Source organism: Opisthocomus hoazin, chromosome 8 (assembly GCF_030867145.1).
Source record: "Opisthocomus hoazin isolate bOpiHoa1 chromosome 8, bOpiHoa1.hap1, whole genome shotgun sequence".
Lineage (NCBI taxonomy): Eukaryota > Metazoa > Chordata > Aves > Opisthocomiformes > Opisthocomidae > Opisthocomus > Opisthocomus hoazin.
Genome location: NC_134421.1, coordinates 39,153,982 through 39,217,174, shown reverse-complemented (window position 1 = coordinate 39,217,174; position 63,193 = coordinate 39,153,982). Strand labels below are relative to the sequence as shown.

General features: G+C 42.3%; 1 protein-coding gene across 5 annotated transcripts; it reads right to left on the bottom strand.

The window, feature by feature from the left end:
• Nucleotides 1-10,606: 10,606 nt before the first annotated feature.
• Nucleotides 10,607-60,687, bottom strand: SCAF11 (SR-related CTD associated factor 11). Of its 5 annotated transcripts, none has more exons than XM_075427993.1 (16): nt 60,554-60,687; nt 56,194-56,240; nt 43,576-43,654; nt 42,590-42,744; nt 33,722-33,799; nt 31,941-32,038; nt 30,816-30,883; nt 30,115-30,170; nt 26,722-26,828; nt 25,695-25,784; nt 24,325-24,431; nt 17,374-19,890; nt 15,022-15,365; nt 12,260-12,478; nt 11,714-11,833; nt 10,607-11,353 (listed from the first exon to the last, which is right to left on the bottom strand). In XM_075427993.1, the coding sequence occupies exons 3-16, from the start codon at nt 43,634-43,636 to the stop codon at nt 11,225-11,227; spliced, it is 4,149 nt and encodes a 1,382-aa protein (XP_075284108.1). In that variant the 5' UTR covers nt 43,637-43,654; nt 56,194-56,240; nt 60,554-60,687; the 3' UTR covers nt 10,607-11,224. The 5 variants fall into 5 exon arrangements, with proteins under 5 accessions (XP_075284108.1, XP_075284107.1, XP_075284110.1 ...); XM_075427992.1 differs by having other exon boundaries at nt 56,203-56,240; XM_075427995.1 differs by lacking the exon at nt 60,554-60,687 and adding an exon at nt 59,689-59,844.
• Nucleotides 60,688-63,193: the final 2,506 nt, after the last annotated feature.

The window sequence follows — 63,193 nt, the reverse complement described above, 5'->3', positions numbered from 1 at the left end:
GTGCATGGTAATTACAGCCGGTGAAAGGCGCACAGATGATGTCATGTTTGCGTCACAGCCTTCGCTGCTGCTGCCTTTAGTAGAAACACCTCTCTGCCTCGTCTCCGGGTAAACGACTGTTCTAATGCCTCTTAAAGTCACAGCCCGACTGCTGACCTGCGTGAGAAACAGACCTGGCCTTACTGGCCTCAAGTTGCGTCAGGGGAGGTTTAGGTTGGATATTGGGAAAAATTTCTTTACTGAAAGAGTGGTCAGGCACTGGAACAGGCTGCTTAGGGAGGTGGTGGTGGAGTAACCATGCTTGGAGGTATCTGAAAAACGTGTAGATGTGGCACTTCGGGATGTGGTTGAGCAGGCGTGGTGGTGTTGGGTGGATGGTTGGGCTCGATGATCTTAGAGGTCTTTTCCAACTGTAATGATTCTATGATTCTATTCTGTGATTCTATGGTTAATGAGTCTGCCTGAATCTGAAACTAATTAATTTTTCTCTGGAAGACTTGCAGTCATTTATAGCGCTGTTGCATTTGCTGTTACCGAATGGATTTGAGGACTGAGTAATAATTTTACGTGATCATGGATCTGAGAGGGAGAAATATTTACTAGATTGCAAAGTGTGAACCTACACATACAGAAAGGAATTGATTCTGGTAGCTCTAGGAAATAGAACGTGGAATAATGGAATGAAGATAAGGTGGGGAGAAGTGGGGTGCAGAGCAGTCTTGGGAAAGAAGCTGTAGAAACCCTGTCTGCTGGGGTTTGTTGCCCTCTGAGGAGCGAAGGTGCCTGTTCGAGCAGCCTGGCCGAGCGAGGGTTTCGGATGCGGGGAGCTAGGTGGGCCTCTCCCTCTGCTCCTGTTTCTGCCACGGCCTCTGCAGTGCTCGGAACACTGGGCATCACAACCAAGGGTGTCAGATGTGCCCCGGTGTCCAGACAGCCCAGAGGTGGCCTTCGGCCGAGCGCTTTGTGAGGGAGGAGTGGAGGGCGAAGCTTCGGTCACGCAGCGACCGTCTGTGAGGTGCAGCAGTGGCACGTGTGGCCGATTCCTGTGCAGATCCACTGTTACACTGCGAAGTGCTGCCCAGCTGGTCGCTCCCGGAGAACATCCCATTTCAGAACGTGGTTGCCAGAAAGCCCAGTAGGCAGGAGCTGTGTGGGTGCCTTGGTGAGGTGACCGCTGGTGTCGCGGTGGGATTGCCAGGGCTGGCAGCGGCGTGTTGGCGCCGGGTGGGGAAATAGCTGCGTGTGGGAGTTCGATGCAGATTTGCCATCACTTGACTCTTCACAGCTCTGAGTTGTTTGTGACAAATCCGAGCTCCGAACATTTGCTGTGGGGGAGAATGACGAGCAGCGTGAGTTTCCCCTTGGACGCGATGCGCTGCGTACGGCCGCTCGGGGCGTTTCCGGAGCAGGGCAGTGCATCGCTTCTGTTGCGCACATCATCTTCCTTCTAAGTTACTTCAGTGACACCACTGCTGGCTGCAACCGGTGGGACACATCCTGCGGCCGCCAGTGAGCGTCAGCCGAGGAGCACAGTCAGAAAGGATTTCTGTTTTGGCTTGGCTCCACAGCGTCTTTTTGAAGAAGAGGACAAACTTCTCAGAGGGGGCGGAGGGGGCAAAACCCATAAGGAAACGATATTATACTAATTCCAGGTTAGGTATGTTTTTAAAATGAGGAAATCTCTTGCATCTACAGTTAAGGTGCTGCTTTTGTGGTGTTTCTCAGTATAGTAAGGACGCTGAAAGCACCTCTTGCCAAAGTAAATGTTGTTCCTCAATCATCGGTCTGGCGTTTCGAGAGGTGGAGAAGTTCCTGGCACGGTAACGGAGCGCTTTGTTGGGCTGCGGCCTGACCTCCTCTGGAAACTCTCGCGGCGGCCTTGCCTGGAAGGAGCAGCAGCACTGCAGTCGTTCGCCTTGGAACTGGCGCTTTTTTCCCCAGTGACGGACGCTGGGCTTGGCGTGGCCACACGGTGCCCGGTGTTTCCGCCGTGGTGCGTGGTGGCGGGGCAGGAGCGTGCAGCCGTCGGTGTCAGTGAACGCCTGCCTGCCTACAGCGTGGGGCAAGCCATGGCCTGCCTGCACGTGATTTTATTACTGCTGAAAATGTTTTCAGCGTTCCCCTTTTCGTTTCACTCTCCAGCTTCAAAGGGGGCTTAGCCCAGCGGGAGAAGCGCTGGAGCACATAGCGAGGTTGGAGTTCAGTTCATGTCCCTGCCAAAGATCTCCTCTGTGGCGTGCAGCAAGTCGTGGCACGTGGAACCATCTCCTCTGCCGTGACACAGAGATCGCGGTACTGCCCTGCCCTGGGGGAAGAGAGATCAGCAGTTTATCATGATACGACAACGCGCAGCAGCTAGGGACACCCGTAACCGTCCCATCGCGCTCTTCCTCCCTCCTGTGCCTCTTCTGCCAGGCTGCCAGGCTGTGGGTCATCCCTCGCGTGGGTGGCTGCAGGGAGCTCTGTGGCCCACCTCTGTTCGCTTGCTGGGCGAGGTGATGCGTGCCTGGACTGCGGCCCGGCAGCTTCAAAAAGAGCAAGAAGGAGGACCCAGGGAACTACAGGTCGGTCAGCCTCACCTCTATCCCGGGAAAGGTGATGGAGCAGCTTATCCTGGAGGTCATCATGAAGCAAGTGGAGGAAAAGAAGGTTATCAGGAGTAGTCAGCATGGATTCACCAAGGGGAAATCATGCCTGACCAATCTGATAGCTTTCTACAATGACATGACTGGCTGGGTGGATGAAGGGAGAGCCGTGGATGTTGTCTACCTCAACTTCAGCAAGGCTTTCGACACAGTCTCCCATGATATCCTCCTAGGGAAGCTCAGGAAGTGAGGGCTGGATGAGTGGTCAGTGAAGTGGATTGAGAACTGGCTGAATGGCAGAACTCAGAGGGTTGTCATCAGCGGCGCTGAGTCTAGTTGGAGGCTGGTAACAAGTGGTGTCCCTCAGGGGTCAGTACTGGGCCCAGTCTTGTTTAACTTCTTCATCAACGACCTGGATGAAGAGTTAGAGTGTATCCTCAGCAAGTTTGCTGATGACACCAAACTGGGAGGAGTGGTAGACACACTGGAAGGCTGTGCTGCCATTCAGCGTGACCTGGATAGGCTGGAAAGTTGGGCAGAGAGGAACCTGATGAGGTTCAACAAGGGCAAATGCAGGGTCCTGCACCTGGGGAGGAACAACCCCGTGCATCAGTACAGGCTTGGGGTGGACCTGCTGGAGAGCAACTCTGCGGAGAGGGACCTGGGTGTCCTGGTGGACGACAGGTTAACCATGAGCCAGCAGTGTGCCCTGGCTGCCAAGAAGGCCAATGGCATTCTGGGATGCATCAAGAGGAGTGTGGCCAGCAGGTCAAGGGAAGTTCTCCTTCCCCTCTACACTGCCCTAGTGAGGCCCCATCTGGAGTACTCTGTCCAGTTCTGGGCTCCCCAGTTCAAGAAAGACGAAGAGCTACTGGAGAGAGTCCAGCGGAGGGCTACAAGAATGGTGAGGGGACTGGAACATCTCCCCTACGAGGAGAGGCTGAGGGAGCTGGTCTTGTTCAGCCTGAAGAAGAGAAGGCTGCAAGGGGACCTAATATATACTTAAAAATATCTGAAGGGTGGGCGTCAGTAGGATGGGGCCAAGCTCTTTTCAGTAGTGCCCAGCGACAGGACAAGGGGCAATGGGCACAACCTGAAGCACAGGAAGTTCCGTCTGAACATGAGGAAGAACTTCTTCCCTCTGAGGGTGACGGAGCACTGGAACAGGCTGCCCAGGGAGGCTGTGGAGTCTCTTTCTCTGGAGATATCCAAGACCCGCCTGGACAAGGTCCTGTGCAGCCTGCTGTAGGTGACCCTGCTTCGGCAGGAGGGTTGGACTAGGTGACCCACAGAGGTCCCTTCCAAATCCTACCATTCTGTGATTCTGTGATTCTGAGTTGAAGGTGTGGGGTGAAGGCACTGCCGCGTGTCCTCCTGCATGGCAGAGGGTGGTGGTCTGCCCAGGACGTGATGAGGTGTCCTCAGGTGGCAGAGAATGCAGGGGTGGTTGTAATGAGTGCTGTAACCACCAGCTTACGTGTGGTGAGATGGCAGCGTGGTCTGCAATTCCCACGGCTTCAAACCCAGCCTCAGCTGGTGTGAGCAGCCTGCTGGCTGTGTCACTGTTCGCTGCTTCTCGCAGCATCGTCGCCATTCCTGCCTTGGCTTCTCCCCGTCTGTGAGAAGACAATCAGGGAGTAATCTGGGCCGATACCCCTAAAAAGGCAGGGTAAGCTGATGGCTTTTTACCTTCAGTGGAAAGAAACGGAATATTCCAACCCCTACTATTCTGTGATTCTGTGATTAGAATAGCAAAAATCTCGTGAAGATGTATTCAGGGTAAGGTCTGCCATCCACTCCCATGCTGGGTGGCTTTTGGACAGCTGCTCTCAGGTAGCCTTTGAATACCTTTTAGCTGGGTTTGTTGCAAGCTGCGTTTTGAGAGGATTTGCTGGTTTTGCTGTTTGGGGTTTTAAAATCCGCGTGTCCACGGAAAACTTGCTGTCCCAGCTGAGAGCAGGTTTTTCTGATCCTCAGATGTCTGCCTGTTCCTTGTCTTTGGGCAGGGCTCTCCGTGCTTCCGTTGTTTAGGATGGAGTTACACAGTGCACTGCGAAGTACGGAATGCGGGACAGGAGGCTGTCCCGTCGTCCCCGTTCTGCTGCAGGCCTCGGTGGCTCCTGGCTGGCCCAGGGCCAGAGAAGGTCAGCTGGAGCTCAGCCGCGCTCCCAGCCTCCGGCGAACGCAGCAGCGAGGGAGGAAGAAGGGCCAGTGCTTGCTTTTTGCTTTGGAATAAGATCCTGGAAACGGGGACCCCGCACCATGACAAAGTTAATACGACTGCGTTGTTCCGTGAGCTGCCGTCAGGGCAGTGAGGAGATGGGAGGGTGCTGGCCTGGGTGCGTCTCCCTGCGCTGCTCGGGCGGGACACAGTCCTCGTGTGCTGGTGGGGCCGTCCTGCCTGCGGCCCCTGGGTCAGCAGGGTTTGGAAGGGTCGCAACCTCGCACCCTTCCTCTGCCCCAAGCCTCTGCGAAGTCTTGGCCGACGGACCTACGGCTAACCCCGTCGTAAGACCCAAAATGCGTCACAAACCTAACGCGCTTGCCGCAGCCCCTGTAGCGCGAGGTGCCTGTGCTGCGTGGCTGCGTGCGTGTGTTGTATTTGCTCTGATAATGAGTGTCGCTGCACGTTTGTATGAGCTTGTAAAATCTAAATAGCCTTTGACACCCCTGGAGGAACGGCCCTGGGACACCAGGCTGGAGCATAGGGCTTGGGCAGAGGCGGGTCTTGTGTCTCCAAGAGATGTCGTGTTTTCGGGGGGAGTTATCTTCGAGTTCTTCAGTCTGATACGGTCGTTGAACGGCCAGGCTCCACGTGTACTCAGCAGCGATGACGGAGCCAGCTGAGCGTGTGGCAGCCTTCTGTCCCCGACCAGGGTCCTGGTCCTCCTGCCGCCCTGGGACGGGACGGGACAAGGAGCCGGGGTGGGGGGCAGAGCAAGCCGGCGGCTGGGCTTTGGCTGGTAGCACTCCCCGCAAACGTCTGCACTGTGAGCACCGGCACGTCCGTGTCGCTCCGTAACTCCCGGAGGCGAAAAAAGGCAGCGGTGTTCCTGCTGCCTGTTAGAGGAGGCTCTGCCCCCCTCCCTGTGTAAGGTGCCAGCCGGCTCCTCCAGAGCCCCAGGTTTTTGTAAAAGGCTCTGGAGATTGTAGGTGAACTCTGATTTCCAGGAGTTGTTATTTTCCTCCATCCCACCTGCTATTGCACCGAGGCGTCTAGGAATCCCTGGCTATTTTTGATTGATGCTCCTGATAAAAACTCAGTGGTTGCAGATTTAATTTCTGCAACACTTTAGGACTAATTATAGGACAACCTGCTGCCAAAATTCCTTGGGTTTGGCTCCCGCAGTAATTTTTCTGTGTTGGATTCCCCTCTGGGTTTGATTGTTTACTGTGGATAACGAGCATCTACTGCATTGCTGCCAGCCCTGGCATTCACTGCGCAAATGGACTACGGGAATGAAGGGCAGGCATTCAAGGGGCAACGGGCACAACCTGAAGCACAGGAAGTTCTGTCTGAACATGAGGAAGAACTTCTTCCCTCTGAGGGTGACGGAGCACTGGAACAGGCTGCCCAGGGAGGTTGTGGAGTCTCCTTCTCTGGAGATATTCAAGACCCGCCTGGACAAGGTCCTGTGCAGCCTGCTGTAGGTGACCCTGCTTCGGCAGGAGGGTTGGACTAGGTGACCCACAGAGGTCCCTTCCAACTCCTACCATTCTGTGATTCTGAAAGCTCGCTGCAGGTGAGGGGTGTCTGGGAGGTGTGAGGGAGGAGCACCGCAAAAGCAAGTGTCAAGTTTACCTAGAGTTCCACAGCCCAGCCTCTGCCTTCTTACAGCTTCAGCTCCTTTTACACACGTAGTTACTTGTGCTTTTAGGTTTGTTTTCATCTCTAGGTTAGTGACTTCTTTATTTTTAAAAAATCTTCATAGATGCTCTATTGTTTTGAGAGCTACTGTGCCTACTAAGTACTCTTTAATTACCAAAACTGGCTATCTGTCTACTTTATTGTCCTTACTCTTGGCTCTACATTTTATAAAGTATTGATTAACATCAATATTGTAACAGCAATGATGAAACGTGCTGCCAGCACAGTTCCGTGACTGTAATCCAAGCGGTGTACGCCCACCTTTGGGCTCCACGACATGTCTGTCTCGCAGGCTCGTGTACTACGCTGCTCCAGATGGGGCTTTCAGGGGGGAAAACCCCAGACCCTGTTTTGGCAGCAGAGCGATCTCCACAGCAAAACCAAGTGAAGATTCCAAGGCGCCGCTTGCAGAGGTGGGATCCAGAAAGGCTTTAGCTGCACAAACCAGGCCCCGATGGTGCTTGCGCACCAAAAATTACAGCTTCTGACTAACGAACTACCTCTGTCCCCGCCGTCTGTCCCCAGGGCCGACACCGCTGGGATCTGGGATGCGCGACCCCTCCTCCCCGCTTTGCGTGGTGCAGCGGGCGCGTGCTGAGGGGTCCGGGTCTCCTGCCACGCCAGCCGTGCACGGAATGCCTCAGCTACTGCCTGCGCCTGCCCGCGGGGGACAGATCGAGATCCTCGCCTGTGCAAAAACGGAGGACTGTGTGGCCTGAGCGCGGCACGGTGCAGGTGGAGGCTGAGAGGGGAGTGGATGTAGCCAGGCAGAGGTACTGAAACCCTTTTTGCAGCTGGAGAGGACGGGTGGTTGAATGGTTGGGATGCTTGAAAAGGTCCATGCCCCCAGGCAGGCACCTGGAAATAAGACTGGCTTACAACTTGGGCAATAACTTTTTAATTGATTGCAGCTGGTTGGTTTAAATTACATCCCTCTTCAAGACGGTCTTTTCTTGGAAATCCTGTCTTTCAGCATGTCTTCCCTCTGCCTCCCATGCAGTGATTTAACTGGATCTTGATCTACTTGCGGTAACGTCGTACTCACCATAACCAGCCCAACCCTTAGGTCACACTAGCCCAGCTTCTCCACGTGACTGCAGCTGCAGGACCTGCCTCCAGGTGCTCCTCTTCCTTCTGAAGACGTGGCCTCAAGGAACTGCCACCTCTGAGCCGCCCTCTCCCCAGGGAATGTCCTCACTGAGCCCCTTCAGCCTTGACCTTAATTTCTACCCTTGCTCTTCAAACTGGTGTGCTGGTTCCGAAGACCACGTGCCCGCCTGTTGGAGCCCCTTTACTAAAGACAGAACCAAGACCCCGCCCGAGCAGTGTCAGGGTGTGCTGGGTGACACAGGGTAAGAGCATCCCTCCCCACCCGGGATGTTGCTGCCCACATCCAACGCAGCTGCTTTGATTCCCGCAGCGCAGCCACGGGAAGGACAGCAGGCTCTGGCAGGGCCTGTGTCCACGCTGCCCATGGAGGCACCTCGTGGAAGCACAGCAGGGCTCATCCTAGGACGTGACACGACGCCCAGAACGTAGCTGCCCAGGAAGGCAGGCTCTCCCCTGCTAAACGCCCCACGGGCTACTTCAGGGAGGCCCCTGTTTCGACCAGTACACGGCCTGGGTGGTCTGAGCGTTGCCCTTGTGTGGGCCACGCAGCAGATCACGACGCGCACCGAGCCCCTGCCGTTCTGCAAGACCCAGTGCCTGGAGCCCCACGGCAGCGCTCGCAGGGAATGGACGTTTTGCCTTGCGCATTTGGGCTTTTCCAGCTTGGGGCAGGTGCAGACAGGAGGCCCCATCCCTGGAAACATTCAAGGCCAGAGAGAGAGAGGACAGACTCACTGAAAACCAAAATAGGCGCACAGGAGGGGGGGAGCCCAGACAACGCAGAACAAGATTAAATGCGCGTACCTGCAGAAGTAATTGCCTTGCTTTCTGAATTCAACCACTTGAGCCAGAATCACTGAAGACCAAACACGGACTACTGGCAGCTTAGTGAAAAGAATTTATTAGAAACTGTTAAGCACTACACAAAACTAGTTTTTAGAGTATCTTTTTTCAGTAGACAGCACTCCAGCCTTATGCTACAAACACCATGCGGAGGACTTTGGCCAGCCACCGTGCTCCCAAGGTACATCTTTCGGCTGAGACATTCAAGCAGCGCGAGCCAGTGGCAGGAGTGCAAGGAAAACCCTCTCCACTTGCGTAAGTTCACCGAAGGAACGGGGTTTCATACTTGTTCTCCTGAAGGCCACACGGAGGGACTGTGCTACCGGCAGCCCAGAGGCACTGAGGGGGCTGCGCTGCCCCAACACTTGGCCTTCAGCTCTAGTGCACGTCGGGACTTCCACTACAAGGCGTTTCAATAAATAGAAATACAGTTTTCCTGGTATTTGAACAAAAACATGACTAGGCAGGTTAAAGCACACGCCTTCTCGGGCAGTCGCACCGACGGAGACCTTACTGCTGCTTGGAAAAACCAGGAGGAGAATCTACGTATTAAGGCAATGCGTTTTTTTAATTCAACATAGAAATTGTAAAGAACTGCATATTTTCTGCTAAGTTCTGATGTACTTCTTCATAAAAAATAAAGTTACTGATCACATGCTACTCTAGCCGATATTCTTCATTAAGTTTTGAAATACAGTGGAGCATCACTATAGTCACTGCCCCAGCAACGTGGCAGCAGGTGACGGCTGCTCTTCCAGCCAGGAGCTGCAAACCAAGAAACTGATGACCCCCCCTCTTTCCCAGTACGAATCCTCCATTGCTTCTTCCCACCCAATTTCCACTTCTCCTCTAAAAGGGGGAAAAACTCCCACAAAACATTGATCTGGCTCCAGAAAGGAGCTTTATAGCAAGGCTCAACTGTATAGAGTAAAAAGATACAAAATCCCAACATTCAGAGAAGGAAAATGTAATAAAAATAAGTACGCACGGCGTGATAAACCAGGATAGACATAGCAATTTGCTACAACATTTTCTCAAAAAGTGCTAACCAATTTTAGCTTAAAATAGTTCCAGAGACCATACAAATTGCTACCACAGTGTAAAACTGAGTATTCTGAAAAATCTAAAACCTGGCTTGACTGTAGAAAAATGCATTATATCTTCTCTAATTTACATAGTATTTTTATTTAGGCACACAAAAATAAATATAGACAGTCAAATGCTTCATTAAGTCTGCAGAAAGTTATAGGTAAAACCAAGTGATCAAGTGTTGTGACAAACATCACATTTTACACATGTATAGCTCCCTATATGATCATGTGTGTGTGCAGGGGTGTACATCCCTTATTTCATCCCCAGGCTTCTGCAAAGAAGTTAGTTACAGGGTAAGACTCTGTTTTCTGCCAAGAAAAGTTTTAGTGGGGAACTAAAACTAGTGGCTCCTAAGAGAAAATTTCTCCGAAAATTCGACTGACGCTTCTGGCCAAAAGGTTTATTCAGGCTTGGGCTGGAGCAGCAGCCAGGCAGAGCCAACGCCAAAGGCTGCTACCGCACCGCAGGACTGGAGGGGGAGCGCAGAAGTTTTAACAGCACTGTCTGAGAGTAAGGGGACAAGTATTTCTACCTTGGAGTAAATCTCAGAGTAAGGCTCCTTCTCCCCTCAGAGCTGGAAGGATCCCAAGCTGCTCTTTCCGGAAGGAGCACGTAGTGACCTCAGTGTTTCAGCAACTCTCCCTGCTGCTACCTCAGTAAAACTGCATCCCCCAGCATGTCCAGTGACTCCACATCTGCTTTAAAAATCCCTGTGGCACCTCTACTGACCTCTCTACACAGAAGTGCTCGGGGGAGTACAAAAGCCGTTGCACGTGACTTCAAACTGCGCAGGTTCAGCGATTCCAGCCTGACCGTCCGTGCTACCATCCCTACTGCACAAAGAGAAGGATTACACAGTGAGGACTGGGCACAACTCACCGGCTCTGATCAGCTGGGAAAAAATTCCAGCTTTCTTGACCTGACCTGAAGAAACCAGTTTCTGTTCCGCAACACCCAAGCTCCAGCATACGAACACCCTAGAAGCTAGGGGCAGGGTTCAACAGGAACGGAGGCTGTCAGTGGGTGGTGGGTGAGGGCTTTCAGCACCTAAAAATCAGTCAAGTTCATCTCACTGTCTTAAAACAAACTGAAGAACGTCACAAACAAAACCAAGCAGCATAATTTTTATTTGGTGTTACAACAGGTGCGCAGCGCCCATGGGTTTGGGCGCTGCATTTTGCTGTTTATGATTTTTCTTTTTAAAATCTAAACAGCTCTTCTGTTCAGACAACTCCATGTGCTTTTTTATATACACACCGTGACCCCTGCATTCAGCCTGTCCAGTTAACACTAGAAGTACTTGTCAAGGCAATACATTATTTTATCTTTGCTGTAATTAGGGAGAAATCAAAAGAAAAATCTTAATCTGACCGATTACATGTACTGTACATACCTGTTCCAAAACCAATGTACTCAGACAGAAGTTTCTAATTTAATGCACTCTGTTATTCAAGTCAAAATGCTGTACACCTAAGTATCCACACAATCGTACATTCCTAATGATTCTTCTTTACACCTTTATTTTTTTTTAGACATCTGTTTTTAAAAAGGAATAAAGAAGTTGCCCTGTAGATCTATATTTCTTTAGAACAAAACATTATATACTACATTGAAAAATAATTTTATCAAAACCAGATTCAAATCACTGTTGTACAATTTTCAGTGAACGGTTCATGTTGAAATTGCACTTTGCAGGTAGAATAAAATTAAAAACTGAAAACGTGTTCTATTTCCTTTCGCAGGAGACTGCCTCTTCGGGATTCTTCTTCCGTGAATGTTTGTATTTGTCTACATACGCTTTCACTAGATTTGCCACTTTTGCAGAATTAACTTCTCCGCTCTTGCTATGACAAACCTACAACAGGTTTAAAGAAGAAAAAAAAAAACTTTTGAAACATTTCTGTTGATGTGCCCCTGTTTCACATCAGTTACTCATCTTCCCAACACCCCAGGCCTCTCCATCTCAGGCAGAACAGCTTTGGAAACTCCCAACGCTTCCCAAATACTTCAGGATTCCTATTCAACACTCCCACACAGTCAGTGCGTTGTTCCGAGGAGCTGAAAAAGCTCTTAAGGATGGAGAAAGACCAAGGTATTTCTGCTTTTCCCATTCCCAGCCCCAGCAACTACCAGTTGTTCCCACAAGACTAAGAACTCCACCCCACACCCCACCTCCGCTGAAATGTATGCGTTTCAGGTGAACAGATCAACTTACCTTATCTACAGCTTTCCGCACAATTTCTTTGTATTCTTCCTTAGTGATGTCTTTATTTTGGTAGAAAGGTTTAATAGCTAGTTTGACCTCTTGTGCTGCTTTTTCTTGAATTAACAGTTTCTGATGAAAAAACAGACTTGAGTGTTACTTTTCAGCGCCTGCACACGTATCTATCAATCACAATTCAGACTTCACAGATGAAAGCTACTATGGGAGAGCAGAAACCCACACTCCCCTCGCTCGCAGCTCGGCTCTCAGCCTGTGTTTTACCAAGAACAGAATTGTTGTCCCACAGCAACTTGTAGTCACAGGCGTATCAGCGCCGCTTTAAAGGCGCCTACGTTACAGAGAGTCAGCTTGCTGGTTTCTGTCCTACAGCCACCATCAAAGTACCACGTACATGCTGGTGTTAAGTATATTACATAGAAGGGGTATTTGTCATAGTTTGCTATTTTTTAGTATCTCAAGATTTTTATTTTATATATTTTATAGCTATGTATATTCTAAAAAACATATACACGTATACACTCTGAACTTTGAACTTGCCTGGTCCTTCTTGGAGCTATCTGCGCTGGCTTCCACTGTTACATTTGCTTTGTTTTCTGCCAATTTTACAGCTGCATTGGAGCTTTTGATGTGACTTGATGACGTTGCATTACCCGAACTTGGTCCCTGAACTATTCCCGCACTTCCCAGGACTGCTGCTGGAGCAGGCAAGGCTGGAACACTCATGTCATTACTTACATGAGCAGCATTTGGAATACCCTGTTGTAAAAAGTTATCAGTAGTTAATACATTATCCTTCTGTATGACAACGTGCCGTTCTAGAAGTCTCAGCAGCTATAAAGGGCATCACTACTGCATGGTTTGGTTCATCAGCTCATTGCCACGCTGTTCATTATTACAGAAGATATGTATGTTATACCACATCTAACTCAAAGGGAAAAAAAAATAAATCTGGAAAAGCGAGGCATCCTCCACATCACCACTGTGGTTGCTAGATTCTGGCTCTGATCCCACTGATAAAGCAAAGTGAGTATCCTGCAAACAGGCATGGAGGGTAACAGCACAAGGGGAGGGAAGCTAACAGCTGCAGAACCTTTCTACTTGTCACAGGAGACTATAGGAAGCCCTGTTTTGTAAATCAGGTAAACTTTTTTTTAAAAAATCAGCACCTAAACATACATAGAAAAAAGATACCTTAAACCACACTTGCATGATAATGATGCTGCTTTGAAAACATTTATTTTCGTATTTGTTGTCAGCTTGAACTTGCAAATGAATTTCAAATGTAAACACACCTACGCAAGTCCACTCGAGGGCAGAGGTGAAACACTGGTTGAAGCACCAGGATCTCTTCTTCAGGAAAAGCCATGTCCTGAACATTTCCAAGTATCACCAAGTGATACCATGGGCACTGCTGATACTTTGGAACTGTGAAATTAAGTAGCTCTCAGACCTCAAACAGAGGTCATTTTTCGCAAAAGCCAAGAATGCATCCTCCCAACACGTTTCTGGCAGGCTACCCTAAATGCTACCTTTTGGCAGGTAATTGCTATTACTTTTTTTTCATGTCTGCATTTATCCAGATGGAAAATGATGAAACAGGAATCTGAGCTCCCAGAAAGGACACAGTTATTGAGCTGTTATGACCGGCATGCCAACGCTCGCCCGTGTGCGCTCTTCATCTTCCTTTCAACAGGAAGAACAGGTGGAGTCCTGCAGTGTTCAGCAATTTGTACGGTGCGACCCACCCAGGACTCGTTCAGGGAAAGCTCAAAGATAAAACAGCAGCAGCAGCTCCCAAAAGTATTCAGGCTCACCGACTCCATTCCACAAAAGCACGTATGAGCAACAGATATAACAGAGGTTTCACTAACAAATAACTATATTTTGAAGCAATATGCAATCTACGTAGAAATGTATTTATTGCTGCATTAGATACTAAATTTCACAGAGGTTTGTAGCCTTTGTTCTGACTTCTTGCATTTTTAGAGGTTAAACATACTGAATTTCCAATTGTGAAAATATTTTCATTAAAGACAGCAGGTGTTAATCAAATCAAGCAATCTACCAGCATTTTAGTTCCAATAGTACCTTACTGTTTTACCTTGCAGAGTATTAAAGTATTTCATACGGCCGGCAACCCCACTCAGTATTTCCCACAGTACTTAACTCCTTTCATTCTAAATTAGTGAATACAAATGGATAACAGCAGTTGAAAGTGAAAGTGTAGGCCATTTATAGGTTCGCTCCAGATCTTTAGAGATGATGCATGAAAACAGAGGGTTAGAAGTCATTGTTCTAGGACATCACTTTTTCAACCTGGAATGCACGGGAAAGCGTTTTAGGTTAGAGCAGGAAGCCTGCAACGGAAGAAAAGCACAATCCTCCGTCAAACCCCGAAGAGCCCTTTACACATCACAGATGCAGCACTGGACCTGCTCACAGGGCCACGCACTCTCCTGGAAGTTGTTCGTATTCCTTTCCCTGGTATAAAAGCTCTTAATATAAACAGCTGGCTACAGGAGGAGCTCACATACACAAAGGTTGTTTTGAAGTATCTTGAAAGGCACAAAGAGATGGTCCGACCTGCTGCAAGAACAGCAGAATCTTTTCCAAACTGGCAAAATGAAGTGGGAGTTAGGTCTCAAACAGGGCATGCAAAACCAGGAGAATCAGGCAAGAAGGCGGAAGAAAAACACAGCAGAGCAAGCTTGGAAATTATCAACAAAAGATTAAACAGAATAGAAAATGCGTGTGTGTGTGTGTGTGTGTAAGCTGCTGAGACAGTGACAGCTGAGAATGGAAGTGTGGAACAAATGGGTGCCATGCAGTACTTGACAGCTTTCCTCTGCTGATACACCCCACGGGGTAAGAACCGCAGCAGAGGCTGCGGTCACTTCCTACACGCTGCTGAAAGGGGATTCAAGCATTTCCTAAAGCTTAAAAAAAAACAGGTTTTGAAGGGGAAAACTTAGTTTTGGAAACGGGGCACTTTTAAGAAGAAAAATGTAATGGACAACTGTTGATGGAATTTTTTAGTGCTCCGTTAACAGCTGGAACACTTTGCTACTGCAAAAACCCAGTTATAGTGTTGTGTATTATTATTCAAAAGCTAGAGCCCCAGAACAACCCATATCCTCATAGATACTTCCAAGTTAAATTCGGTGTGGGGTGGAAGAGGACAGGCAAGAGAGAAAGAAACTGCAAGTATAAATTTATCAAAACTACGGCATTTGATATAAGAAACCCTTAACTGATATTACTGCAATACTGCTCTCGCCACGGCTTCTGATAAAGCATACCTGCAATTGTTTTCCATCTTGCTGTGAAGCAGTGTAGCTGACTTGTTGAGATGGTGGGGGTGGAGGTGGAGGCGGAGGTAATCCCTGAGACAAATTTGTGGGAGCAGCTACCTGTATGAGAGGCACTCCGGTAGGGAGATGCATGGGCATTGGAGGGGGGATGCTGAAAGGATTTCGTTGCATATTCATCATGGGAGGATGGACACCCACTGGATACGGAAAAATATTCATAGGTTGGTGCTGTGCATTCACTTGTGGCATTACATTCATTTGTTGCTGCATCATGTTTATTGGTAACTGAGAACCATCGCTTTGCTGGTTGCCTTGGTCTTTGAGGTTTGGATCTATCAAAAGAAAAACCAGACAGTATATGAAGTGAAAAATCCATACTTCATAAAGCAAAAGTGGAGCCAGGTGTCTAAGTTCTCCATGAAGTATGGAGTATCAAAAAGCTTTATATCATCTGAGTATTTTACAGATTTTGCATTCCACCATTACACAGCACTCATCACCAGACACGTCACGGAGCCAAATGCTAGTTTCCGACTTTAAAAAGTTCCCGTTCCTATGGAAGCCTGCATTTGGAATTTCTATTTTCTCTACTTGCTCTCACGACACAGCTAATAAATTATTTCATCACAGTGAAACAGTAACTCTCCCCCAAAGAGCAGGAAGACAATGTAATTTCTCCAGCTTCTGCAATTGCCGAAGGTTAGTCTGCCATACGCTGTCGCACATGCAGTGCGCTGCTCCCCTGTGCCGGACTCACACACACTCACCCGGTGCCGTTTCTGGTAACTACAGAAATACTCTGCTGGGTTTTTTTTCACTGAATAATAAATAATGCTCAACCAATTTCAAAGATGTTCATATTCAGACAGAGTTGTTCAAAAACCCTGTAATGGCACAACAGGGAAAGCCTGGAAGTAAAAATAACCTCTCGGGTCAGTATTTCTATAAAAAATAACTTTACTGTCTCACTCAGATTTCAACAGAAGCCAAAATATTGAAGTCTAGATGCAAGCAGCAAACCTTCCAAAAGTCAAGAAATCAGTTCTGAGAAACGGTTGATGGGTTATAATTCAGATGTCTTTCCCTCAGAATCCCCTCCTTGATGAACCCTGTCACCTAATTCACAGGGATTTGGATTTAAACCCTTATGCTTCACCCCAAATCACTTTTTTTTAAAGATCACGGGATAACACAATCACTGAGGTCGGAAGGGACCTGTCAAGACCATCTAGTCCAACCCCCCTGCTCAAGCAGGGTCAGCCAAAGCAGGCTGCCCAGGACCATTTTGCCCAGGACCATGTCATCATGCCAACCTTGTCTATTTTTATCCAGTTTTGAGAGATCACTGTACTGTTCTCAGCTGAACCCATGTTCCAAAAGCGACTCTACCAGTATGACTGTTGCTGAACTAGGTGAAATGAAGGCTGCAAATTACACCATACTTCCCATTAAAGGTCTGATAAATTTTGCCTGCAGCAGACTGCAGGTTGACAAAGTTGCCTCAAAACTAAGAAGCCACTGATGCAGTTGTCTCTGAGAAGACTGAGAAAACTGCTGGCATACATGATAAAAATTGATAAAAACAAAGTCAAAACAAGGAGACAACGGGAAAGTGCAAGCGTGGTTGCCCTCAGAACTGGATTTTACAGTTTTTAAATACAATTCACAACTTTTACTTCAGAGCATTAATAATCTGTGGATGACTTCTTAGCTATTCAGAATCAATCTCGTCCAAAGTTACCTCACTTTCTACCAAAAGTTTATTTCCATCAGGGCAGTTAACTTTTAGATATAAAATGCTGAAAAATATTAAGACTACTATTGAGGTCTTAGAGGGATTTTAATGCTGAAGTACAGTAAAAGTACTGGGTTTGTATTTATAAACCTTCCTAGGTAAAGAGGAAAATGCTTCTTTAGAAGCAACATAAACATCAGATAATGATTTGTCACCTCTAGAATCTACGGTGTGGATCTGCACAGACAAACGCAAATCTCTGAAAAAAATTACCCTTTTTAAAAAGTGTGCAGGTGCTAAAAGTAACCATGAAGTGGATATGTGTTCTCTTCAACCAAATGGATTTACTTAAACAGCACTCTTCAAATGCATAGACCTTGAATTATGTCTAACTTTAAGCAAAACCAAAAAGCCATCCAAACACCATCAGAAAACAAGAAATCCCCAAACTCCACACCCTATAAACCTCCATATTGCAAAAGGACTGCAGGTTCACCTCGAATTACGTTGAAGAACTAATCAACTCCAGATAGGTCAATGTGACTAGGATTTTACTAGGCTACTGCAGCTGTGACTAAGCTTTTACGTTTCAAACCCACAAATACCTTGTTCAGGTGTCTCCTCTTCTTGCCTCATTCCCCATCCAGACTGTGGGCTTGATGAGCTGCGTCCTCTTCTTGAATAGTAATTCTGCACATCAGCAGGTAAAGTCTTTCTCACAGCCCAGCTGGACGCCGACGTCCACCCAGATCTGTCAGCAGGCGTATCAAAAGAGTAATCTTGTTCATTCTTACGCTTGTATGGCTGATGTTCTGGGAATCTTGGAGTTTCATTCCCAGAACAATTTGAGTTCCCTGAGAGAGGTTTTCTATTTTGCCAGTGATTTTCACTCTGGTCTCCATACATGAAACCACCTCTTCCACGCCCACCTCGGCCACGCTGACCTCTCCCTCGATTCGGAATCCAACCTGAACCGAAGTTTTTATTCCAAGAGTGTCCTGAATTATCATGCCTGCCGTCTTCCCAATGTGGTTGATCTCTCTCTCTGTTCCTGACTTCTGGAACAGAGTTTATCCTTTCCATTACCCAGTCTGGAAAATCACTCCTCCGCTTGTCTGAAGAATACTGATCATCATTGGTCTTTTCTGTATTGTCCTTCTCTTTTTTAAGACTTTCATTTGGTTTTTCTTGATCACTTCTTCTATATCGATCATTTCCTCTGGGACTCCTCCAGCTGTCATTTGCCCATCTCTCTTTCCATCGAGGTGAATGACTGTCCCTCTCATTTCTAGAGAACGAAGAACCTTTATTTCTTGTCCTAGATCGTGATCTTGACCTAGATCGTGACCGTGACCTAGACCACCTCCTACTTCTTCTTTCTCTGTCACGATCTCTTCTTTGACTATCTCTATCACTGCTTCGAGATCTAGATTTTTGCCTCGGAGATAAATCCTTAGTTCTTGATCGAGAAGATGATCTCCTGCTTTCCGTGACAGTTTCCCTTTTGGGAGATCGAGATGGTGTTTTTTTCTCATCTTTGAGTGTCTCTCTCTTTGGAGAATGAGATAAGGATCTCCTTATCTCCCTCACAGTTTCCTTCTTGGGTGATCGTGAGCTCCTGCCTCTGGTCATCTCCCTTTTAGGGGATGGTGATTGAGATGTCCTGCCCTCTCTCCTAGAAGGAGACCAAGTTGTTGATGGAGAGTGAAACCTAGATCTTCTAGTTCGAGTCTTTTTATCTTTTTTGAGTTCTGATTGGCACTCTCTTTCTTGAGGAATAGATTCATCTTTTTCATCAGAAAGTCCTGAAACTGATGCACAGTTTCCTGCATCACACTGTAAGGAGTTCACTTCTTGCTCTGTACTTTCAACTGGTGGTAACTGCTCAATCTGAGGTTCATTCTGGTCACTGCAAAATGAGTCACAATCCATCGGTATCATCTCATTGTTATCTTCACCAAAATGTTTATGTTCAGCATTTACCTGGGGTGACTCTGAAGTTCTACCCTCTTCACTCTCTGGCACAGTGTTCTCTTTTAAGGACGGTTCTGATGTACTGTTCATAGAAATACTGGGTATTAATGTATCTGGTTCTTCAACTTGAACAGTTTCTAAGTTTTGAATATTTGTATGTGCACAGTCTACTACTGCTTCTTCTTCAGCCTTGGAATCATCTACTTCTATGGCTTCTGGATGCTCAGGCAATTTGCTCCTGGGGCTCTCTAATGGCTGATCTTTTCCCAAATTTTCTGGATATTCCAACAATTCATTTTCTGGACTACCTATGGGTTGATCTATTTTTGTCAAAGTTTCTATGTTCTCTGTTAATTCATTTTGAGGACTACACAATGTCTGATTCACTTTTTCGAAAGTTGCATGGTCACATACTTCAACTGTGGGACCAGCTACTGTTTCCATTTGTTCAAGAGTATTTTCACAGATGTCCTCATTCTTATGATCTACATTTTTTCCAGTATCACCTTTCACTTCAGATTCCTGACTTTCACACCCTGAAGACAGTACTGGAGGTTCTTGGACAGAAAAAATGACATCCATGTTGCCTGAGGTATCTTCATCTTTGTTACATTCTCCCATAGTTTCCTCAATTTCTGCATGTTCACTAAACCTTTCCAACCCATTAACAGATTCTGTTTCCACATTATTTTTCTGTGGAAGGCTTGCACTATTGCTTTCGTTATCTGACTGCCGGTCTTTATCTAACGTTAGAACTGCTTCAGACTCAGCAACGTCATCATCTTCCACAGAATCACTGGGTGTTTTTTCAGAACGTGCAGAACTTCTCAGTTTCTTTTTAACCACGGGTGTTTGTTGTTTAACTATTCTTTTAGACTTTCGTTTTGGAGGAGCCTTCTCTGATTCCGAAGGAGACTTATTCAGAGATGGGTTATTGCCATCAGAGGCACCGCACGCAGAACTGCTTGACCGAGGTGAGCTCCGAGATTGACCCAGAGTCTCATTTTTGCTGTTTCGTGCAGACCTTCTTCTTGGAGTAGCGTTAACCGATTTCCTTCTAGTTCCTCTAGTGCCAGATGAGCCAGAAGCTTGCTTTTTCTCTTCTCCTTCTTGGGTGCACGCAACAGCGTATCCTTTGCCTAAAGACTCTAATAAAAGCAGATTACGTTAAAGTTTGATAATAACCATTTATCCGAACACAGTTAAGAACATAAAATGACCGGTTTAACAGATATCTTCAAATAATACAATTTAAGATTTAGTATGATATGCTGCCACAGCATTTATTTTTTTGCAGTGCAGACTTTCTTTAAAGAACAGAATCAAACTAACAAAGTGACACATCAGACATCTAAACACACATTTTAGAAGCAGTATCAGCATGGCTACATGGACAGTAATGGCATTCACAATGAAACCGCTACCGATATTGCTGTTCAACGACAGTCAGCACTCTTAGAAAAGGAAGTAACCATACAACATTGTTAGCACACAGCAGTTCCTGTCATTCTAAAATGCAGGCCTGTTGGCCGTGAAGCCTCAGTACTACAGAAATGAAGCTCAGTGCTATAGAAAGTGACATTTTTAAATGGCCACCAGCAGATGACCACATAGGAAGCAGCTGCTCAGCAGCAATGACAACATACCTCTCTACAAAATCTCATTTCAGACAGTGCAAACTCATTCACCAGTTATAAGGCAGACCCTGCATGCTCCATGGCAAACCGGACTTAAACTCTGCTGCAAGGTCCCCACAGTGCCTGCAGCACCTAACAAATTAAATAAGGAGCACAATTTTGGGGCAGTCTAGGGTGCGTCAAAAATCTGAAGCTGTAAGAATGACCTTAAATTGTACACAGCAGCACAGGAGCCCTTGTGTGGATACTGTATTAATTAATGTGGATACCGTACTAATCTATTTCCTGCTATCCACAATGTGACATACGTCTCTGTAGCGAAGCCAAGGGTTGTACTCACGGCAAAGGGAACAGACTGTACTCTTGATACCTATGAAAGCTTATGAGGGATAGCTCAGGAATTAATGATTAGTGATAATTAAGTAAATATACTTGAATTTAATACTCACTTCAGAACTAAATTAATTTCCTGAGATGTCCATTAATTTCTTTCACACTTTGTGTAGACTTTAGACAGCATCAGGAATTTGGTGTTTAAATTATTTATTTTTACAGCTTCATTATCATATATAAATAGTAGAAACTTGCTAAATATTAATTTCTATGGAATTTGCAATGGCTTTACCACATCACACAAACTCTTGATTCTGACTCTGTATAATGTTATTTCCCATGCTTTTACTGCACAAAAATGTTAAATGTATTCCTATACAGATCATATAAAAATCTGATAGCAATAAGACAAGTATGTAACAGCACCAAATCCTCTTTCTACCACTTACAACTTTGTTAGCAGAATCAAAAACATATCACTGTCTATTAAATGTAAACTTCTCAGAGCAGTAACTCGGAAAGCACCTCGCTAGCTTTTAAAAGGCTAGAGCAGGGCACAGGACTATAATCACTTTCTTTGACTTCCCTTATAAACACAGTAATTTGACGGAACATGAAAAAAAAATCTAGTTTCAGTTTCTGGATGTCCACTGATCAAATTGTCACTTAAGGTAATGAAAACCAATAGTATTGATTGTATAAAAGGTACCATGTATTTAAAAGAAAACGTGTATGGTAAAGAACTTCCAAAGGAGTTTCAGGTGACTGGCACCTTAAGGTATCTACTGTAAGCCTCCCCAGTAATTTTGTTAGAAGTGACCTCACAGTGGTCAACCAGCAGTTATTCAGCCACATGCGGCTGTCTCAGACCAACTACGTCTTCAAACCTACTACAACAGCCAGGAAAACAAGTTAGACATTAAAAATTTGTAATGACATATAACATCCATGATGATTTCCTTCAGTGGGGAAGAAATCACCCTGCAATAATAAAAATTCAGAATACAAATGAAATGTGGGAATCCTGACAGAATTAAAAGGCAAGTTATTGCCATGGCACTTTCAAAGTCTGCTTGTGAAACACAAGCCTCTTTTCAGCATTCCTTACTACTCATAAAAACTTACCGGACAAAATTCACAAGCTTTGGACTTGGACCAAATACAAGGCATTTCAGTTCACTGAATCTTTATGTAGAAATATTTTAATCACACAAAAGAATTGCATAATGCCAGTCTAAATTATAACAATATTTGTAGATTCACTAACACATTTTCAAGTCAAACCACTATAAAGATTATTTAATGGTAAGAGAATCCAAAAAACTGCAGCATCTACAGGGAAGATTCAAGCAGTACAGTCACATGTCCATCACTGATATTCATATGCCTCCTTGCACAACTCTGGAAGCAACTTTCAACTACTACTCTGATGCAAAACTGTACACTTTAAGTGTGACCAGGAGATGGGAGGGTGCGTAAAAATTAAAAAAAAAAAAAACAAAAACAAAAAACTTGTGCAGCCATCTTTCAGGCCCAATTTAGTAAGAATCACAAGATCCAGTTTGCTTTTTTTTGTACGCATGTATTTTCAGTATTTTCTTCATTTTTCTCCTGTGCTCCACCTTTGTAAAAAATCTCAGGGTCACCTCCACCTTCTGCCTTTTCCTTCATCTCTTATACTTCCTGTAAAAGAAGGCCTTGTTCCCTTCTCATTTATATACATTTGTCATACATCTCTAACAGTATTCAGGCTAGGCTTCCCCTTGCTTTTGTCCTTACCTTTTTCGTGCAGGTCTGTCTTTTCCTCAGTTGCTATATAAAATCTGAATGGGGAAGGAACACTCACTCAACAGAATGTGACCAAAATCCTCAAGGGCCCTATTCACATCCAACATCCCCTAGTTTCACCAGGAAATTCAAAGACTCGGTGTCTTACTTCCCTGCACGCTTCTTATCAGCAGGAAGTCTTTAAGTCAAACTTGAAGATGACTTAAAACTTCAGTGTCAACACAGTGTAATGTTTTAAGATTCAATCTTGATGACTGTCTTCCACTTTGTCCACAGTACAAGTAATATATTACACTACATATCTGGACTTTAGTTAAGGTGTGGCAAGAACATATGGAAACATAGAAAAATAACTTCGGAATTTACTGCTGTGTCTTGTTAGCTTGGTAATTTCGCATTTAAAAATCACACCTTTAAGAGAGGAAGTGCAATGCTTATATAAAAAGTATCAAAGTTCTAATCAAGACAACGAATGAGAAAAATATATTCTACATAAAAATATAAACCCAAGAATATATGAAAAAAATAATTTCCCTTTGCTGTCAAGACTCACTCAAAATCTCCTGCCTCTCCCAAAAGACAGGATAAGGGATTTAGTTCCATGTTCTGCCTTAGGAGTTGACAATGTTGCCAGTATCTGTAGATCAGTTACTGGTATTATCAACAGCAATTACTCACGTGTTCTAAATAGTCTAGTGTTGAAAAATAATTGGGAGCTTATTTGCTTATCCAAATATTCTTTGTCTTTCTGATGAGAGAGAAAAAGGAGAACCTGTTGCTTTGCTTTGGTGGGGTTTTTTCTGTTTGTTTTTAAAATTTTTGGTGCACATTAACAAAGAAGCCTGGCTATGTAAATAGGAAGATGAAGGGAAATCAAGAGATACGAGCTAGCATGTATACTCATTACTACTAGAAGCAGGAATGGTTAAGCATTAGTTAAATTCACTGCCAAACATGAGAGGCCTGAGGAAGCAACATATCCATTTTTCAGTGGGGAATGGACAGGTGAAATAAGTACTTTTAACAAGAATGCAGAATACAAATGAATAAAGCATCTTTTTCATGATCCTTCTGCTACTTAACTCTTTCCAAGCAATTCACTTACCCACAATTTTTGTAAGCTGAGAAACCCAAATCTCTCCCTTCTCTTTGCCTACTAGTCAAGTGAGAGTAGTACAATTCACAATTCAAAGAAGGCATTATCTCTGGCCTTAAAAAACAGCACTCCTTTGTTTTTGCTTCTTTGAACTTGAGCACCCAGCACCCTGTTGGAAGAGAAGCTACATTCTTGCTGAGTATGGAGAGAGAAAGGCTGTTAAAGCAACTCAAGGAAGGTATTTCCTTCCATGCCTGTGTCTTCTGCTAAAAAACCAACAGACCCTGAGCCTGAGCACCTTTGCAAGGGCTTGTAGGCATACAGAAAGAGATCCATGCACTGCACCATTTCCTGACTACTCCTCCGTCAGGAAATAAGTTTGTTCCTCAATAAACCACTGAAATATGTCATGCAATTCATAACATATCAAAATGAGATTTATCCTTGCACAATAGCAAAAGAAGTTGTAACGTGAAAGGAAGTGTTGAATTTAGAAATTAAATTAATCTTCAAATGAAGAACAGTTATGCCAGTTTTGAGATGGTTGGTTCATCTTCTATATTCTCACTTCAGAAAAACCAGCTGGTTTTGAAATAGTACCAAACTGCACCAAAACAGATTATTTTTTCTGTTAACTGTAACTATATACTCAGCTTTGATTTCTGAGAATCATATTTTAATGATACTCCACATGAGCTATAAATAAAACTTACAAAAAAAAAGTTTACCAAAGTTTTCCAAAGGCCTGGTATTTGTTGGAAGAATTGTCCCTGCCACTGTAGTAGAAATGAGAAGAAAGGTCTCAGCTTCAGCTCCATAAGATAGTAAAGGAATTCTGGAAAAATAAAAGCATTAGCAGTAGTTGCTTTAGCTGTTTGTAGTAAGTTTTGGAAACAATGCACAAACCCAAAACATTAGGCAACCATGACACTTCCAACCTCACCACCGTTGGAGAGAAAAGCAAAGCTGACAGAGAACAAAACTTTCCTTCTCTTCTTTAATTTCAGGCTTATATTAAGGCCTAATCTAGTAAAACAGTTTGAACAAGGTATGTTATGTTAAAGGAATACACACGTGGCTTCCTTCAAAGCCAAACAAACAGTCTCCTCCAAATCAGTAGGCTGTACTACTGGAAATCAAATTCTCAACATTGATACTTCAACAGAATAGCCTTTTCTGCAGAAAAATGAGAAACAGTGTACACAACAATTTAGTAAAGGCTTCTTTAAATATATATTTATTAAGACTCCCTCAGCAAGCCTTGGGCAAAACCAGAATTTAGTTCTAGATCGACAATTCTTAAGCTATCACTGAGTTGGAATGAAACTTTTCATAAGGAAAACTATATGTAAAAAAAATTTAAGTTAATTCTTTAAATGCTAGGTCCAACTTTTAATTAAATTTAAAGTCTCTTTACTTGCTCTTTTGTCTTTAGTCTTTATTTTATGCCAAAGAGAGTAAACAGACATGTAGTGAAACTAAGATCATAAACAGAATCAATTTCTTACTGTGTTATTTTAAAATCAGGTATTTTTATGCTTCTGCTTGATATTTATGAAATCATCCTTAGGGTATGTTTTAACACACATCTGCTCTCTGACAAAAAAAAAAAATTATGTTCTCTGTTTCATTTGATAGAATACCCTTAATTCTTTCTAAATGCATTTGTTTATAAACAATTACAGAAAGAAGTGTTAGAAATAACCCATAAAAGGGGGGGACAGGAATCAGAATCAGAGTGACGTTAAAGCAAATGTAGTCTGATTTTTAATGATAGAAATTATTTTAAAAGCAGATTGCACACTAAATTCCAAATAGAAAATATATTTAAACGTGCATTTCTGTGAAAGTGACATATCAAGATGCACACATCAGTGGAGTTATTGTGCTTGTCATGAGTATCAAAAAAGCATTAATATATACAGAAAACAATCTATTGGCATAAAACCAGTATGCAGCAAACACAAAAATGTAACAAGTTATATGCAAACATTATTTCTATGATAAAATATAGTTTTATCTAAAGAGCAATTTGAATTTATCAAATTCCAAACCTGAAGTATTAAGACCCTTTGCACTACGAATACAAAACACGTACCTCTCCACTCGAGCAAGCACAGATGAACAGGACAATTCTAGTTCTCGTCTCTTCTGTCTAACCGTTGCATTGACTTCTGCGAATTCTGTACTGAAACACAAATTTCATACAAAAAGTTACAAAAAATAACTTTGTACTATAACAATTTTGTATTTCAACAATTGCTTCTATCAGTGACTTTTTTAAAATTTAAGTTTATCAGAACTTTCAGTCACAATGAAACTATCCATGATTACTGTTTAGAGGGAAAAAGCAGTCACAGTAAACTAACTGAAGTCCTAAATAAATGAAGCAGACAGAATGGAAAACAGGAGATGACATGTGTCTTCTGGGGAGCTGAAAGATGGAGAAACTTCGCATCCTTGACAAATCAACACTGTTGCATGCACAGCCAAAAGGTTTATTCATTTACAGGCTGCTGAAAACATATGGACACAATCATTTTTTCATTAGGCCATATTATCCAAATAATGTTTTTCTAGACTGTTCTTTTTCTTCCATCTTCTCAACTGATTTTTTTTTTTTTTTTTTTTTTTTTTAACACTCGTTCTTAAGTATTAGACTCATTAAACAAAACTGCTTCAAGTATGTTTAAAGTATTCCCCTCTTGGAGTCAAGGATCAACATAAAAAATGACTGTTTCTGATAAAAAACAGGATATTTACTGTTAACTGTTTTGCTAACTGCTGTTGTAGTAACAGGACTAACGCTTTCCTATCCATGGCTTCAACTCAGCAAGGAGTTTATTATGAGCTAAAAATAAAACTTATTAACTCTTATTAAATCAATGAGATTAAAAGCACACACTCAAGTATTTTAATGCTGGACACATGACAGATTGGGGTGTGCCCTTAACAATACTAATCTTAAAATATTTGGGTTTATCCTTTAACAGCTGTTCATTCATGAATATCAACTCAGACATCTTCAAAATATTTTAAAGCAGTATATAGACAGGAGCAGAAGGAACTATAGCATCTACAATATGTTAACCCATCAGTTATATCAAGCACTAGTATATACTAACCAGTCATTTCTACAACTAAAAAAGGATTCTTCATTGCTACCACCGGCCGGAAGCATGCTGAAGAAATTAGTTCTGAAGCACTCATTCCAGCAGGTCTGTCTTCTGGGCTACAAAAAAATGTATGAATTAAAGGCATCCAAAATAAAATAATTAACATTTAATACATGGAGATGCACTGAAATTAAATCATGTCAGCAAGACTTTAGCTCACAAAAAGCAGGCATCATAGTAGCTCCATAGTTACATGCTGAGATTTGCAGTTGCAGCAAACAAATATTCTCTATTCAGTCTAAATTTTCCACACCTGCAATTTATATAGGCTTTCCAGGGCAAAATCTTTAATGCTCCACACACAAATTACAAATAAATGAGCCTGACCTTTACTATTTCACAGTTCCCATTTCTGCTACCTAATGAACCACCATAAGTACAGTGCTAGCACCTTCAGACAGTCCCCCTCACAGCAACTCACTGAATGTCTGGTTTCAAAGTAACAGGAAGAACTAATGTAAGTAGCTGGGATTCTCCTTTGCCTTCAGGTAGAATTATGAAATTGCAGACTGACTGGTGCGTCTGTTTACTGGGCCCTCACACAAAGGCACGATACCCAGAACCCACCTCTTATTTCAAGAAATCCCACCCCCTGTTGCAGTTGTTAACAACGCCTAGCCACGCACTGTATGCTATCGCACTGCCTCTCGCATGGTGTGTAGTAATATGACACCAAACTGGGAGGTGTGGTGGATACACCAGAAGGCTGTGCTGCCATTCAGCGTGACCTGGACAGGCTGGAAAGTTGGGCAGAGAGGAACCTGATGAGGTTCAACAAGGGCAAATGCAGGGTCCTGCACCTGGGGAGGAACAACCCCATGCATCAGTACAGGCTTGGGGGGGACCTGCTGGAGAGCAGCTGTGCGGAGATGGACCTGGGTGTCCTGGTGGACGACAGGTTAACCATGAGCCAGCAGTGTGCCCTGGCTGCCAAGAAGGCCAATGGGATCCTGGGGTGCATCAAGAGGAGTGTGGCCAGCAGAATGAGCGAGGTTCTCCTTCCCCTCTACACTGCCCTGGTGAGGCCCCATCTGGAGTACTGTGTCCAGTTCTGGGCTCCCCAGTTCAAGAAAGATGAAGAGCTACTGGAGAGAGTCCAGCGGAGGGCTACGAGGACGGTGAGGGGACTGGAACATCTCTCCTACGAGGAGAGGCTGAGGGAGCTGGGCTTGTTCAGCCTGAAGAAGAGAAGGCTGCGAGGGGACCTTATAAATGCTTACAAATATCTGAAGGGTGGGTGCCAGGAGGATGGGGCCACGCTTTTTTCAGTAGTGCCCAGCGACAGGACAAGGGGCAATGGGCACAAACTGAAGCACAGGAAGTTCTGTCTGAAGATGAGGAAGAATTTCTTCCCTCTGAGGGTGACACAGCACTGGAACAGGCTGCCCAGGGAGGTTGTGGAGTCTCCTTCTCTGGAGATATTCAAGACCTGCCTGGACAAGGTCCTCTACAACCTACTGTAGGTGACCCTGCTTCGGCAGGAGGGTTGGACTAGATGTCCCACAGAGGTCCCTTCCAATCCCTACCATTCTGTGATTCTGTGATTCTGTGTAAACTCTCTTGCTGTGCACTGGGCTGGCTGCAGGGGAAAAAAGCCCAAACAATATTCCTCCAGACACTTTTCCCAGACTACCAGACTGACAACACTTACCTACGCTGACCCATTTTTACCATTTATATCCTTTCACCTTTTATATTTCAGGGTTAATGCCACCTTGAATCTGACTGAAACATTCCTGTTCATTCCCTATGACTGGTATTTTAAAATGGGAACTTACAGGGTCTCCCCATCTTTTTTTCAGAATATATTTACTCTGATGAAAAATAAACTTTGTAATAGGACGTACATAAATACATGTCTCCAGTAGGCAGTCATTATCCATACACTCCCTCAAACTTTGGCACTGAGAGCTGGTTTTGGTGGGAACATGCCCTATTTCATCAGTGTGCAAATTGTAAGTTTCTCCCAAAAAGCTGTTGTTTTTAAGTTCTATTTTAAAAATACTATCATTTTGAATATTAACATTTCTCCCTCCATCTAAAAAAGCTATCCAGATGTTCCACAAATATCCTTATGATGTGGCTGTCAGTAAATTAGTGCTTTCTTTTAAATTCTTTTAGATTTTGAATGTTTATGGGATAATTGAGCCCTGTACCTCCTCCTAAAGGTTTTTAATGGATCTAGTTTTGTTTATGTACCTTTTTTGCAATAGGTACCATTTGAGACATCAATGCCATTAAATAGTGCACAGTAAATCAGTTAAACTAGATATGAAAGCATTCACCAACCCTGAAGTCAAATTAGAAGTTGACCTATCATTAAGCCCTATCCTTCCAATTCAAAACCAATTCAATGAAAGGTACCTTTAACTTTACATGGTAACAGAATCAAAATTTCTAAATACCTGACTTAGAAGGGGAAGCCTCGAGCTAAAGATATCCCGGAGATCTATGGTCTATAAGCACCAAATAAAAGTGACAACTCAGGCCACCAGCTACTGAAAAGACACATGATGTAGTACGTGTACATATACTACATGAAGCAAGGTAGCAGGCAAGACAGGGACTGGAAGACAGTTTTTCCTCCAAATTTTAAAACTTCAGGTAAGAGAATGATGGAGAATGATGACATTTACACTTCAGAATGAAATTTACAGCCTAAAATGATTTCATGCAAATACATCTACATGTACATGAGTAAGAAAGCACTGATCACAAACTTGTGTCCCAGAGACATGAAATACTTTCGAAAGGAGGGAAGGCAGAAATCAAACAGAGCTTTTATAGCTCCTTATAAACTCTGCACGTTATAAGCCAGTGTTTACAGGCTAAAATTTATGAACTAAACAAGAAACCTGGAAACACAAACATTTCAGGGGTTAATCTCCCATTAAAAAAACCAGCTTGATGCAAACTATGATGTCCCTGGCTTTTTCACATAATATACTACTTGGTTCCTTACAACTATGTATTTTCATGAAAATAATTTAAACCTTAATATCCTTCATATATGTTCCTTGGCTAGCATCTTGCAGCTGATACCACCTTCTTTTGGTGAAGGCAGACACAAACAGGGTAGTTACAGTATCCTATAATGTAACATCCTAATCTAAATGAAAATACTTACCACCACAAAACTATGTTTAATCTGAAAGAAACGCTCATATAACCTAGCACTATATTCTAACTACTTCCTTCAACACAAAAAGAGACAAAACAACAAAGTTTGGATCATAGTAAAATTACAAATAGAAGCAGTTAACCTTAAAAATAAGCAGAAACGCAGTTTTAAAAATGCTTTAATGAAAAATGGTTTATAAATGTTTCCTTATCAGAACCAACCTTGTTTATCTTCACAGACAATGCTTTCTTGTTTTGTTTGTCATACAAAATACTACCTGTGAGGAATAAGAAACAAAACTTTCATCTTAACTTTGGCATATTAGTTTTTAATTGTTTGTCAAAATCATTAATGCTATGAGAGGTTAATGAAAATGTATCTCAAGTGTATTTACAATGTTACATACAAACTGAATAAAATTAAAATGCATGCACCTTCATAATAGCTTTTTATATGTCAAGCAGTTTTCACCTCTTCAGGTATTTGCTTAGCTTCCCAAGTTATGAACACACTTACTGAACGATATCTACTAAACAAGCCTCTCAAAATGGCAGCCATAAAATACAGCTAAGTGCTTCTTGTGTCTGAACTCTCACCAGAAAACTTCCTGTGAATAAAAGCTAGCCATTAGCTGTGCACCAGCTGTCTGATGCAGAAAATGACTTTAAGCTGAAACCAAATCCATTTCACTTGTGACTGAAATTGAAGAGGCAGTCTTTCCAGTAAAGTAAGAACAGTAGTTTCACATACTGCTATTTTGTTCCCTTAAGTTCCACGTTTCTATTCCTTGGTACTTGGTTTTCACATGCAAATGTAAGAAATTAAAAAAAATATTAAATTGGTTTATCAAGAAAAGAAATTATAGAGTTCCTTAATAATAAAAAGCAGTAATTCTAGCAAATGGAGGCCAAATACCACTTACTGTATTTTTTCTTCAAAACTTTGCTTAATTTTGCTGTTAACGGCCCTCTGTCTGGACATACAGCTCTTCTGCAAGATTCACAAAAGTTATTACAAAAGTAATTTCTGGGCATATTTAAGCCAACAGTATACACACCCCCAAAAAATCAGCTCCTATTTTAAGGAATTTTTATTTCATGCACCTAAACCAAGTTCTGACAGCTATTAAAACCTGAACTTGCATCATGTATATCATCTTCCATATATTAAAAGTCACAGTGCTTCAAAAAGCTTACAGATGGGAAAAAAAAAGGAAAATCCACATACACAATAAAAGTTAATATCCTCTATTAACTGTAACCTGAATGCTTAATTTTGCTTCATTTCATGGCAACATGTGAAAGATGTTATAACCTGCTTTGAAGAATATCAAAGTCAAAAGTGATTCAGAATGGTGAGGTGCAAAGATTAATCTTATCTATGTTCTGGTAACAGCAAAAAAGGTGATTTACTTCCAGGTACCTTTTCTGCAGTAAAGTCTCCTTCAAATTCAATCTCATGATCTCCGTATGTATCATATATTCCATTAAACATTGCCTTTAAATTATCACTTTTTAGTGAAATTTGTCTGTGTAATCCTGAGCTTCCCCTTATACAATGCAGCAAATAATAAAGCTTCCCACATTAGGAATGGTATTTCCACAGTTCCCCCTCAAACTCACTAGAATAAAATAACTTCTTGACTAAAACTAGGTCCTACTATAAAAGACCACCACCAAAGTTTATAACACACAAGAAAGGGGATGTCTGTTTAGATAACGAAAGAAAAAGACTCATATTGTTAAAATATGATCTAGCCACAAAGTCTTAATTTAAATAGGAAATTTACCAGAACTGCCTGAAAAATGCAGCTTTCACAGAGCTCAATGCAGGAAACACGTTGCTTCTTACTTCTTGCTTGCTTTTGTAAGTATTCAAGTGGGAATTACATCAGTGACAGAAGTAAAGCTAAACCACCACTGATGGGAAATAGTTTATTTTAAAAGAAACTTATTTTTTAAAAAAATTCCAGGTGTATTTTTAAAACAGTTGAATTTATATTTTCAATAGTCCAATTAGAACACTTGAAATTAAGTGGATAACCAACCTCACAAAACTTCTCATCTTCACATGGCTATATTTTCCCTTATTGCATGCACAGTTCTCCTCTTCTTCCTTCCTCCTTAGTTGTTTTTTAACCTGAACCTGTATTGAAAATAAAGTCAATCCACTCTAGAATCTCAATACATGTGGGCTTCAAATACATTCAAAGACTCTTAAGGTCTACAGAGAAAATAAGCTCGAACAGAAGGACTCGAAACCGTTTCACATCATTATTTCTTTAATCTCACAGTTTGAAGATTTGAAACTTTTTTTCATTTGTTTTTCATGAAATGGAAGAAAACTCACTTCGATACGTATACTGGCCATGTCAGAGATGCATATCAATTCACAAGACCAAAAATCCCTGAATATTCAGACTGCCGTCTCCAGTACCTCAAAGCTCTGCACTATCTTCCATTGAAAATTTGGAAGCTAGGTTTTTTTAAACTAAGTTGGTTGATGTAAATACACGAGGTTCAGTTTGGGAAAATGCTGAACTACCACTCAATGTCAAGTGCTTCCTCCTAATTAAAATACACCCGCTTTTCCTCTAGAGTAAAATAACTTACGGATTTTATATAACATTGGGGTTTTTCCACATCTTCAAAATTCTAAGAAAGCAATACAATTTTTGGTACACACTATGAAGTTACTTCAATGGCTACATTGCAATTGTTCGCACCAGATATTTTGTACTTCCTCATTCCAGAATGCTGGCTTTATATGCAACTCCTTAAGCTATTAGCATTCTTGTTCCGAATACCACAAATTGAAAGCTGCTGATGTCCCAGTGGCAACCCTGCTAATACTGACCCCCACATCAGCATTTCTTGGTACGCATTCCATCTATCCCTGCTGCTCCAGGGGCTTTTTTTCAGAGCACAACCCTTGTTCTCTGCCCACCCGCTTATACTGCAGAACCTTTCAAACTGTATTTTGAAATAGTGTGCAAAATGAAAAGTTATCTTTTTTCAGCTGCTTCCTTGATTCTTTAGAAATAAAGAAGATACAATATGCTAGCACGGTTTCCTATGAGGAGGAAGTATCTGCGGCTCTCAGTATGGTGCCTTTGCAGTTGACTACCTGGGCCTTGAGAAGCACAAAAACTGGGTAGTGGGAGCCTGTTTTCTAAACATAGCAAAATGCAAACCCCACATCTTTGGAATTATTTATAACCATAATTTCACCACATAATTTCAAAACTGTACACAGAATTATCAGCAGCTTTCTACATACATTTTCAAGATCAACTATCAGAATCATTTTATTTTCCTACTTGATAAACTACTCTCCACAGAAGTACTATTCAGAAAAACAGAAAGCTCAAAAAAATTCAGAAATTTAGGTTGAACAAGGCTTAGCGTTAATTGACTCCTCTTGCCTTCGTGTGATTTTGTCTGTGAATTGGGGACTGTGAACACATAAAAGATTCACCTCAGCTTAAAAGCCCAGACTGCATGTTGATTGATATAGCAACTGCTTACAAAACCTAGTCAAAAAACACTTTGAGATCAATTACTATACTAATGTTCTTGGATATATCAGGAACACTCAAAGATACTATAAAGCAGCAACAGCAGCTTTGTGATTATTATTACTATAAAAACTGGCATTGAAAAAATAATTTTAAAAAATTCCTAGCTTCAAATACTTAACAGAAACATTAAAGCAGTAATTATTTTATTAGGAAAGCTTACCTAACAGAGATGTATGAATAAAAGGCTGCAGCATCACTGGGGTGTTCCTACAACTGAAATTCTTTCAGAAAATAAGTCTGGAACTTACCTTTATCTGCTCTTCCACTGCATCAAGCCTGCATACTGCTTGAAATGGTCTGCGATCAATAGGACACGAAGCCTGCGTCTGAAAAATTATTTTACTTATTACAAAATCTGTAATAAGTTAGGACAAATCTGTTTTCTCTATCATTTCTACATGTACATTTTATTCGCTATCACTGTAGCTTAAACAAAAAACCAACACAAAATCACTACTTGTTTACAATATGAATGTATTTGCACACATTATCCATACACTCAGTATTTTGTTTCGTATAATTAGATTTCTCCTAAGGGGAAAATCTAAAGGAAACAAGACTGCAATTCAGAAGCTGCATTCAAAAGAGGAAAAGCATTTTGCATCAAGTTCGCTACATTTTTTGAAATTTTTTAATCCCTGTTAGAGAATTGATTTTATACCCATATGCAAATGTCCTTTTCACTTCTTACTGATATTTTATGTCTTAATGTTCAACAGAAAGTGTGTTGGGTCATGTGGCCCCCCTAAACATAAAACTGGGAAGGCCAACAGCAAACGCGGGACGCCTCCCCTCATCCTGCACACCTATTTGACTATACTACATCTTTTTTTTGCAGTCAGCAGAGAGAACGTATTTCCCACATGTAAGACAGCTAAAGCTTTACAAATCACTTGCAAGAGAATGGAACTGAAGGTTACTTTACCCTACAGTTTAATGGAAATACAGATTTATTGTTCTTTCCCCAATCACCTAAATGTCCTCTTATTGAGGCTGCATTAGATCAGATAACACGCACACACACAGAGAAGACAATAAAATGTTATTAAGCATGGAACAGGGAAGCTTCAGCTGAAGTTCCACCCAACTGGATCACGTAGCAAATAAACTTTCAGAGAAATCCATATTAGATATTATTTTTTGCTTCTAGAGAATTGTTTATTCATTTTAATTCCATATAAGTGTTTGTGTGGGGGATTAGTGGGTTTTGTTTGTTTGTTTGGTTTGGTTTTTTGTCATCATCCTCACCCTCCTTCTTTCCAATGGCCTTCACGGGCTCACAGCCAGCCTCGAGCCCTAACTCATCCACTGAACCATCCCTAAGAGGCATGCAATTTCTGACCCTAAGACAACTATGAGGGTATTGCACTTTTTATTTATGCAAGCAAGATGCAGTATTAGAATTGCATAAGCAGCGACAAGAAACCTGCATATGAACTCTGCCCTGAAATTCAGTGGTCAACCTCCTTCTTGTCTTTTCACTGGGGCTTTGCATTTTCCAGTTCATTCTGATCTTTTCTCAGTTTCAAAGAGCGCTCTTTTTCACCTACACAGCCTCCAAACCTCAAGCATTCAGGCAGCTTCTGATTTCAACTGAAGTAGACAGAACAAAGTTAGACTGACTAAAAAAAAACACCAAACAAAACAAAAAAAAAGCCAGGGGTAGTTTCATGAACAAGTTGTTGAACAAGAATATAAGTTAAAGCCGTTAACTCTCCTTTTGATGATCTGGTACTTTGTCCTAACTAAAAACTTCCCTCTGTGGGGGGATACCATCGCTCCCTGCAGTGTCATGGCCTTGGTTAAGAAAAGCACATCAGGTAATTCAGCCAGTTCGCCAAGGACTCAGATCATGCAGACAGTTTTGTCCTGTAGTCAACGTAAAGCTAACCCACATTAACATAACAGTATATTGTTCATTTGGGATATCTGACAGTATGCAGTGTACTGTAACTGCTGAGTCAGCTGCAAACGTCAAGGTTAATACTTCGATTCTTAGACATACTACATTGTCAGAGACAGGTAGAAGGAAGTTCATTTTCTTAAGTCATTTTCAGTCTTATTTCAGTATTTAAATTAGCTGAAAAGGGAGTTTTTTCAAGAATACAATGTTTCTAACATTAAATTTACACATGAATATTAGATTATCTTCCCAAGTTTAAGTCACAGTAAGTTATGTTTATTCATTGCAATGAAGTACCATAGAATACTAAGTGAGATTAACAGCAATCCAAATGACAAGTGTTTTTGCTCCACTAGAAAAATGTTACTGTTACACATTCAGTTCTTCTGGACAAATATTTAACAATTACATACAGCTATACACAGGAGTAGAAAAAGAGGAAAATGTTCTGGAAGAATCCAAAGCTACCATTATGTTCAGGAACAGCAGATGCTCCTTTCACCCCTATTCATTTGCTTTTCACAGCCCCAGCATTATCTGACAGTTCTCAAGTGAAATTCTAACAAAAACAGGACAGCCCCATGCGCAGTCTCCTGCTCCCCAGCACAGTACAATTGCTGGGTAGCCCTGAGGTAAACTAGAGGTTATTTCATCTATATAACACTTTTGTCTAAACATGCATCAGCTCTTATGTGTCAGCAGACAAATAAGAAAATGCCTTTTAAATGGAAATGGAAGAAAAAAAAGTTTCCCCTGTCCCTTTTCCCAACAGCAAGACTGAATTTGTGCTGCTATAGAAAGGAATGAGGGTAAAAGTTGACTACATTTTTACAAGAAGCAATTATGAGGCATGGTGGCCTTTTACGCATCTCCATTTTTTTTGAGAATATGGTTCAGTAACCTAAGAAAGTATTGAGTCTTCTTTCATTGAAGGCAAGTTAGCAATTCCTCTCCTTCAGAGGCTTCTGTTCAGGTAGCATCGTAAGTAATAGTGAATGTACACTATCCTTTTGGGAGGCAAAAATTTAAAACAAGAAAAAAGTCACTGAGATGGAATGACTCCAAGCAGCAGCTATCACTTTTATTGTGCACAGGGAGGAGGAGCGTGGGACGCTTCACAATGGCAGAACCACCACAGCTTCATACAGTATCTTCCTTCAATACAACTGTTTAACAATCAGATCATGTAGTATTTAACGCAACCATCAAAATCACTAGAACCTCACAGATGGTATTTGTGAGTTGGTTTGCTTTTCTTCCCAACAGTGCTTTTCTTTGACAAACACAGAATAGTAGCTCAGCACACTTCAAACTATCTTCCGACTGTTATACTCTCCACACAAAACTACTCCTAGTTTTCATGTTAAAACTGGTAACTCTACAGTGATTCATTCTTTCACCTATCCTGTGATATCTGGAGAATTCTCTTCATAAAAATACATAAGTGTTCAGGAACCCTGAAAAACTATCCATGAGCATGTGTGTGTAAGTTCTCAAGTTTCCCAAAAACTCATTTCATAATATTTTATTTGGTTTTGATGACCCTCTAGAAAAATCTTGCTTTAGCTCCACAGGCATAATGTTCAATATTCTTGTAACGGCTACAGCACCACAAAACTGTGATTTCTAAGCTCAAGTAGTAAGTGTCCCTTATGTCAACTGTGTCACTTCAAACAGCATTTGAACAAAGTGAAGCAGAGAAAGGGCTGAAGCAGTGACTATATTCTAGCGGGGAATTTTCAGGAAGCTACACGAATAGCTGCAAGCTAACCCCAAAATGTATTTGGCTGATAAAATAACTCTGACAGACATCCCCATCTCATCAAGTTCCATGTTTTGAGGTTTCATAACAAGTAGTAACAAGATGTGAGTATAAAATTAAAGTCACTGCATTAAGTCCCTTCCCCTATAATGTGTTTTGCTGATCCAAAAAAGAAACATGGTCCTGCACTCTTCACTGCTTCTTTATTAGACAACTTGTTAAGCAATACAAATAACACCAAATTCTCATAACTAAATTCAGGCTTAAAGGTGAGGTTTAGATTGTAAAGAAACATCTCTGTATTTCACTCCACCTAGTAATAATAGTACACTAAAAAGCTCACCACAATTCCGCCTCCAACTTCAGTGAAAAGGGAGACGATGGCAACACATGTAATGAGAAATCCTTCTCCACACTTCGATGAAAGAAGGAAGACAGGAGGAAACACACTGTTCTCTAGAAAAATGGAGAAACTCAGGATGTTTGTTTTTTTCAGTCCGCTTAAGAAAGGCATTTGAAGTTTTTGTAGTTATGCTTTAGGAAAGCACTATTTCTGACAAGAGATGTTAAATTTTGGTTTTTTTTTTTTTTTTTAAATATTCATGGATAGTAAAGATACAAAGTGCATAAGAACAGAGATTCTAGTCTCAACAGTTAATCAACAAACTACCTAGTTATAATTCCAATCTTCTCTCTACCTACATCACACAGCTGGCTAATCCTTACTTTCCAATCCAAAATTGCCATACAGTGTTGACAAGTTCTGTTGGAATGGTGGTTGTCTTTAGGAACAGGTGAAATGATCCATTATTTGTAAGGATCTGTGAACTCTATGCTAAGAGAGATACTGTACGTGTCATTGTACTTCCTTTGACACCGTATTATCGGAAGAATTGAAGTCAAACTCAAAAAACTCACACAGACTTTTGCACTGTGCTTTAACAACATGAACATTCATACGTTGCTGCATGAATGTACTTGATAAATCACAGAATCACAAAATGGTTAAGGTTGGAAGGGACCTCTGGAGGTCATCTTGTCCAACCGCCCTGCTTTGGCAAGGAAATATGCCAAGAAGAACTATATACCGCAAAGACATACATGCAATTTAAAAAAGGTATCTAAAGTCTACATTTTGTGAAAGAATGATTAATACAGTTTCTGTGCAGCAGTTCTCCGATGCATTGTCTATATATGCATTACCTTGGATGCACTTGAACAAGGAGGTTTTTTATTATTGTTTTGATTTTTAGATTTAACGTTTCTTTGAACACAATGCATATTTGGTTCACGAATGTAATCTTAACCCTGCCCACAGTGCTCTGTACTGCAGATCTCTGTGGAGCTTGCTGCCACAGGAACTGATTCCGTCCTATATCCGTTAGGACAAATGAAAACCAGATCAGAAGGAATATAGGTTCAGAATTCCATTTACCATACAGGCAACTCTCCCTACCCTCAGAAGAATATACATGTGCAGTATAATCTACACGATCAATGAACCAAACCTCATACTAGGACAAAGGAAACTACTACTCTAAGAGCAGAACATCTGCTAGAAATGTAACACAAGACAGCTCTTCGTGCCAACTGCTTAGTTTTTTAAGTCAACCACTGATACTGCACAGGGTCTACCTCAATCTGCCCCAACGCTTTGGATAATTTACAGCTGAACGTACTCCGCTTTCAAATCCTCTAGATGAGGAAAAATGAATGAGGGAAACCAGGTGCAGAGAGAGATATAAGCACTCTGAAGAACAGACAGGAAGTTAAAAAACCTGCAGTAAAGCAGAATAAATATCCATATCCTCTAATTTAAGATTGTTTTCTTTAAAAAAAATACAAAAAAAAGTAGAGAGTGTTCCTCTAGTGCACGCGGGCAAGATACTATTGCTGCTAAAGCAGCTGCCTTAGCTGAGGTGGTTTGGGCTACTTCCTGTATCTGCTTGCCATGGATACTCAGCTAACCTCCCTTCACATTAGCTTTACTTAAATGCTTTCAGAACTGATTATTATAAGCTAAAACATATGTGCTTACCAACTGAAATAAAAAACACAAACGTAGCAGAAAGAAGTTTAAAAATATAGTTTTGACCCAACTACTTTTAATCTACTCATGGTATTACAGACAAGAGAAACACATAATGTAATTACTTCCCTTGGTGTAACACAACAATACTGATGGTGTTTGAAGACTCTAGATAGGCGGGTTTTTGTGGTTTTTCTATTGGTTCACCCCCCACCCCTCCCCTTTTCTACACACAGAACAATACCCAACACTCCCTCTTTGTTATGTGGGCAGAACAGTGTTATCACGTACATGTTCTTACACTGAAAGCAACCCTTCACTTACATTATCCTTCAGCACTCCCATTGAAGGGTGTGTCCAATAACCTCAGCTCCGGATTTAGCATCTTTTACTTTTTATGATCTCCCAACATAGCCTCACTGAAATAACAAAGTCTCAAGCTTGAAAGTCTCCATTAGTAAATTATTCAGTTTACAGAAGCAGTTGACAGCTGTCACTGTATTATGTTAATCTTTGCATGCCCACTAAAAACAGTCCCCAGCAGTTTGCCTGCCTGGTGCTGCCAAGCAATGCTTGGGAGAGCTCTGGTTAGCATGACCAAAGGCACACAAGACAACAGTCTCACAGTATAGCAGAGTTTAAAGAGTGTAGAACAATTTAACTTTTTTTTTTTTTAAATGTCCCTTAATCCAAAGACTAGTTTTTTAGTGAGGATTCTGATCTGCCTCTCATTTTTCTTTTACAAGTTGGACACCTTTCCTTAAAGGGAAAGAAAATACAGCACCAACTCAACTGTAATGCTACCTAATTCTGAAACTAAATGCTCAGATTTAGCCATCAGGATATAATATATTAGATGTTCTATGGCAAATTTCCTATACCTTTGTAGCCCTTCATGGAACAAACCAGAACATACTCGCTTAAAAGTGATTTTTATATATTGCTTTTAAGTGCACATATACCTATTTATATTATCTCTCTCCGTCTCTTCTTAAAAAGCAAGATCTTCAAAGTGTTACGGCTGCTCCTTGCACACAGAAAACCTGCCGGTACAGGACACTTCACTGCAGTTGCAATGCTGAAAAACTCCCACAGATAGAAGAGGGAGCAGAATGGTAAACAAACTCTTACTGTTTGCCTAAGCTACCTTGGTTCTAATTAGAATCTACACAGTTATATGTAAAAGTCATAAACTCTCAGAAGAACAATGATTCTGTAGAATTTGAAAACAACAGTTTAAAGAAGTAGTAGCTCCTGTTGTATTTTGAAGCCCATCTGCAACACAGAAAGTTAGAGGAAATACCCAACTTGAACACAGACTGCTGGCAAAGCCTGTAAGTGTACGTGGTGTAACTGTAGACACACGAAAGAGCACTTCACGGAATGTGAACATGTGTTTTTTGTGTGTGTGTTTTTTTTTTTTTAAAGATTTTTCTCAATAATCTTACTCTTAATTTTATTATTCTCCAGTGCTTAAACAGAAAAATAGTGTTTATAAAACCTATTTATTTCTACCCAATAAAAATACTTAATCGCTGAACAGAATCTGGTAGCGTATTTTTTAAAGAGCAGATAATTTTTGTATCTTCATTCTTCAGAGTGACTTAAAATGGCTACTTGTCAATTATCTAGTTTTCATTAGTTATGATCAACCAAGAACTCGCAGAGAAAGCTAAACCTTATGCAACACTTCTCAAAAAGAACAAAACCATTTACTTACTAAATATCAATAGTCAACACAAACCCCACAGGGCATCAGCATGCTTCACATGGCCACATGCTTATAATACGTCTCCATCATTCCAAGCTATAAAACTTCATCTGCTTCACACAGCTGAAGCCTCTGAACATCCTGTCAGCCAGTTTTCACCACTTTTTTTTTTTCTTCCTTTACTTTTAATTAAAGCTACTAGAATAGGAAATGGAGTTTCATGAACTCAACAGGTCCAACTGCCCAGTACCCTCAGAAAAGGCAGGTTGGCTGGTTTTACCCATCAGATGTCATTAATGGAAAGAAGCAGTAGAAGCCTTACGTAGCTTTAAAAACAACCCCCCACCATTTTTACGGCATTCCATCTACATCACCTGTAAACTCTTAAGAGCAGCAGTTGCTTTTATTCTATTTGGATAGTACTTTCTGCCAAAAAAAACCTGACATGGCAAAAAAAATGTTGTATCACTCACCTCTAAAACAAGAAAATTTCCCTTCCTCATTGGGTTTAAAAGCATCTGTTAAGACAATGTGACCAAACTCAAATCCAGCAGCAAGCCCTCCACCCACTGTACTGCTTCCCTGTGCATGTCACTATTCATTACCTTTCAACAACCAGCTAAGGAAGCCAGGATAAAATTGTGGATGAGAATTTCCTTCTCCCTTATTTATAAGAGTACTGCAATTAATCATTTGCAGAGCAGAAAATCTGGCAACAGGAGACTTAGTACACTATCTGGTTTGTGAATCTAAAGCAAGTTTCATCTAATAACCTTTTTTAATACTCTGAAGTTCATACAAAACCTTCATAAAGAACTGATTTATGTTACTGTCTGCCTTCAGTAATCAACAACATAAAAATTAAAGTTAAAATATAGTAAGTAAAAAATAATAGGTAATACATATGTATATATACACACATATGAGTGATACCAACATTCTAAACGATTTACTGAAACCAAAATCACCATTTACTTCAAAAGAAAGTTATCGCAAAGAAATCAAGTAGTGATCTCTACTACAATGAGCAACCAATTCAAGTGCACAGAAGCAGGATAAAAAGCAGCATCTCATTTGAGCACAGCCCCCCCCCAGCATAAAGCAATTCTAATTTGGTGTTTTATGTTGACAACTGAAAGTTACAGGAAAGATAAAGATACATACAGGACATACGTGGGCAAACAGGGATTACACAGAATAAGATCATCAAGAATATCCTCAACAAGTCATTTTTCTTCAAGGTTCCAGAACTATCACAAAGGTATTGACACAGATCAAGTAATAGCCATAATTAAAACAAAAATTTTTAATTCAGAATAACACTAAACCTTCTAGATTAATTTTCTTCAGAGTTAGAAAACTAAGGTTTTATCAGACTCATGTTGTAGACTAACATGAAAACATACTCGTCCCAGCTGTAAGAGTTGACAGTATGACAAACAGCGTAAGGGATAACAAAATAAGATTAAGCTAACAACACTGCCGTATTACAACAGGCACATAGTAAGTCAGGATGCCTAGTGAAAGAAAACAAAGTACTTTATTGCACTAAGGAGAAATTTTCCTATGATCTATTTACAAACTGGTCATTGAAACGCTTCTGTGCAAAGTCAGAATGCATAACCTATTTTATTAAAAAAAAAAATCCGTAGGTATTAGATGCAATAGATTTCACTGAAAAATAAACACACACCTTGGTTCTCAGTCTTACCTCAGCCCATTTAAGAATACAAGTGATGCAGAAGGTATGACTGCAGCTCTCAGGAAAACCAATCTCTTGTTCTAGAAGGCAGTTCAGACAGATAGGGCATGTGTCACCATCATATAATCGCGTAGAACAGGAACAGCTTTCTTCATTTTCTTCACCTGGTATTATTAACATTGACACTTAAAATATTTGACAGTTTTTGAAACTCAGTCCTTCTAGATTCAAATAATAAGGCAATAAGATACAATTTTATGTAGTTAAGAGCAAATTAATCAAGTTTTCAGGTCTAATGCAGTCAAGACGCTGGCCAGAGGAATAGTTAAAGAATGTAATTCAGGTGAAAAATACTACACAACACATTTCATAGACCACTGTACCAATATTTGCCATTAGAACAAAGGAAAGTTAGCTCTAGTGCTATTTAAATAAAGTAAGCATCACACAGTGTTTCCTATTGGCCACGTAGACATCGTTCTCCCGAGTTCTTTCTCCTCAGATGTTTGCACTCTCTCTCCATGAAATAAATTAGACCAGCATATTCTATATTCATTATCTTATATACACATGGTCTTCCTTTATTTTAGTTTTGCAGACTATTTTAATCTGAACATCCTCAAATATTTACCTAATTATGTACATTAAATAAAAAATGCCCCAAATTTTGTTAACGCTAGACATTGTTTTCAGAATATAAAAATGTAAGACCTTGTCTTCAAGGAATTTTACTCTAAATTATTTTTTTTCTGAATAACAATTGCTATCTCCATTTCTGTTCTGCTACTAGAAGTCAACAAGTGAAAAACAGAAGAGACAGGAAAGGATTTGGGGACCCCACAGGCCAAAGAAAAATATGCTGAGATAGTGGTTATGTTTACACAACTTCTTTCAAAACAAGCAGCATACTAATTGAGAGAGTAAATGTGAAATCTGACCTTCACAGCTTAAATCTGAATAATATACTTGAATATTTTCACACACACAGACTTTACCTTCCATGCCTTCATGCTTTTGACCCTCAGTATCTTGAATATATTGTTTCCTGTTCTTCATCTTCTTATGAAATGCAGTCTAGAAAACACAGAAACAGTTTGCACAGTTCATTTAGACTGCAACTTGAAAATAAAAATGACTATTATGGGTTTAATGAGTGCTCTCCAGTGCTTTCCATTTCATTATACTTTTGTAGAGTAGAAACACACGACACTAAGAGTTAGATATAGATCATTCACAATCTGTTTTCAATTTATGAGCACCATTAATGTTGTCTAGAAACCGATACTTCCAACTTGAAAATTGTTTTTGTTCAACAAATGCAAAGTTTTTGCAGTGTTTTAAGACCACCAATGGTGCTTTTATTATTAAAAGTTTAATGCATTGCTAAGTTTCCATGCAAGCCACTTCAGGTAACACTGAAGTAACTAACATCTGCAAATTGCCCTTCACAAATGGTTGGAGCAACAAAACTAAACACACAAGCACTAGAAGAGTTAGTTGTTTTCCACACCTAGCATCACCATAGCAGTGGCAAGTGAGAAAAATGAAAGCATCTGACATTTGCTTGCTGCTTGCTTTTGTCATACGATTAGAACTACTGGCACTCAGAAAAAAAAAAATTCAGGGAAAGTCACATCAAACAAGGGACAGGTGACAAGCAGGGGTGCAGTGGAGTCTCATGAATGGGGAGGATGCACCTTTTAACTGTTCTCCAAAGGAGCCGTATGAAGTAAGAATAACATGGATAGAGAATATTCTTGTGATCCACATCATACAGGTTGAAAGAATCTGATCTCCCACAAGAAAGAGCAAGTGTATGTTCATTGGAGGCTTATCTACTACATGCAGAATGAAATGCTTGGGGGAAAAAAAAAAAAAGTAGCTACCCCAAGGATTGAATCTCCTGTATTTCAAACTTCTGTAGCCACATCAGAGATGGTGTAAGCACCTAAAGCTCCAACCCAATAGCCCTAGAGGGACCAGCAGTTTTCTTCAGAACTACATAAAGCTTTAAAAATTCTTATTATTTAAAAGGACAAATTAAAACTTCACAAGAGATTGAAGAAACCAGAAATTACCAATATCCGCTACTTAAGCATTCCAACCTGAATCAAACCAACTCAGGTTTCAAACCCCTCACTCTTTAGCGCCTTTGCTAGAAAAAGCAGCAGAACAGAGCCGAGAATACCACAATCACACTCAGCTAAACTTCCTCCTATTTCACTTACAAACTACACTGGTTTCCCTTTACCACCTGGATATCCAGGAGAGGGAAAGCCAGAATTTGCCTCCCAAAGCTTATCTTCTGATCAAGTCTTTATTGCTCAATCTTGGCAGCAGGAAGTGTTTTAACTATCATTTCTTTTTACTGAGAAAAATGCTCCCGCAGATACCCATCACATAACACACTTCTCATTTTCTTCGGCAATCCAGGAAAGCAGGATTCTGATCTGAGTCTTGAACACAGAAACTTTATTAAAGAAATAGTCAAAACTGTGAAACTAATTAGAAATAGGTAATGAGAATGCTCAATGGCTTCAATGTTCCCATTAGAAACTACTTTTTAATCCCCCCCAAAGGTACATACGAATCAAGTCAGCTGAGTGTGGGGAAAGGGAAGGAAGAACATAACAAAAACCTAGCTATAGAGGAATTTTCCCCCCACATTGCTATCCTATTTTGATATATAAATGACTTAAAGATATCATTAGGATAAATGCCATCAACTGTAGAGCAGGTAGTAGCACTAATATTAATACAGACTGTGTTGCAGTGAATGCCGTAAGTTGTATACAAGTTCTCTTCACAGAACAACCACTGATCAGAACACCACCTATTATCCTTTGCAGGCTAGACAAGATGAAATCCAACAAAAGGCCAAACTGCTACTCGAAAATTTAATGCCTTAAACAAGAAAAATCTGCATCAAATTAGGACAAGTAAGACCACCAAAAACACATCTGAATTTAAAATACAAGATGGAGGTCTGTTGTTTTCACTGATTTGCAAAAGGGCTTTCAAGTGGCTTTGGTCCCAAAAAGTTTAAATCATGTGGTGTTATGTGGTATACATGCTTTTATGTATAAAACAGAACATTCCTTCTTTTCTGTGTCTTAACAAAGCCTCAGGAATGCTTTACAGAAGCAGAAAAACCCATAAGCTGTGCTCAAACCTCTCTCAAACCTGTAAAGTCCCAGGACACATCACAGCTGAGACCATTTAAAGGGAAGATCAAGAATTCTGCACCCTGAATCCATCCACAGAAAAGGTTTTAAATAGACACAATCTAGACACCAAATCTTAACTTTAGCAGTAGCTGTGGAGTTCATGCTTATTATAACACAGATCTTGAGTTGACTAAGAGTGCAGAAACAGAATCTACAGAAGCTCCTTTTATTTGTTTTTCCCCCAGAAAAGGTAACCCTTTCTCCATTAATACTCTAAGACTCAAAGATGTCCCAGAAATCCTTGCACAGTTACAATAATTAGGAAAACAGAGATCCTAAGATTTTGACAGAATATCAGTAAATCCAAGATGTGCAGCAACTGAAAATATTTATGCAGTGTTACATCGTTCGTCTCACAAACCTATTATTTAAACAGATACTGAGTGCCGCTAACGCATTTCACAGATCACTTTGCACAGCACACCTTGCCAGTTTGGCACTGCATTTCGCACAACACAGCAGAGGAATTTAATAATACTAAAACATATATATTCATAACTAAAGTAAAAGACATCATCAAAATTTATCTACTATTTTAACAGATTAACTTTGGAAAGACTGTTTATTTCACTATATTACAAGGGGCATCACAGGCATTGAAATAGCAGAAGGGTTAACACTGAAGACTGCTGTTAAATTTATAAAATCAAAAACAGAGTTAGGAAAAGAGAATATAGTGGTTTAGGAGGAGCAGACATCACAGAAAACAGAACTCTCATTTGTCCCAAAATGTGACATATTCCTTTAGATTCTTCAGACTTCAAGGAGATTTGGAAGTATTTCTCAGACTTTGGCACTCCAGCTGCATGCCATACATGAAATCTGTAGTCATGGGTGGGGGGCAGACGGTGAAAGAAGTGAGATAAGTTTTTGTCATTCTCCCAGTTACCCAATTGTATGAGCTCACATGAAGATCAAATTATGTCCACATCCTTGGCTAACCCTGTCCGATCAGGCTACTGCGCATCTGAAGAATGCTAATATCCAAAGAGTACTTCTACCAGATTCCACTGACCCATGACCAGCATGTTCTAGTTACAATCATTCAGTTGTGGATGTGAAATGTTAGAAAATACCCCAAGACCCACACATGCAAGGCAACTGACAGCAACAAGCACTGTACTGTGTTACTGCTGACAGAAACAAAATCACACCACTCCCTCAACTCTATAGATGAAATACTTCCTAATACTGCCTAAAGACAGCATAGCACTACAGCCACAAGTGTACTTTTCTGGTGCTTGTAAGTTTTCAATGGTATTACTTTGCACGAGAAATACCTTATTTAATTTCATATTTGAGATAGAAGCAAGAATATTCTCATATATTAAACTGAAAATAGTGAACAAGGACATTATCACAAGTACACACCACCACTCCACCCCCCATTATTTTTACAGGAGTTAAACATCTAGGTTTCTAGGTTATTCTTCAAAGAAAATTCCTGTTCTTGTCTTCATGGAAGGCAGATGCCAAAGACATCTGCCAACAGAAGTGCTTAAACAGAGTTAACTGTAGAACGTGGGAATATCACTGTCTGTCTGAGCTTCATGATGTACTTAAAACAACTCCATAAAGCAGACTGATACAAGTGTCATTTACACACTAAACCATTTTCTGTATCATGGAAATATAAGTGTGATTTACCTTTTATATTAACACAAACTACTTCATACGATTAATAACCTAAAAATACATATGTATTTCAACACTAATTCACTGTGCACGCAGAAGGGAACACTCGGTCTGTTCAAAGTTCTGCAACTGAATTTCTTACTAAACTAAAACCTATTACTTAAAAAAATCTTTAGAAACTTAAAATCAAATAGGAATGGAAAAATCATCAGATGAAAAACTGTAGTAGCCTAATTATAAGTAACACTTGAAACTAGCACACACCTTTTTGACTAACTAAAAGAAGTCTTCATCCAATACAGTAAGGGTCTAGAGACCTATCCACACAGAAGTACACTTGTTCAGTTCGAAAGGGGGTTGGAAATTGAGAACGTATCCAACAAGACCTCCAGTAAGCAAGTGCAAAATTATGTCCAAGACTGGCCTATTCTTGTTCCCCTAACGGACTTAACTTCAACATTTGTAATTAAACTTTCAAGTTCTTAGATACATGTTGCACCAACACTCATAGTAGCAACTTCTTTTGACTGTTCTGTTTCTACTAAAAATATTTTATTTTAGAAAGGATTTGTGGCACTCCTAGTTGTGTTTTGATTTCTTTACTAATGCAGGAACCAATCAGTTTCAAATATGAAACAACAATGACACCTTTTACTCCCATAAAAATTTTAAGCAGCAATAAGTAGGACTCTATTTTGTCCTATTCATATTGATTTAAGGAACCTTGTAAGGAGGTTTAAGATTCTCCTTCACCAAGTACATTTTTAAGAAAAACGGATCTCAATAATTAGCCACATTTACAAAAACAGAGATTATTTTTGTAATTAATGGCAGAACATGAAGTGTCCTCTGGAGTTCCCCCTATGGGCTTACCATAACCTCTGGACCATTACTGGGCATATGTCCAGCTGCTGATGAAAATTTTGAAAACTTTTCCCAGAACTCGTTTGTTATCTTGGAGATCGGCTGAGGAAACACTTAGTATTTCCAATGGCAGTTGAATATCTGAAAAGCTTTTTACCTACTTGCACGGTTAAGTCTAACACAACACATACTCTGAGAAAAGAAAAAAAACAAAAGATGCTACTGGGTATTTGCAAAAGCACATCAAGAACATCTACAGTTCTTTTTATTTGGAAAAACTTCTCAGTTGTCTGAAAAGCCTGGAAGGTAGACTTGTTTCAAGTGACAATTCAGTTACGTGGTTTGCCCTCCAATAAATGAGGGCTGAACTGAGGATCTGCAAGCACTTATCCTGGATTTGCTCCTTTGTGTAGTAAAATCTCACAGGCCAGAACATTAGTGAGAACAGAACAAGCACACTCAAAAGAGGGCTTTTGAAGAGGATCTTTACTCTTTGCATGCTCAGATGGCACCTTGTCTGCATTCCCAAGTGGAATGCCATAGAACCAACAAAGATGAAGAGAAAGAAAGGGACTAGTGCTATGCTTTTGGGGATAGAAAGAGAAACCTTTTTCTATAGGTGGTTTAAGCCCATTCACGTAGATCCAGTGTCTTGGAAAGAATCATAGGTTGGAAAAGACCTCTAAGATCATCAAGTCCAACCATCCACCCAACAACACCATGCCAGCTAAACCACATCCCAAAGTGCCACAGCTACATGTTTTCTAAACACCTCCAGGGATGGGGACTCCACCACCTCCCTGGGCAGCCTGTTCCAATGCCTGACCACTCTTTCAGTAAAGAAATTTTTCCTAGCACCCAGCCTAAACCTCCTCTGACGCTGCTCCTCATAAGACTCGTTCTCCAGACCCCTCACCAGCCACACTACCCTTCTCTGGACACTCTCCAGCACCTCAATGTCCTTCCTGTACTGAGGGGCCCAAAACTGAACACAGTATTCCAGGTGCAGCCTCACCAGGGCCGAGTACAGGGGCACGATCACCTCCCTACTCCTGCTGGCCACACTATTCCTGATCCAAGCCAGGATGCCATTGGCCTTCTTGGCCACCTGGGCACACTGCTGGCTCAAGTTCAGCCAACTGTCGACCAGTATTCCCAGGTCCTTTTCTGCTGGGCAGCTCTCCAGCCACTCCTCCCCAAGCCTGTAGCGCTGCATGGGGTGGTTGTGACCAAAGTGCAGGAGCCGGCATTTGGCCTTGTTAAACCTCATACAATTGGCCTTAGCCCATCGATCCAGCATGTCCAGATCCCTCTACAGAGCCTTCCTATGCTCAAGCAGATTGACACTCCCACCCAGCTTGATGTCATCTGCAACCTTCCTGAGGGAGCTCTCAATCCCCTCATCCAGATCATCGATGAAGATGTTAAACAAGACCGGACCCAAAACTGAGCCCTGGAGGACGCCACTCGTGTCTGGCTGCTAGCTGGATTGAACTCCATTCACCACCACCACCCTCTGCACTCGGCCATTCAGCCAGGTCTTTATCCAGTGCTCTTTAGGCAAGGAGACACTGCTGATTTAAAGACTCCTTCCAGTCCCTCTAAGGATGCAACTACTCAAGAGAGTCACAAGAGAAATGGCTAGAATTATACCATCCTAAACAATACACTGCCTTCCGCTGACTTTCCCCTTCCTTACACAGAAGAAGTAAAACGTCCCCAGAACACCACATTGGATACCCTCCTCAGCACTTCTTTTTCCACTGTCTAGCAGCAAGACTTTGATAAAGCACACTTACACTGCTGGGGCTACAGCTATGTCCCTGCTAAATAAAGGGCTTTCATTTTTGTGGCCACCTCAACAATAACAAACTGAAGAGCAGCTATGGACACTCAACGCTCATGACTAGTCAGCACTCTGAAATATATGGGACAACATCATAATGGTCTCCTAAGCAAGGAAGGCACACAGAACTCTATGGAAATGTGCAAATACAGCTTGAGGAACTGCTGCAGTGGCTCAGGAGCAGTAATTATCATTTAGCAACCTGTCTGACTATCCAAAGAACCAAGAAGTTCAAGAAAGATTTAGAACTTACAGTGGGCACACACACAAGCTAATCTCCTTCCTCCATAAAGCCTGTAATCATAAACCAGCTTTAAACCTGCCATAGAGACCTCTTCATGTTAAGTCAGGGGGGAAGACACTGTTCCTCACTGAAGTTTAACAAAAGAGCACCTGCAAGACATAGGCAAAACATCAGGGCAGTAAGAAAGATGCCATTTTATAAGACCTCACATATTTGAGAATATTCTATAAACTGTGAGGAACACACTATGTCTTTACAGCATGTTACGCATTGAAGTGTTGCTACAAATCAGACTGAACTCCAGTGTCTAGCATTTAAAACGCTCCAGTTTACTGGACAGTAAAAGAAGGTAGCCAGACAATGTCAGCAGTACCATTTCATGTATCTGTGCCTTGACAGGTCATGCTGATCCACAAGTTTCTTTAGTATTCTACAATTACTAAATGTAACTGAAGAATACTTTATTCATCATATGTTATTCATATGTGTAAGGGTGAATAATCACGTTCCCGCTCTACTTGGAAAAGTCACTATCCAAAAAGCTTCAGTACAACACAGAACTAAACCAGACAGACTACCAACTTGAAAAGAAAAAAAAGGGCAACATACTTCTATCACAAAAATTGTACTTTGTTGTTAATACCTCTAACCACAGCATGGTGCCAGCTTAATGCTCCTAAGTAAGAGTTACTATCAAAGCCAAGAGAAACCTAAACCCCAACAGATTTACCCATGTGAGAGACTGAAGACAGTAGCAAAGTTAGTACCACCAAGACTGAAAATAGCAACAAAGTCAGTATCATCAACCGGTATCTATTAAAGAACTTCCCATCTGTCTTTGTACTGGGAAACTCATGCACGGGACAAGCATCCCTTCACCTCAGCATCCCAGTCATGCAGCTGGCTCCCTGATCTACCAGCCTTCATGTTCCTTTCCTTCCCAAAGTAACCAGTTCTCATTAGTTTTCTACCTAGTAATCAAGAAAAATAAGGATGTAGGTTACAGAAGAACCATCAGCACTGGAAAACAAGCAGTAACAAAATGACAAACTCCAAAATCTTGTGATAAAATTCAACTGATAATAAAGTTATCACAGTCTTCAGTGAAATTTCAAACCCCATCCCAAGAAACCATCCAAAAGAGCATGCCATTTTATCAGTCTTAAGTAGTAGATAACTTCAGACAACACAAGACATGAAGGCTTGGGAAACACTTTATCACACACAGCCCCCAAAGATGACATACATGCAAGAGCTGATTTGCTCATCAGAATAATGGGCATCCACATAATTACTGGGACAATCCACGTAAAGACTTACACTTCCACAAGCAAGAAAAGGTATGATGTTTGACCAAAACAGTTAAAGCATCAAAGGGATATTAATTATTTTTGTCAAAAACACACTGAAGAAAGCTTCCCTGTATGCATCGGTCCTCACCATGCTACCACACAAGGCTGAGCCCCATTTTCTGAGGAAACTCATGGAGAGGTGAAGGAAAGCCAATTACAAGCTTGTACAGCAGTTCACAGCTTTTAGACATGACAAATTTGAGTTTGGTACTGAACTACAGCTACCTTACTGGCACTGACGGGTAATTATCTACAGAAGGCAAATTTCATTTCTCATCTTTCTGCATTGTCAACCGTAAACCACTTTGTTCCACTAGCATAGGTGGCAGAAGTTTAGGATGCCTCCTGAACTCATATTAAGGTCTCATACACAGAAACTGTACCTCTGCAGATTCCCTCCGTAAGTCAATCTAAATCAAGCATTTTCAGTATCCGCCAGCAGCCGTGAGGTTAACTCACCAGACCACATGAGACTACATACCAAACTATAGTGAAATGACAGCTCTATGCTATTGGTATGTTCAGGTGACCACTGACAACCAGGATGGTCCAGCACTTCGGCAAATTCAGTTTGCAGACCAAGAACTACACGAAGCTAAAACTGTAGTTAGCAATGGGCGGGGGGGAAGTGCGCTTTGGGTAGTTAGTTGTCACAGTGCAGTCTTGTTTGATTCAAAGTATATATGTCACAGCTGATCAATCTAACCTGTAATTTAAAGCTATGCTTGCGTCCCTGTTGGCTCTTCAGTGACATTTCTCAAGTTTGTGAGAAAATCCCTTTCCACTCTGCCAGAAGACAAACCACGTTACTCAAGCCTCTGTCAGCTCTTGACAACACAAAAGCAGATGGGTCAAAGCCGTGCTGTTTCCCTACACACTGGACTAAGGCAATTTTGCAGAGCAGCTCCTCAGTAAGGCTGCCACTCATAACACCACTTTACCAAAAACGTTCTGAATTACACTAGACAATCTCAGACCTAATCTTTACAGAAGTACATGTCTGGGTCCACGACAGCCATAAGAAGGAACAGTCATTGGAGCCACAGTTAACTCCCCCAGGAAAAAACATCCTCATTTATATAGAAGACGGGATGAATAGAACCTTCTAGGGACTGATACAAGATGATGAAATGTATATTCACAGAAATTAAAAGACCATCCTATTTTGCTTTCCAAAACTGTATTTTCAGTATAAGGCAATGTGCACTGTGCTGCTGTTTCACGTGTGCATGTGTACGATAAGACTCCCAACAGAAGAAGCTCCGTACCACAACCACTCCCATAGGGAGAACATGCATGTATGCCAGGGGCTAAGTCATGTTGTTCCACATACTGCTGATAAAACACTTAAGTACCATAGTGATTAACACAATACAAAGAAATATGAAAGAGAAAATAGTGTACATAACATTCTCTCACAAAATGTACAATTCAGCACTTAGGTGTTTTTTCTAAGTAGTCTGTGACTAAACTTGGTGAAGCTGAGATTTTCAAATAACAGGAACTAATTAGGAATTAGATACTATTGTCTTGCTGCACATGGTTCAAGCAACTAAATCAAATCAGCACAAACTCATGACCTTGCCTTCCACTGCTGAGGGTCCTTAGTCACATGCATACTTTTGCAGCTGGAAGGGATAGCATTACATACCAAAGTCAGCAAAAATGGCTCAGCCATTTCCAAGAACAGTTTTTATAAAAAAAAAAAAAAAAAAAAAAAGGCAGGCACATTTTTCTAGCCACTTGGAAGCACTAGTATTTTCATGCTTTACACCAAAGAGCAGGTATTTGGCAGTTGGTCACCAAGATCAAGAATACGCTTTCCATACCAGCTATCCTCCTGAATTTAGTCACGTCATAGATCTGGGTGGAAAAAGTTTGCATTTACTCAAGAAATCTTTCCTAGTTGTTTCATTCATTTTTTTCCCCCCCATAAACCTGATCCGTGCTCAGCATAGACTCATAATTTGAGGTTCCTATCCCATTGCTACACTGCACATGCAACATTCCCACAAGATGAATGAGCATACTTCAGCCAGTGCTATGGCAACACAGCAGGACTCGTTGCAATCATTTATCCGATGCTAAAGAAACTAGGAAGACCATCTTTATTTTTCTTAGTATCACCCTAAACATACCCAAACAGCTGGACTTAAACACCAGGGATGCAGGAGCTGAACCAAAAGACCTTGCCAAGACAGAAGCGGAAAAGCTCAGACCTTCTAACAGTGGAAGGAAAAATGACGGGCAAAACCAACAAAGTAAGACTGAACTCAGATGGAAGAGCTCAGGGACAGTAGCAATGGCAAGCAGCACATTTAAGATGCAAAAAATTAATGGGGCAACAAAACCAGAGTGGTAGGTGTTTCAAAAAGTACACCGAGCCAAAGAAGAACGGGCTGAATCTGGCAAAAGAAGAAACAGCATGTAATTGTCCAATTACAGACTACCACCATTCCTTCTTTCACCTACATCATGGTGGTCGTCTTTCTCAGCTTCTGAACGTTGAACGCCTGGAAACCGAAGGGCATCCCTCTAATAAATTTTATGCAATGTATAGGCTTCCCTATAATTTTATGGATTTACTTAAATGGAAAAGCACACTACAGAAGATTGCATAGAACCCCCCCCCCCACGCTTGATAAAAATATAATGAATTTGATTGTTCTATTAAAAGCATGCTGTTCTTTCATTTTAAGCATCAAACGAAGAGTTTAGAGATACGACATGTTCTTTTGGTATTAAAAAAATGTGTTTCCATAAAAAGTAATTTCAGATATTGATTAAAAAAAATAGCTATTTAGAAGTACATTTTGCCTCTCTGAGGCATACTCTTAAAAAACAGGCACCAGATGAAAGCTATGGTGTCAAAAACACGGTCCTCAAGCTCTTTTTGAATTTGAATAACAGAATTTTATAAGCTCAGGTCAAAGACCCACACCAACCTCTTACAAATCTAGGACAAAAATAAATGCTACGTTATCGGAAAATGGTGGAAGAAAGAGTTTGCAAAGGATTTATGACAACTGAAATAATTATAAGTGTAATTGTATTTTGCATGATATCTCCTACAATATTTGTAGTATAACAACGCATTAGACATCATTTCAGAAGTAGTAGACAGATGGGGAATAAGCAGTTTCAACTACTGTTGATCTTGCTTTCACAGCCGTTACTCAGCGATAACTTTCAAGACAGCTAAAATAAAGCTAGAAAAACATGGCCAGGAATGGAAGTCAGGTAGGTGAGAAAAGGTCTCCTTAGCACAAACAGCAACACACAAAAGGTAACAGAAACTATTAACCACGCAAGAGGGAAAAAGCCAGACCTGAGCTTGAAAAGTATATCCTGAACTCCATGACCCCTCCCTTTAACTAGTGAGAACAGTCTACTAATACAAAAACATGCTAATAACCATTGTGGGTTACTTCCACTGCACAGATGGCATCAAGAAATCACCTACAACAAAACAGTGCTTCACTGTGAATTCTTAAGTTACCAATCTAGTTTTTGTTATAAATGATGATTCTACCTTATTACAAAGCTTCAAAACGAATTTAAGTTTCCCACATCTAACATACTAGAAGCTCCTCACAATGATGAGCCCTATTTGCATTCGAAGTTTCCCGCCACAATAACAACCACAAAGCAACTGCTGGTATCAAGTGACTTATCTCAGAGTTGGATAAGGTGCCTTTCTTGCTCGAGCTGATGAAACTACATTTCAAAAAAATCACAATTGCATAGATTTAGAGAGAAAGATATACTGTACCTTCATTGTTATAGATCTCTTTATCTGGCAACACCTCTAAACCAAAACTCCAGTGAGCTCAAAGTAGTCCTAACAGACTGCTTTTCTCCAACTGTTTCACAGGACTTCAGGTTACTTTTCATTACACCTATCTATCCACTGGGGTCACCATCTTTTGCATCACAAGTAACAAACTATAAGAACATTTGAAAAAGCAAAACTGCATACAAGAAGTGCTTATCCAGTGGCCATACAGAAAGCACAGAAGAATTTCACTGTCCCTCCTGTGTTCAGAATTGCTGAAGTTACTTGCTCTGGACAGTGAGCAGCACAACTAACAGCATGCACCTAACTTCAGATTCTACCTTAAAACTCAAGTTTTGAATATCAGTACAGCTCAGTTTCATGCAAGGGTCTCCACCACTCCTGTGGCACACCAAGAAAGGTAGGAGGACTCTTCACTGCTGCAGTTTTGGCCTGTGTTGCTGTCTAAAGGTATGGACATATCTGAAGACTTCTATGAGTCACTGATCCCATGGAATTTCACATTCCTTATTACTGCTGGCAGTCTCACAAAAGCCAGGTATTAAGTAGAGAGACAAGAAGTGTTAACTCACTTGACGTTTCCAAGCAATTTCACACTAGCTTGGAAAAGTTCCAAACATCATTAAATGCATCACTCAGGTTTACTCACAGATAGTACCTTTGAAGGCAGATCGCAGTTAAGCAGTAGTTACAGACCTAATAACAGAGGAACAAAGATTGCATTTTAATGGGAGTTCACCAATCCTTAAATAAATCTGCATTAAGACAGACATTATTATTAGTGTCTATTAGAAAAAGTGATCAGATACTGCAATTTACCACAGTATTAGGCTTTAGAAGACACCTTCTGGAAGACATATTTCTTCTTCTCAATTCTCTCTACGTATTTTTTTTTTTTTAAACATTCATATATACACATACACACGAAATAATCCGAAATAATCTGAGAAAGTAAATAAGAAATACCACTGGCCACAGAATCACAAAATTATAATGTTACTTTTTCACATTTGCTGTGATGGAGTATTTTTGAGTTCAAACTCAAATTTTACATTCTCATGGAGAGAAGAGAAAGAGTAATACTATCATTTCATCAAAATAATTTGAGAGACAGCATTACTTGATAATAAAAAATGAATGGGTGAAAATATTCATTTTAGCACAATATACACAAATGTAAGGCATAGATGCACATATGCCCGCGGGTGTGTGTATATATATTTATTACCGGAGAAAATGCATTTTTATACAAAGTTTATTTTAATCTTGCCTACTCATACATAGTCAAATGCACTATTCTGATCATCCTTTGTCAATTCAGTTAATTTCCCCAGCCTAGAAGTGACAGCTTCCCCATTTGGTTAAATTTAATTTGTTTCTTCAACTAGAAGTCTTAAGGAAAGGTATCTGGTGTGTCATAAAAATACTTTGCAGGAAAGCTGAATGTTTCTAGAAGGAAGAGGCAACTTCCTTGGCTCTTTTACTTTTTTAAACACCTGACAGAAACACTACTTGTTGAATCTGGTGTGGGCCACTGAAGTACAGACGATGCACACTCAGCCTTTGAGAGCCCTTCCAACGCAGTCGCCCTGCCTTTGGCACTCCACCAGACCCAGATGTGGAGGCGACGGACAGTTGCTCGGGACAGCAGAGCTGCCGCTTCAGGGAACAGAAAGGCGCGCAGTCACCTTCCATCTTCCAGCAGCTACAGCCTGCCATTTGTTACTCCATGACTGCAGCTAACTTCCTACGCAAGAGAACCATCCTACTCAGGTGGTTTAGGGTAACAAAACCAAGCAACTTTCCAATCCAAAAGAGCGATGTTCACAGCCTTCTGCTTGCTAACTGTGCCCACATCCACAACTGTTGGGTAAAGAGATGGAAAAGTAGGGAAGAGAAGATACAATGTCACTGTACTAGTATCCTCTCCAATCAAGGCTGCTGCCCTTCAGGGCAAAGTGCACTAGCACATACAGATGAAACAAAATGTGCCTGTCCTGCTGAAAAACCAGGAACTAGTCCATGTTTTGAAGTGCTCTACAGAATATGCACGTTAGAGACCCCCAGTATTTATGACTACAGAAGAAGGGCTGGGGTATAAATCTGTTTAACACTGTACCTCCAACTTGCAAAAAAAAACAGGCAAAAAAAATTGGGCTATGTTGAGATTTATAAAATCTACTTTAATCTTAAATGATTAACTGTAATCATTTCAGAATTCATTAAGACAAACTGGTAACAATGATAGAGAGCACTGAATAACCAGTTTAGCTACCAGTGGGAACTGGACTGCATGTTTTTGTTACTATTAACCAGCAGGGCTTTTTTTTTTTTTCCCCTCACCTTAGATTGTTGGCAAAGAAAATCCCAACACTGAACAGTGGACTGACAGCAGGCCAGGCTTCAAGAATTTTGGTGTAGGTATGGCAAGTCAGTCCATCAAACTTCTTCTAGCAGTTTTTCCCTTCCCCTCCCATTAATATCATGTATGTTTAAATACAGCATAAATTGAAATAAAATCACTCTTAAAAGAATTACTAAATAATGACAACTTTAAATAACTTATGGGTTTTTGATAGGTTTTTTAGTACTCAGGACAGTGGAAAACAGAGATTCGCCAAGAATCCCTGTAACAGGAAAAAAGTCAAAACACAACAACAGATGTTTGTGACCAGAGCAGAACCATCATGTGTCATGAGCAGAATCATCTGTAAGTTTTATAAAACCAGAGGCTGGAAGTCATGCATCAACTGTGTCAAACTACAGTGAATCAAGAGCACAAAGCAACTCTTCATCATCTGGATGTTTCAGAAGTGACAGCCGAATAACTGGAGAACAAGACAAACTTACACCTCCTTGTCGAGTCAAACTCAACAACCTTCACATCCTGTGTTTGAGCACTATAAACTGATGCTCAAAAAACTCACCAAATTCCTGGAGAAGTGTTCCCAATCTTAAAGATAATCTGAATATAAGACAAACTAGTGAATCCAGGTTTACTGCTATTAAAGAAGGTCTGAAGAACATTTTCTTTCAAGACCATTTGGAAGAGAGATTTCTGTCCCTCCAGGCCACAAAGCTGTTGTCCATTCTGCTTATTCACAAACAGACTTTAAAGAGAGTGGAACATGAAAGAAAACTGATGTATTTCTTATTTGGGCCATTTATCACTCTGGAAGTTGACACATCAGCAAATGTATACTACTGAATTGAAAGCTGCAAAAGATTTAACATTGTGACTAAAAGATTAAATAAAATAGCCTCCTTCCGCCCTCCCCCCCCCGCCCCCATTTCTTGTGTCATCTAAGGAAAACAGAACAACAAACACTATTCCTAGAAATTCTAAATGAAGTATTTTGAAAGAGTACTTTGGATCATTTCCAAGTCTTTTCCATGTAACTAAAGAGGATGCTATCCATTTTTTTTAACCTTGTGAATCTCTAAATGCAGCTTTCCAGTTAACAAAGAAGAGACATGGATTACCACATATAACCAACCAAACAAACCACCAAAGTTTTTGTCACCTCGTCATTTAAGAAATCTTCTGCTAAGATCAAAAGAAACTGTGACAAAATGACTAAGGAATCCCCCCCATCCCTCTTCTCCTGTGTGTGAGAGTCTGAATCCCACATAGTAAAACTCTAAGTTAGATTACACTTCACTCAAAACTACGATCCACTGAAAGAGAATTAAAAGTCCACAATATATCAGTGATGTACAAACACAGCATCAGACACTAAGTCAGCTCGATCACCCTTTAAGGTTATCAAAGCCCTAAAAAGCTATAAAATTATCTTAAAACAGCTGTTCGATAACCAGAGGCATTCCAATCCATTACATAGTTATTAATCAGATGTTGATCAGCCTTCACCGTCTCTTCACTTTTTAAGTAAATGGTTCTTTGCCAACAGTACCTAGTTACTGATACTAAACAAACAGTGACTAGCCAGCCTTTCCCTCTGTTACCTCATTCTTCCGAAAAACTTAAAAATATTTAGTCGTCTAAAATAAAAACCGTGCGAGAGGAAAGGGGCCAATTTCAATCCTACCAAAAGTGTTCCAAAGTTACAAACGTGGAGACGGGTTGCCAAACAAAGCTGAGCTGCCTATGGGGCTCAGGCTAATAATATTCTTTAATACTCACCAAAGGGGGGAAAGAAAAAATAAATAGAATTAGGACACGATGTACTCTAAGCCACAGGAGAGCTGGTGAGTCTCTCGGTGGCTCGGTAACCGCATCGCTTCCAGGCTCCAGCGCTACTCCGTGCAACTCCACCGATGCCCGAGCCAGCCCCGACCCCCCAACACCACAAAAGAGGCGCCGGGCTTTGCAAGCGGAGCCTCTCCCCGCAACTCCCTCCGCAACCGCCAAGTCCTCCCGCAACTCCTCCGCTACGCGGGGACGCTCCTCCCGCGGCCGCTCCCGGGAAGCTCCCCCCCCCCCCAGTCCCCCGGCCCGGGACCTTTGTTGGGGCCGGCGCCGCGGCGGGGGGGGGGCCCCGCGCCAACCGCGCTCACGGATCACCGGGCCGGGCTGCCCGCTGCTCCCGCCGTCCCTTCACAAAAGCTCTCGGCTCGGGGGGGGGGAGGGGGGGGGGGCGGTCTCCCGGGAACCGCGGATCGCCCCGGGCTTCCCCCTTTGTTTCCCCTCTCGCCCCGGGAGACGCGGCCGAGAGCCGCCCCCCCCCGCAGCGGCCTGTCACGGCGGCCGGGCCGGGCCCGCTCCCGGACGGGACGGGGGGAAACTCGAGGCCGGAGCCGGCAGCAAACCCCGCCCTCTGCCCGGCGGAGCGGGACGGCGGAGGGAGCGCCGGAGCCCGGCAGGCCCCCAGCGGAGGCGCAGGCCCCGGGCACAGCGGCACGGCGGCACCACCCGCCCCCCCTCCCCGGGCCCTGCCCGCCGCCGCCGCCCCACGCCGGGGAACGGCCCCGAGCCCTCCCCTCAGCGAAACCCCCGAGGCAGGCGCCGCCGCCCCCCCGCCGCCCCGGCCCCGACCGCTGGTGTTCACCTGGCGCCGCGGCGTCCCCTCGCGCGGTCACTGCTCCGCGGCCACCCCGCATGAAGTGGGGCCTCCGCTTCCCCGCGCCGCCGCCGCCTCGGGGCTTCCGGGAGCGGCGCCCGCCGCCCCGCTGGGGCCGAGGAGCGCCGGCCGGGGCGGGAGCGGAGGGCGGGCTCGGCGCGGCGCGGCGCGGCCCCGCTCAGCGGCCGCCGGGCCACATGTCCGCGCGCCGCCGGGAGCGCGCAACGCCGGCGGGCGCCGCGGGGGGGCGCTGCTCTGCCACCTTCCGCTGCCGGGGGGGGAGGGGGGGGGCGGTGGCGTGGCGGCGGGCGGGAGGCGCAGCCCGCCAGCGAGACGCCTCCAAACAGTCCCGCGCCGCCGGCGGAAGCATTGTGGGATAGGTCCTCCAGGGCCCTCTTGAAGGGGGGGAGGGGCGGGGGAGTCGCGAGAGGGCGAAGGGAGGCGGGAAGGGGCGGGCACGTGACCGGCAGCCGGCGGCGGCGAGGAGCCAATGGGATGAGAGAGGGTGGGCGCGCGGGGCCGGGCCGGGGGGGGAGGGGGGGAGGCAGGGCGGGGCCGCACGTCGCGGGCGGGGGCGCCCTCTGGTGGCGACGCGGCGGCAGGGCCAGGTGGAGAGGCGCGGTGGCTGTGACGTCATCTGACCGCGACGTGGGCCATCTTCTGCTGCAATTTTTTTTTTTTTAATTATTATTTTAATAAAATTATCCCAAAAGAGCCCCGGACGGAGCCCTGTAGCCACAGGAGCGCGATCTGTCCGAGTAGGCAGTGGGGGCTGACGAGGTGGCCTAGGCCCAGACTGGGCCTGCGGACCCCGGCCTGGGGCGATGGCGTTGGCGGCGGGGCAAGAGGCCCGGGGCAGGCGGAGGCCCTTGGGAGCCGCCTCTGCCGCCGCCCTGAGCGCTTGCGGAGAGGCGTGGGGCTTTCAGCTGTGTGCCCCCCAAGGGCTGTGTGCCCCCAAGTGCCGTGGGCCCCTCCAAGGGCTGCCTGGCGCGCCTCTGCGGGGAGCCACCAGCGTGGCCACGGTGCTGTGCAGGGCATGGGAGCAGCGGGGGTCCCGCCCCGGGCTCCCGCTGCTGCTGCGAGTGCCCGAAGAGTCCGCCAGTGGTGTCAGTGGTGATCGGTGCTGGATGGTACTTGTAGGCCTTGCAGAAGTGATGAGATTTAGTCCTTCTATATTTGCATAACCATTTTTTTCAAAGCAGTTTGCCATACTGCCATACGTCCCGATTACAGCAAGCAGAAAAGCTGTTCGATGCAGCAGCTTCTGTTGCATGCCGGTCCTGTTCGTACACTCCCATCACAGCACCGCCAGCCAGACTGGGTGAGCCTGCTCGCACCCCTTCCGCCCAGGCTGTGAGGCAGCGAGGAGCTGGGGGGGGGGGGGGGGGGGGGCGTGGAGAGCCAAACCCTCAGCTGAACCCCCTGGGCAATGCGCCTGCCAGAGCAGCAAACAGCAGGTAAAGGGAATCAGCTACCCCGAATACACAGGCTTGGTGGAGTGTCTCCTCCTGTCCAGAATGAAGATGTTGCAGCCTGAGTGAAGTAAAATATGTGTCAGCGGCAGTCTGTCAAAAATGATGATACCTTATTAGTTGCCATGATTGCTGATGGAACATTAATTTAGCATTAACTCAGAAGAACCTGAGTTAAGTAAGAGCAGCCTGTGGGGACAGCGTGTAAGAGGAGTCACAGGAAGAAAGGAAAAGACTGGATTCATTAGCAGGCTGCAGGGAAATGTGATAAGAAGCAAGACTATAGCCAAAGGTAGGAAAGCACAAACTTAAGAATGGAGATGAAATGTTTAAGGTAAGTCTGACTTTAAAGTTATTAAGGTTAATGAACTCCGCAAATCTCCGATGGAATCATCTAAAGCAAGGAATAAGCTGTTTTGAAGGATGGGATTAAAATAAGAAAGATGACTGTCAGTGCTGCGTTTTGAATAGACTGAAATCTCAAATGACCTTAGAACAAGACACTGAAGCAATTAAGAAGGGAGAACGATAGCAGAAAACCAGCTATGTGTTTGACTGGCCAGCCACAGAGGTAAGGTTTTGTTGCAAAGAGGGTATACGACACAGAGCTGCTGTAATTTTTTGTTTGTTACTGTCAAGTCTTTTAACTAAAATGACGACTAAGTTACTTGGGATTCACAGATGCAGAGAAAGCCTCAGTATTCACTGTTTCTATCACAAGTCATGAAGACATTGCTGTCATCTACTCATGCTGCACTGATCACGTTGTGCAGAGGAGCCAGGGCGTCTGAAGAGAGGTGTCTGTGAGAGAGAGGAATGTGAAGAGAAACACTCGTCACTTCTGAGGTGCTGTCCGGGCTTTGGTTTGATCCTTCGATTGTGTATCTTGCATCCATTCCAGCACTGTCCTTTATAGCTACTCACACAATTTGAAGATATTTAGTAACAGAATAATGTCTTTGGCCCTTTCTCATCCACCTTTTGAGATGGGCACGTACCGTACACTGTTTACAATGGAGAGAAAAATCTCAGACTTCACTGCTCTGGAAAATTTGTCTTGAGTTTTCCTGTGTGTACATGAAGTTCCAGCCCTCAGAGGTTTCCAGTCTGACAGGGGCTGAAGGACAGTGCTGTCTGGTTGGCTGTCTGCTTGGCT

Bases quoted from the DNA above. Each gene is read 5' to 3' on its own strand.
- SCAF11 (XM_075427993.1), bottom strand. From the start codon at position 43,636: ATGAAGAACAGGAAACAATATATTCAAGATACTGAGGGTCAAAAGCAT. The intron at 33,800-42,589 runs GTAAGACTGAGA...ATAATTTTTCAG, and splicing joins GTATTCTTAAATGGGCTGAG to ACGCAGGCTTCGTGTCCTAT. The intron at 30,884-31,940 runs GTTGGTTATCCA...TGAATCTTGCAG, and splicing joins AAGATGAGAAGTTTTGTGAG to AAGAGCTGTATGTCCAGACA.